General features: G+C 34.9%; 2 pseudogenes; both read right to left on the bottom strand.

The window, feature by feature from the left end:
- Positions 1 to 11,838: 11,838 nt before the first annotated feature.
- Positions 11,839 to 55,540, bottom strand: LOC116591431 (annotated as a pseudogene).
- On the bottom strand, positions 52,061 to 52,177 carry LOC116581539 (annotated as a pseudogene).
- Positions 55,541 to 72,089: the final 16,549 nt, after the last annotated feature.

The following is a 72,089-nucleotide window of genomic DNA, read 5'->3' as shown; positions in this document are numbered from 1 at the left end:
CCCAACTATTTTTCCAAAGTGAGCGTATCATTTAATATTTCCACTTACAACTTTTTTAAAGATTTTATTTATTTATCAGAGAGAGAGAGGGGGAGAGAGCGAGCACAGGCAGACAGAATGGCAGGCAGAGGCAGAGGGAGAAGCAGGCTCCCTGCTGAGCAAGGAGCCCGATGTGGGACTCGATCCCAGGACGCTGGGATCATGACCTGAGCCGAAGGCAGCTGCTTAACCAACTAAGCCACCCAGGCGTCCCTCTACTTACAACTTTTGAGAGTTCTAGATATTTCAAATCCTCATCAAGTTGATAATTTCAGCCCTCTTAATTTTTACTACTCAAGATTGTATGCAATGATATCTCATTATGGTTTTAATTTGTACTTCCCTGATGACTCAAGCATGGTTTTATGTGTTTATTACCCATACATATATCTTCTTTTGCGATGTGTCCATTCAAATATGTTATTAATTTTGTATCATGTTATTCATTTTCTTCTTACTGAGTTGTAAGAATTCTTATATTTGGAAATCAATTCCTTCATTGTGTATAAATATTATAAATATTTTCTCCTGTTTCTTCAATTGTCTTTAATTTTCTTATAGGTGTTTTTGGAAAAGCAAATTTTTTTATTTGATGAAGTCCAATTCAGTTAAAAATTTTTTTTTTTCCTGTGTGTGCTCTTACTGAAAGATCCTTGTGTATTCAACAACAACTTAGTGGGAGTCCAAGGTAGAGTTCTGGAGCTTTTTCTCTGTACTCGTCTGTGATCTGCAGGGCTCTGCCCTATAAATTCTGTCTGCTTCTGCCTTCCAGAACTCCAGTCTTTAACTCTTCAAGACTTTTTTTTTTTAAGTTCCTAAATCACTTGAGGTAAGTTACTGACATGGTGCTCTACCACTTCTGAACACTGTAGTATATTCAGTGTGAGTCCTTAATAGTCCGCTTAGAATCAGTGCAGGAACTGTCTCCACAAAGACAGTCTGGGTGAGTTTTGGGTTCACCTAATTGATTTCCTCTCTCTGAGGGATCACAACTCTATGCTGAATGTTGCCCAGTGTATCAGAACAGTGGCTCTATATATTTTGTCCAGTTTGTGATTATGGTGAGAGGGCAAGTCAGGGTTCAGATGGGAGTTGTGTAATACATCTTCAATTCAATTTTGAAATAGATATTTAAAAAGTAAAATTAAATTGCAATATCATTCTTTCTTAGTGATTGTGTCTTATAAAATTAATTCCCTGAATGCAAGAAGCTCTAAAGTATACTCTTAAAAATCCTACCAAGCACTGGACAGCTCTGGTTAGTGCTCTAAGTCAGGTTTTTCTCCAGTCAAAATATAGTCTCTGAGCATATGGTAACCAGAATACAAGCAAATGGAACAAACACTTTAATATACCTTCAGACATCATGATATTAACTACTTATATACAAAATATATGGGAGGGTCTCCATGACAAATAGAAGTACATAATGACCTTAAGGGATCTAGTAAATGACTTGAGTGCCTTAGCCTATAATGCTGAGCAACCCTTATGTTAATAAAATTCAAAGATGTGTTGAATTGTAATAATTTAAAGTGCAAAGAATAAGCTCATCTTCAAAAAATGAACTTTTGCTTCTATGGAACATTTTAAACTTATTCCATTTCCCCCCACACTTTTTAAACAGCTTTTTTTAAAAAAAAAATGTTGTAAGTCATTGTATTTTTGGACCATAAAAATTGTCCAAATTGTGGATTTCTTACCTTTTTTTATCTAGTAGAAGTACCATATGTTACTGAACTCTGACTGTGGTGATGAAGGCTTTTTTATATACCATGTAATCATTGTTATGAAAGTTATATAGATTGCTAAGAATTTTGAATGAGAAATTTAACCATCACTCAGAAATTGATGTTACTTCTAGATTCTCTCACTGGATTCTTTCACCAGATTATTGGTCAAATTTTTCCTATTCAGTATTATTACAGCTAGACACACAAAAACATGTTTGAAGGCAGTTTAAGGTTACTTAACTTTCACTTTATTTAGCAGGATAAATAAATTTAGATGGACTCCAGTTCACTGCCCTCTTTGCCCACATTCTTTCCTCTTTTCCTTGCCAGCTTAATGGTGTTTATGCAGAAAATCAGGGAAGATCGGGTATTGGCTGCCAGCAAGGTCAATGCCTAGTATATAGAAGTTATCTGCATGTATTTTATTTCACTGAACCATTGACTGTTTAGCAGGTAAAAGCTTCTTAACCATCTGATGACTTATACAATAATAAAATATAATAATCTAAAGAAGTATCTTTATTCAATCTCAGAATTTTTTGAAGGTACTTCAGAAATGGTATGAAATCCAGTATGTAGTGGTTTCATGATGACAGAAGAGAGTTAGTTTCCAGTCTCTTTAATGTACAACTAAGCTAGTGTTTCTTAAATTTCCATGTGCACGAGAAATCACCTAGAAGGTGGACTTTCTCTCAGATTTCCTGATACATTTTGTCTGGGTTAAGGCCAGGGAATTTGCATTTCTAAGATGTTCTCAAGTTATGATGGTGGTGTTTGGAGCAGTACTGCTTCAGGAAACTGTATTATCAGAACAGAACAGGTTCTTTAGGCAGTCTATCTCATAAGTGGTAAATATATTTGCTAACTTGGCTAACTGCCTGCCCTTGAAAATGAATTACAAATACTGCTTTTCTATTATGTTTAAGTGTTTTAATTTCTGTACTTGTAACAATGATATTTGTTGGGATGATGCAGTTTACATCTATTACAATTCTTTCCACAAGAGGTTCTTTATTCCAAAAAAGCCCAGGCTTTTGCATTTGAATACAAGTTTTATGTCTGTTTGTTTTCCTTGTCAGACCAGGTCTGATTTATGAATTTGCCCTGAATACATGCCTGCACTGTGATATATAAATTAGAGTGCTATAAGTCAGTAATTCAGTTCAACCGTATATTGTACCAATAACTTCTTCTTCCCCTTTTCTCTACAATACATTCTAACATTTTCATACCATGTGCCTTTCTTTCACACATAGATCATGATGTATTATTTTCCACTACTAAATGGAAGTAAATTTAAATGCAGATTAATTAAAGCCTTTTCATCAAAACAGAACTTTTTAAAAGATCACTTTTTTTAACACATTCCAATTATACGCTAATTTAGACTTCTTGCCCTTTCTTTCTTTCTTTCTTTCTTTCTTTCTTTCTTTCTTTCTTGTCTTTTCTTTCCTAACACACACACACACACACACACACGCACACACGTGTATGTGGCACACACAGACAATATAACATGTATGTGGCATACACACATTATTTAATAATAATATCACTGTATTTATGTAGTACTTACAGTTATAAATATAATAGACTGTAAAATGCCCTAAATTCACATAAGGTAGAGTGATAAGTCATGTGATTTCCTCTGTATCACATATAGGAAATAAATATGGCTTAGTTTTATGGGATATTTGATTTTTTTTAAGTTCAACTGTTAGGCATGAAGAATATCAATCATATAATGACAGTTCCTTTCACATCCCATAAATACACAATGACATGCATTTAAACCTTTGTTTTCCAAAGGCAATCTTAATAGTGATTATATGACTTTTTTACTTTTCTAAAAATGACCATTTTAATTTCCATTAATTTTAGAATTATTGAGATAGGTTAGAGTCAACTGTCACATACTAAGTATCACTTTTAAAATGGTGTTTTTTGTTTTGGTTCATAGAAACCTAGAGATTCAAGATAATTATAGAATATAAAGAAGTGAATTTTTAAAATTACAGAATGAATCACCTAATTTACACAAGAGGAATTGAATTTCAGAGACTCTAAATGACATGTTCCACACATCCAATTTGGCATAAAGCGTGAATTAGAACCAGGTATTGTGATTTCTAGAAGCATAAATTCAAGAACAACGGTGTCTGGTAAAATTTATATGCCTCTTATATTGGAAAACAACATAGAGGATTTTTTTTATCTGTAGTCTCCACTCTTTAACCTTCTGAGTGAATAGCTGAAAGCTTAAAAAGAGTTATTAGCGTTGCTGACTTTCAGTAGGATGGTAACACTATGTAGTAATGGTTTATTAAGTTATCATAATATGTCCAACATGAATAATCACCAAATCATAATAATTAATAAAGACACCCATGTATTATTGCTCTCATCAATGCGAGAAATCACATATGACATCATATACTTTGTCAGTATTTTTAGCACATTCATCACATTACATTGGGTACTGAACTCTGAAAAATATTCTTGCAGAATAATTCATGTATGGAATTTCTGTGTTGTTTTAAAAAATAGCTTTTTTAGTTGAAATAGCACCAAGATACACTTTCCTAGGAGTAGAAAGTGAAACCAGAAACCAGACAATCAAATCAGGCAACATGAGTAGCATGATTTGAAGCAGCATCACAAACATTCAATCAAGGTAAAATTATATCTTGAGTCTGACAAATATCCTCTTATTAGCAACACCAGCCTACTTGAGAGGGTGGGGATAAATTTTTAAAGGACTTCACATCTGAGGTTGAATGCTTCCAGCCTCCATGGTATTTGTTTTTTTTTTTTTTTCCACCTTATTTAATCATTGCTGAATGATTTTTTTTTTAAGATTTTATTTATTTATTTGACACAGAGAGAGATCACAAGTAGACAGAGAGGCAGGCAGAGGGAGAGGAGGAAGCAGGCTCCCTGCCAAGCAGAGAGCCTGATGCGTGGCTCGATCCCAGGACCCTGAGATCATGACCTGAGCCGAAGGCAGAGGCCCAACCCACTGAGCCACCCAAGCGCTCTCTTCATAAACATTTGGGATCTTAGAATATTAGCACTGCAAGGAATCTTTGAGTACATATAGATCAACTTTCACATCATAGCTGAGGGAAGCCAACACCCAGAGAAAAACATGACTTTGTAAAGGCTGCACAGTGATTTGTAGAACTGGCAGTAGAACCTTTGCAGATGACTTCCAAACTATTATGTACCAATTACTTGGTTAAGACCAATGGAATTGCTGGTGTTCTGGGCTCCATGGTTACCCATTCTTTGTTTATTCCTCTGTGTCACTCTGACACTATTCACAGTAAGTTAAGTCCTGAGCCCGGGGGGGGGGGGGGGGTTGTATTATTCTAGAACTTTCAACTGAATGGAAGCATTACCTTATTTATTATAGCAACCTTTCAAAAAGAAGCTTCTTTTAATTAAAAAAAAAAAAAAAGCCCATGAAAGTGATTGTTCAGTTTGGAGTGTTAAAGAAAGTTGAATAAATTGGTATCTATAAAAAGCTACTTCCTATTGGGTTAGTACAAAGAGTGAACTTTGCAGAAGTCTATAATTAAAATCTAAATTCTCACTTAGTTTTCATATAAGGGGGCCAGGATTCCCACTTTTAAAAAGATGACTTTTTAAAACAATGACTAAACGTCTTACCTTGTTCAGTCCAACTTTTTTTTATTCTTTCTTCCATAGAGCTGCTAACATTACATTTTCAGGTCACTACCTCAAAGCTTGGGGCTTTGCCATGTTGCGAAGCAAAGGATGGGGAAAGAACTATGATCTAAATGTTAACATTTGAGAAGAATGGACACAGAAAATAGCTAAGTCAATTTATTTCTTTAATTGAAAAAAAACAACAATGGGCAGAATCATGCATTTTAGAAAGGCAAAGACAAATTCACATGTGATTGTTTATTAACATCACAAGAGAAAGGAGGGTTGAAAGTAAAAGAAGAAGTTGTAAACTCAGGGTGAGAAAATGTGTATTTAGGGGTGCCTGGGTGGCTCAGTAGGTTAAGCCTCTGCCTTCAGCTCAGGTCAAGATCTCAAGGTCCTGGGATTGAGCCCCACATCGGGCTCTCTGCTCATTGGGGAGCCTGCTTCCCTTTCTCTCTCTGCCTGCCTCTCTGCCTAATTGTGATCTCTCTTTCTCCCTGTCAAATTAAAAAAAAAAAAAATCTAAATTGTCAGTCTGTCTCTGACTAATTTAGTGATTTTAGGTAACTCACTAACCTTTCCTGAATCTCAGTGTACTCATCCATAATATAGAGACAGTTATATCTATCTTCTCTGCCCACTCAAGTATGCATACATATGGAATTACTATGATTATTTAAAGATGATAATAAATTTAAAAAGGCCTAGAATATCATGTGACATGTTAGAATGTACTTGAAATTCAATAGGTAAGACATAGGAATAATGTAAACTCATACCTGGATATTGCAGACTAAGTATTCTGATTGTCTCAATACTATAATCTTAACATCCGTATTTTAACTCACTTGGAAAATACCTTTGAGATTATGGCCAAGCAGTAGACTACATTTTTGTCAGATAGATGAATATAATTCTTTCAGCAGTTGATACAGGTGCTTTATGAAGTGGGCATATCCCAAGAAGAAAGGGTATAAAGAGAGTATCTATCACTTGGATCATTTTCTCATTGGCTTCTACCAATTTTTAAAATGGTGTTCCGAAAGGAAAAAATGGCTCTAGGATCTAATAAAAATCAGACAAAGAGAAAAAGTGTTGTGAAAGAGGCATCAAATTTTCTCCGATTTACAGTGAGCTGTGTCAGTTCTAGGGCAGACGGTATACTATTCGGATGAGGGAAGAAGCACTATAGCTTGTTCTCATAGCATCCCCTGGCAGAACTGAATCACCTGAACAAAGTGCAGGTAATGATCTCATCCTGGGACTGGAAGTTCCTTCTTTGGATCTGTCTACAGGCTGTGACTTCATGGCACATGAAGGGGTGATATGAGACCAGCTCATACTGTTCGCTCTGACACTCATGGTTAAACCATGTCAGGAGACAACAGATGGGGAGTGAGTATCATGTTTCCAGAATATTCTGTCTAGTTTGTTAACAAAGGTATCTACTGATAGTGTGATTATGAATTTTTCAAAAACATTCAACTGATTTTCTTCTCAGTTTTCTCTCGTGACTTTAGTGAATTTCCACAAGTGTGTCTTGACAAATGGGGTCCAATTCTATAGTAAACATTGCATTTTATGAATCCAGTGTTAAAAGGAGCCCCAAATATTTCTAGCAGGACCAGTTTCAGGATTGTACTTAGATGAACACCTGTCTGAACAAAACTCTCTTTCCCACTGATCTTCCCAAATGATTGGAAGGGCCTTACAAGTGACACAGGTCAAAATCAAAAGAGATCTTTGGAGCATATGTAGTTACTCTACTGCCCTAGAATGTGAACAGACATTGAATATCTCCATGATCTTATGTCATTTGCAAACTGATTTTTTTCCCTTTATGATTAAAAAGGATGATCCAAACCAGGCATCTTATAACCCTCTGTATAAGTGAATAGGTCCGTAACATTCTGTGGAGTGATTGGAGATAGATTTTCAACTTAAAGCACAATGTTTGTTATTCCCAAACATTGTTCCACAGGCCAATGCCAGCTAGCACTTAGTGATCATTTGAGGAAGCTTTTAGAAAACGTAGAATACCAGGGGCGCCTGGGTGGCTCAGTCATTTGAGAGATGGACTCCTGATTTTACCTCAGGTCATGCTTTTGGGGTCATGTGATCAGCTCTGTGTGGAGCACCATGTGGGGCCTCACGTGGGGCTCCCAACTCAGCGGAGAGTCTGCTTCCTTCTTCTCCTTCTGCCCCTCCCCTGACTTGCAAGCTTACCTCTCTTTCTCTAAAATCAATCAATCAATTAATCTTAAAAACAAAAACAAAAACAAAAAACTACAGAATCCCAAACTCTACATTCACAGTTACGTTACAATAGATGAGAATAGAGCACAGAGATCCATATTTTTCTTTTTTCCCCAGTAGAGGGTAGTTTGGAAATTGCTGATCTAAATTATGCTGTATAGCTTTGTATCCTTCAATGCACATGGGACTAAGGGGTATAAATTTATTTTTTACAATAAGGAGTGTAAATTTATTTTTTACAATTTTCTTATAAGATATAAGAAAATACAGGTAAGATATAAGAAAGATTAAAGATAAAAGAATGATATGAGAAAATATAAGATATAAGAAAATATAAGCAATAGCATATAACTGAATGATCATTCAGCATTATCAGTTACATTCAAGCATTATCAGTTACAGTTATAGAGTGTCGTATGAGTGAGTGCTAAAGTTTCAAACTTGAACACTTTCAGGTATTCAATTTAAATGGACAGTGTTATTCAATGTCTGTTATATTTCTGCCCTTGCACCATTTGTGTTTCAGGCTTCACTTGTATCTCAATGAAAAATTCAGTACCTATATTTTTAGTCTGTAGCAGGATAACAAGTATTTCCATTTATTACTTTTTCCTAAGACCTTTATTATGTAATCCTGAAGTTACTGTTAAATTAAACTTCAATTTGGTATGAACAGACATCAACATTTTAAGAGGCCTTTCTATTTTATTCATTTATCAAGCATTTATTGAATACCTACAATGTGCCAGGCACTAGACAAATGAACAGTGACTAGTGAATAATGCTCTTTTTCTTATGTAAGAGGCTACAAAATCAGCTCACCTTAATGGAAAAATAAGTTACTGTTTTAAAAGGGGAAAACTTTAATAACTTAACACAGAAAAATCATTTAAAAGCCAGGGAATGACAGAATGGGAAAGAAAACAGAATTTCAATATGGAAAAAATGTACATCACTTATTTGGAAATGTGAACAGATTAAAGGTAAACAATCTACGTAAAATAGCCTTTACTTAAGTTACAAAATCTAGAATTGGAATTGTAGATTAAATAAAATTCTGTAGGGTCTTGACTTCTAGTCATCTTTTGTCTTAGATTCACGCTTCAAATACATTCTCATTACTTACTTATCAATTATGTTTTGTTTCATTGGTTTCTAACAGACTAGCTAGCAGAGGATGCTTGGATGTTGGTGAATTAAAAAAAGAACAGGCGATCAGGGAAACGTTAGTCAACAAGGTAAATTAGGCAGAGATCTGGAATCATTATAGATCCAGATCCAAAGGAAATGCTATATTCTTACTTTGAGGTTTAAGATTCATATAAAAACATTTCTTTAGGGAAAAAAAAAAAAAAGCCTGGAGCAAACTAAAGGCAGTTTATCAACTAAGAATGTAGATTGATTTGATCTAATTATTTAACTTCCCAGAGAATTTTTCCCATCATTTATTAAATGGCAATGACACATTCCATAATTCCAAAGATCTGAAGAGGACTAAACAGCAAGATTTGGCAGCAAAACTGAACCTGAACTGATCAGAAGAAATTCATGATACTATTTATCCTGCTTTTCCCAATAATATTCCTAAGTATGTTTTTGCAGCAGAAATGTTAATGTGGTTGATTATACCCAAATAATTTTGTGTGTGTGCGTGTGTGTGTGTGTGTGTGTGTGTAAAATGGGACTTCGGTAAGAATCACAAAATCATGGAAGGGTTGTTCTTAGCACTTATTAAGTTGATTATAAAATCTATATGAAAGCAAAAGTCCAAAAATAAGCAAGCATTTCTGGAGACAAAGCAGTGTAGCATGTTAATGGTAATAATGTTCTCTGGAGCCAGCCTGCCTGGTTTACAATCCCACCTATGGGATTGTAACTACACACTGTAACTTAAATATGTTACTTAACCTCACTGTGCAATGGTTTCCTCATCTGAATAATAGCTGACACAAAATAGGCTCATATATGTTAATTAAAAAAAAGAAGAAGGTTGGGGGAAATTGCTCTGTGTCACACATTAATTAAGGCAGAATGATACTGCTGTGGGAAGAGGACGAAACCAACTACAGGAACTAAACAGAGATCCAAGAAAAGACTCATTCTTAGATCAAACTTGGTTTTGTTTTTGCTACCTTGCTGTGACTTATTTCACAACTGAAGTTTATACCTCTTAGTCCTCTTCCCCTGTTTTGGCAACCACCTGATTATTTCCTATATCTATGAGTCTGTTTCTATTTTGTTCGGTTCATTTGTTTTGTTTTTAGATTGTGTATGTAAATGAAATAATGTCTTTTTTTGGTCTGACTTATTTTACTTAGCATAATACCCTCTAGGTCAATTCTTGTTGTCTTAAATAGCAAGATTTCATTCTTTTCTATGGCTGAGTAGTAGTCTAGAGTGTGTGTGTGTGTGCGTGTGTGTGTATGTGTGTTCTTCTTCATCCATTCATCTATCAGGGGACACGTGGGTTGTTTCCATACCTTGGCTATTATAAATAATGCTGCAATGAAAGTAGGGGTGCATAGATATTTTTTAATTAATATTTTCATTTTCTTTGTATAAATACCAGAAGTTAAATTGCTGGATCATATGGTAGTTTTATTTAGTTTATAAAACTTTAAAACTTTGGTTTAGCTTATAAAACTTTGATATATCACTGAAGTTTATTTCAGATTTCTGAAGAAGGGAAGAAATATTTGATAAATAGAGCTAAAAATGGGTCATTAATAAGGAAAAAAATGAGATTGTATATATCACAAAAACTATACAAAAATTGGCTTTATATAGATTAAAAACTTTATTTTTATTTTTTAAAATATATTATTTATTTATTTGTCAGAGAGAGAAAGAGCACAAACAGGGGGAGTGGCAGACAAAGGCATAGGGAGAGGCAGGCTCCCTGCTGAGCAAGGACCCTGATGCCAGACTTGATCCCAGGATCCTAGGATCATGACCTCAGATAAAGGCAGAGAGGCTTAACGGACTGAGCCACACAGGCATCCCTGGATTAAGAACTTTAAAAAAAAAAAAAAAGAAACTTTAAAACTTCTCGAAGAAAATATTGTTGCATGTCTTTCTGACCTTGGGTCAGAGAATATTTTATAAAAACCTTCAAAAGCATAGAACTTAAAAAATCTGAACAATCAGATGACGTGAGAATTAAGAGCCTTGGTTTTCCATGATGCACTTTAAAGAGCATGAGGAGAGTGTGAGAAATTATTTGAAATTCTTATAGTCACCAAACTATAATCAAGTATACATAGATCGTATAAATTGAAATAATATAGAAAATTAATAAATAGACAAAAATGTTAATAGACACATCACAAAAGATGTATATAGCCAATAAACTTCTGAAAACTCACCCAGCTTTACTTGTATTTGGGAGAATGTTGATAAAGAACATGATGAGATGTCATTCTTCATCACTCGCCAACAGAATTTAAGAAATCTTATGGAACTGTCATTTGGAGAGGACATGGTTTTTTTACACATTGCTGGTAGAGTATAAAATAATACAACCACTTTGGAAAACAATTTGGGCATTGTTTTATAAAGTTGAATATTCCTGGATACATACCATCCTTAGGTAAATATGCAGAAGATGTTCTTAAGCATGCATGCTGGGAGACTTAAGAAAACTGTTCATCGTGTCACTATTCATAATAGCAAAAAACTGGAGACAACAAAAACATCCATATGTAGTGGAATGAATAACTATATTATGGAATTTTTATAAAACGAAATAGCATGCAGCAGTAAAAATTGATCTGTAATTAAACATCATGGATGAATCTTAGCATCATAGTCTGAGATGAGTAAGGCAATACTGCAAATCTTAGAAGACAGCCTACTCTATGGTACTCTTTTATGAAGTTCAAAAACAAAGTCAAGCCATATATTGTATAGGTATGTGTGTGTGGGTCATGAAACTATAAAAACAAGTATCAACAAATAAAATTCCGTATGATTGCTAGAATTCCCTCTTCCATTTATCAGTTGCCTCAACCCCTCTTCATTGCTTTAATAATGGCTTCAACTGTTACTTTTATGCAGACTTTATCAATAATAACATCTTGGATTTGTTGAATTTTATAGATTGAAAGAAACTCCTCCCCCGCCGAAAAAGGCTTTATTACATACAGAGGGGAGGGGTTCTGTCCTTTTTCGCTGCTGCTTTCCTCATGGCTCTCAGGATATTTAGCCCCTCTCTCCTCCTTTTGGCACAGATGTATGTACCCACCTTTTTCTTGATGAACCTGAGGGCTCGATTATCCTTAGAGACCTTGAGCAGCCACATAGTATGCTGATCCTATGGGGTGAAGCTGCACACCTCTTGGATCATGTCCTGCACGAACTTGGTCTTCTTGGTGAGGTGCTGGCAGCTGTGATTCAGGTTCCTCCCATTGGTGGTCACTCTGTGGCCTTTGTTGTGGCCCATGGCCATGGGGTAGCACAGAGCTATGACAGCTGCTCCTCCTGGCACCTGCAGTGGACTGAAATACACTTTTAATCTCCATTTCTAACAGTAAATAAAATGATGCTCAGAGAGTTTGTGACATGCCCAAGGTCATACAGTTTAGAAGATCCAGAGAGTTTTATATCAAATCTTATAACTCCAGCTCCAAATCTCTCAACCTTCTCTGTTAAGGTCTGAATCAGAATTCAAAAGCCCAAATGTTCAAGCAGGTACTTTATTTTTTTATTCAAGTTCAATTAGCCAACATATAGTACATCATTACTATCAGATATAGAGTTTAGTAATTCATCTATTGTGTATAATCTCAACATTTTGATAGTAGCGTGTATCACTTTCCTGCTCCTAAAATCAGTGCATGATCCTGTCTTGCTTCTTTCTTTAAATAAAGACACCATTATGCATGTCGATTTTAAATCACAAGTTTATCTTTAATTTTCCCTTCTACTCTTTTAGCTACCAAGTCCTACAAATTCTTACTATTACTTTGTTGACTTCATCACCTACCTCACTGATGAGTTCTAGTCTTCAAAGGGCATGAAAACACCTGTACTCTGAACTTCCTCCTTCCTAACCTTTGCCTCATGCTCTTTAGAATGCCTTCCTTTCTTCCTTACTTACCTTCACATTAACCTTCTTAATTAATTAACACTTCTCATCCAGAAAGCTTCTTATAGCTACCCCAAACTTACTTTTTTCTCTGTCTCTCCTCTCTTTATGCTCTTTATCTGTATTTTTCTTAAACCCTTACCTTTTTTGTATTTTGTATATCTATCTTATTGTTCTTTCCATTACCAGATTCTAAGAGTCCTGGCAGATACCATATTCCACTTGTCTTTTTAATCTTGGCATAACAAAGTCATGGAATAGATCATAAATGTGCAATGACTTCAATATAACTGTGTGGGAAATGTACAGGCTGAATTTGCCATAAGATAGGGAATTAGAGCAAAGTTTATATTTGACATGAGACACAAGTCTTCTTCTAACTATAATAATCATTATTTATTGTAGTTTTTAATCAACTTATTTCTCCTTAAGGTTGTCCCCCCCCCCCAAGAAAGTTTTACTGTTTAAGGGCACAGGATATTGGATAATTTGGACAGATACCCAACAAAAATAGTTCTTGAAAAATGTTAAGTCTTTCAACTTGCAGGACGAAGTACAAAGTCTGGGGATTAAATGCATCATGAATCCTGAATTATCTTTTCAAAGAAGCTATTCATAGAGTTGCTCATATACTTTAGAAAAGTTCAGACTAGTCCTTCCACACTAATACAGGTAATATATGCAAATAATGGAAACACAGTCTTCTCCCAGTGAGTGGAATAAGGAACCCTGACTCATCTTTGAACACAGTGCTGTTAGCAAGCTGATAGTGAGGAAGTGTGGCTTTACTTAACATACATACTTTATGTTGAATTCTGGGCAAAGAAAAATTTTCACCATAATACTTAAGTATTTGAATAAGAAATACAGCGTGATTTCATGCATTCACCTGAAAATCACACACGTATATCAAAATAGAGTGATCCTCTATTTACCATGATTGTGAAAGTTAAAGATTTTCCCTGATCCCTTCTAAAAATTACAGAGACCAAATCCTGAACAGCCTCCATTTTGAGAGTTTAAAGAATGGAAAGTAAATTAATCAGACTAAAGAGAGATTTTGACTTTAGAATTCTCTAATTCAAATTTATTTCTCCCTTTATTTCTTATAAATGATTTTTTCATCCATTACATTGCTTTTTTATCTTTATTTAGCCTGAATGAACTAACAAAATTTTTTTTAAAAAAATTATCTTTCTTCTACCAAGTCCCAAATTGGAACATTATGAATCTAGTGAATCCAAAAACTCATGAGTTTAGATACCATGATTGTACCTATTACAAGTACACTTGCTTTCTTGGAGATGAAATGTGTCTTTAGCTTATGGTTATTATGAAGACAATCTTTGTCTTTGGAGTCAGATTGTCCTTAGTCACGTATCAATCCTGATACGTACTATGCAACTCTGTACAATTTATCCTACCTTTCCAAATTCAATCCCTCATTTGTAAAATTGCCATCGTAATGATATTCATCTCAGGGTGGTTTTCTGAGATTTAACTGAGATAATAGAAAGTTCTCAGCTTTGTTATGTTACACAGTAAGTGTTTAAGAAAGTTATCTACTAAAACTATTAATGAGCTGTTCACTTTTATATAAAGCCAGGATGGATGCAGTTTGTAAACTGGTTACATAATCAGATCATCCTACCACTTCTGGATAACACACATGCAGAATAGGTAAAGTTGTCCATAAGACTTTTTGCTATAATCATTTGTGTCTATGGATCCTGGAAGTTTGCCGTGCCACAAAGAGTAGGCATTAGTCTACACATTTCAGTGAAGAATTCTATAAAAGCTACTTGCTTCATCCCTGCTATAACCTTCTCTCCCCTTAATATTCCAGCAGTGACAGTTGAAAGTTTCAGGTAAAATAAAATATTCTTTTTTTTTTTTTTTTTTTCCCCTAAAGAGCAGACAAGGGAGAAGCTGACTTCCCTCTGAGCAAGAAGCCTGATGTAGGGCTCAATCCCAGGACTCCTGAATCAGGACCTGAGCCAAAGGTAGATACTTAACTGACTGAGCCGCCCAGGCATCCCAAAAATATTCCTTTTTTTTTTTTTTTTAATGTTCTCATAGTGTTTTCTGTAGAGCTCTGTTATACTTTTTACACTGTAATTGTTTTGTAACATCTCTTTCAATAAGACTGGAAGGAATAAGAGAGGGAAGGGAGGATGGGAGGGAAAAGGAACGAATAACAAGAGCAGATTCAGAAACTCTTTTATATTTTCCTGTAATTTTTTGCAGATGTTTAGAATTATCCTTCCACTAAAATATAGAATATTTATTCTCTTAAATTTAGATAGGTGTCTGGAAGTTTTTGGATTTATACTAAGACTTTCCCTATTTTTTAAAAGCATTATTTATATTGCAAGCATTGGTAATACCTGTACTTATTTATATGCATTATTCTTAACTTTTGATGTATGCTCAATCCTTACAAGTTATTGGCAATTCTTGACTAATGGAATGCTAACCATATCTGTATCTCTGTCCAAACAATAAGGCATTTCATGAGATATAATAGTAAATAATAATAATTTCAAATATACTAACTTAAGTGATATAAAGCAAGTTGACAATGACTAGGAAGTTGATGACCAGTATTTAGAAGAAACCTATTAATAAAATGGGCTGCTTAAAGAGGAAAAATAATACATAGTCATGCTATGGTTTGGGCGAACTTAGCTGATTTAGTTTTATGGCATGTCTCCTAAGATCTCTGGATATGTTTTCTTAAAAGATGGCTTTCTTGAAAAAGCTATGCATTTTTGTTAAAAAAAAAAAACTGCCAAGAGTGTGTTAATCCTAGGTGCAATTGATTAATAAAGTAGTATCTACATCCCAAGGGGACAATAATACTAAAATATGTTTTCTTTTTCTTAAGGTTTACTTATTATATTTTAGAGGGAGAAAGAGAACACAAGGAGAAGGGGCAGAGGGAGAGGGAGAGAGATTCTCACGTGGATTGCGCTGAGCAGGGAGCCTTATGTGGGGCTCCATCTCACAGCCCTGAGATCATGACCTGAGCTAAAACCAAGACTTGGGTGCTTAACTGAATGTACCACCCAGCACCCCTGTTTTTCTTTAAATGTCAATTTCTCTTATAGAGATTAACAATACAAAAAAAAAAAATAAAGCAAAACAGAACAAAATAATAGAAGATATTTTTAAAAACCTTTAATTTTCTTTACTTCTTTGGAGATTTTTTTTAAAAAGGTTTTATTTATTTATTTGAGAGAGAAAGAGAGAGACCAAGCACAAGTGGAGGGGGTGGGGCAAAGGGAGAGGGAGAATCAGACTCCCTGCTGAGCTGGGAGCCCCTTGCAGGGCTAGATCTCAAGACCCTGGGATTATGACTTAAGTCAAGGCAGATGTTTGGCAGACCGAGCTGTGTGAATGCCCCAAATTTATCTTATTTTAACAATGGAGTAAATGAGACTGAACATCATTTCTGTGCTGTGCTCCCACCAAATATCATAACCTGATTTTAATTATGACAAAACATCAGAAAAACCTAAATTGAGGAACATTGTACAAAATCAGTAATGAGTACTCTTTCAAAATGTCAAGTTCATGAAAGGAAAGGGGAGAAAAAGTCACACATTGGAGAGGAGCTAAGAGAAATAACAGATACAACATACGACCTAAGATGATTCTTGACCAAGAAGATGTGGAAAAACACAGTAGGAGAAAAAAGGCGTAGCAAAAAGAAATGGGTGGAATTTGAATAAAATCTGCAATGTAGTTAATAGTGTAGTACCAATGTTAATTTCCTGGTTTTATAGTTGTATAATGATTACATATTGTGCTAACATCAAGGAAAGCTGAATGAGGATATATAAGAATTCTCTGTACTATTTTGCAACTTTTCTCTAAGTCTAAATTAAGTTAAAATATAAAGTTTAAAAAACTTGTTAACTTTTCCCAGCTCCATAATTTGAATAGTAGAAAAGTTTTGATTGGAACCAAAGTTCCTAGTTTTCTTTTCCCTACATCACACTACATCCCCATCAAAGTGGATATTCTCCCCCTTAGTTAACAAAGCAAGTAAGGGTTTATATTTTGTTTTAAATTATCCTGAAATTATGCAACTTGCTTCAATAAATGTACTAATCTTAATATTTTAATATTAATGGACTATAAGCAGAAAAGAATCCCTAAACAAGTAATGAATTAAATGAAATCAACTGATCAAATTGTTCTTTAGAAATACTACCAGTCAATTCATTGAATCAGGAAGAGAATTCATATATAAATTTGGATTAGGTATATCCAATACAATTGAGTTATTGACCATGTTCTATCAAGGCAACAAGGCATATTTGGTGTTAAAAATACCATTTTAAAAAAATCCCTAATATGCAACAACCAAAGGAGACAAATTGTGGGAAAGTGTCAAATTCGACTAAACCTATATATAAATCCATGGATTAAGATGAAAGTAGACATGGAATGAGGTTTTCTCAAAGAAAAGACTAAATGAGACATAGCCTGAGGCTTAGAAACTTCTATATTGAGTATCTAATGACATCTAAAAAATAAAAACCTTCCTAAGTAAGAAGGAGGTAAATTAACACCACTACCAACAAAAACTTTTAAAGCATAAATTTGGGCTCAAGTCAGTTCACAAATAATCTAGGCCATAAATATTTTTGAAATTTGTTACAAGCCAAGCATTCTGTCTTGCTTCAACATTGATACCAATTTGCCTCTACAACCTTGGGCAATTAATTATTTTAGTCCCCGAATGCCTAAAAGTGGGCTATTCACCTTTAAGTATTGTTATTATTATTTTACATTATGAGACTTTTTGGTAAATGGTTAATGTGTGGAAACATTTTAAGTTCTTGGAAGCAAGGCATAAATACTTTCTTAGTCACCATTCTGCATAGAAAGAAGCTATTTGGTTAGCTGGGAAAAGCAAAAAATAAATAAATAAATAAAAAGTATATATATATATATATATATATATATATATATATATATATAGGCACTGTGGTTGAGCTTTGAGTCTGCCAGGTAAAAAAAGAATCCTGACAACTCTTCAGGATACCAAATTGGAGGAATAGAATTCCCTCACATATTTCCTCTTTCAATAATAAGAGGATAATAATAATAAATGATAATAAAATGATAAAATAAATAATAATAAAACAATAAAATAAATGGAAAGTGAGGGTATGAATTCCTTGCCCAGAATTCCTGTCTTTGGTCTCAGAGATCCTTTGTAAGTAGAATGGCCAAGCTGAAAATACTCATACGCATTCTGAATACCTTTAAACTATGATAGTCCTTGTGAACTCATAAGCAACATCTGTGTGTGCTTTTGTCCTGCAATAACATTATTAAAACAGTAAGTGGAAGAATTGCAAGACCACAAGAATGGTCCTAGAGGACATAGAAATCACGGCCTTTAATAGAAGAAGATTTTTTACAAAGAGGCTGATTACACTCAGGATCTCTTGGGTTGTTATGTTTTTCTCTCTAGGGAGAAGTCTGGTCTTAGAGTGAGGCAGAAACAAAATGGGAATCTCTTGTCAAATCGTGTTTTAAACCATGTAAACTTTCCAGTGTGAGGACAGTGCTTGAGCCACAACGTAAGTTTACTGATGGCTTCTGAAATGGAATACAGAGGTACCTGGGTGGCTCAGTGGGTTAAGCCTCTGGGTTAAGCCTCTGCCTTCAGCCCAGGTCATGATCTCAGGGTCCTAGAATTGATCCCTGCATCAGGCTCTTTGCTCAGCAGGGAGCTTGCTTCCCCCTCTCTCTCTGCCTGCCTCTCTGCCTACTTGTGATCTCTCTTTGTCTGTCAAATAAATAAATAAAATCTTTAATAAAATATTTAAAAAATACAAAATAGAATACATCCCCAAATCCAAGGAATATACATCTTCATATATTTCAATTGAACAGTTATTAGTTCTGGAAGAGATTTCACTCCCTGTAACTTCATGAAAACATAATACTCTGGGTTTTTTTGTATTAAAATGTGAGCCAAGTTCACTAGTAGTCTTTTTTTCTACTTCAGTAAGTTAACTCTTCTGGTGATGTCATAGGAGATTTGTCATTAAACAAGGATCTCTGAACAAAATCCCTTTGTAGGGGAAGAATGTCAACAAACACAAACTTAGGTAGGTAAGTGACTACCAGTGACAAGTTACTGCTCTGTAGAAACAAGCAGCCATTCAGTGAGAACTGGATACAGCTCAGGTCATTTGATACATTTGTGGGCCTTCTCTGTCTCTCATGCTGACCCAATTTTCCGTATCAGAACTGAATTCCAAGTAGGGGATCTACAGGGAAATCACTCAAATAAGTCACAAAGTAAATTTTTAGAAGCATCCGTTTTCTGGATGCAAACTTACTTATGACCACTTTTCTTGTATTGGAAAGGAGCTCTCTCCTATAAGAGCAGATCCACCTGTTGTTTCTTTTTGTCTTCTTTCTTAACATGTTTTCAGTAAGATCTAGCAATTTCTTTATCTAAATTAGCAAAAAATATAATAATAACCCCACCTTTGAACTTCTTAGTTTTCACATCAGTAGCCAGTAACCCTAATATCAAATCACTGTATGGTTGTGGACCAGCAGCACCGACGAAATCTTTGAGTTTGTAAGATATTCTGTCCCAGGACCCACTCCAGTGCTACCGAGTCAGCATTTTAGTAAGATCCTGAAGTAATCTCTTGTACATTAAAGTTTAGAAGCATTGCCTTATTTTATTAGATTGGCAGATTTCTTGCTTTTCACTTCACAGTTGGTAATTATAATCATGCTCCAATTCTGACCAATTGGAAGCTGAGTAATTATGTATATTATATATGTATATGTATATCTGTGTTCCTAAGGTTTATAATTTAGAAACATACCAGGGCTACCTATGTAAAAGTTAAGGTTCCAACTGGATGTGTACAAATCATACTTTAATTTTTTTAGAGATTTTATTTATTTGAGAGACAAAGAGAGCCATGAGAGGGGTAGAAGGAGAGAATCCCACACAGACTCTGTGCTGAACCAGGAGCCCGTCGTGGGGCTTGATCTCATGACTCTGAGATCATGACCTGAGCTGAAATCAAGAGTGGGACACTTAAGCAACGAAGCCACTCAGGCACCCCAATCATATTTTAAATTTTTTACAAATATTATTGTGTAAAAATTATCAGGGATTTCCTGTTATCAGAACTAAACATTTTTAAATTAATATTTTTATTTTAATTCCAGTGTAGTTAACATATGGTATTATTTTCATTTCAGGTGTACAATACAGTGATTCAACAATTCTGTACATCATTACTCAGTGCTCATCTTGATTAGTGTACTCTTAATCCCCTTCACCTATTTTACCCATCCCCTCTGATATGTTTGATTTTAAACAAGTGCCCTCAGTTAAAGTTAAGACCCAAGACTTTTTTTTTTTTTCAAGAAATAAGCCTTTTGGTTGAAGGATTATATAGTGTATTCTCTACTGATTGTAACATAAGTAAAGTCAACATCCTTTACTTTATGCCAGACACTGTAATTAGCTAAAACTCGAGCAAGAGAAAATGCAGACCACAAGCAAATCTGTGCGTTCCTTCAGGGAAGCATATGCCTCATGATATATCAGCTAAATGTTAGGAATATGACAACTAGCAATACATCGTGGATTCTAAATAAATATATGTTGAATAAATGACTATGCTCAAGGGTAAACTTTACCTGCTTAGATCACAAGGTGAGGAAATGTCTTTCCCTCTAAGTCGCCTTCTGGTGAAATCATCTTGAACTTCTGGGCCTGTCCTTCCTCTTAAGGATTCTTGACTGCCATTGTCTTTCACCTCTTCCATCATGCATAACACTCTAAATTCACGAGGTGGTATTTCAGTATGCAACTGTGACTGACTTTGCTCCTACCATTCCAAAGTATACAAGACATTGCTACTGGGATTTGATGTCATATCATCTTTCTTTACATTGACTCAGGTAGTGTTCCCACTGAGGAGTCAGAGGGCTTTCTCCTTAATAGATTTGTTCGTTTTTTGTTTTTTTTTTTTTTAATCTCCCAAATGAACAGCAATACTTCAACCTTATAGCCTCTTAAATAATTTGATAACTTGAGACATCTAGAAAAAACATCCAGTCAAAAAGTATGTATACAATACCCATAATTCTGAAAGTTGTTTTTAGGTCACTTTTAGGGAATATTGAACATGAAGGAGAACAAACATGATACTGACAGATGGTGATAAAAATTAGAAGGAAATATATAAACAAAGAGATGGGATGGAAATAAATTGGATGTGGGAGGCTATTTTAGGTCAGGATGGTGATTGCAGATCCCTTCAGGAGGTAGTGATATTTGAGGCATGTAGATGTAGAAACCAGAAAATTAAATGTAGGGAAAGAGTGAGAGAAAGAAAGGAATCAGGAATGGTAAGTAGTTTTTTAGCTTGAGCAAATACATGGTCTGTTTTGTGATTTACTGAGACAGTGGGTTCACAATAAAAATGAATGAGTGAATGAATAAGTGATTGAATTTATTAATGAAAAAGTTAATGAACCTATGAAAGTTTTCCTGTATCTGGGTATGAGGATATTTGCATGATACTCTCACATCACAGTGTCCCATTCAATGCTATTCCTCATAAATTCTGCCAGGATGGAGTTGAAGCACCTTGATTCTTTCCTTCTTCAGGATGAGTTCCCTCCACCACCACCCCATTCTGGGGCATTCTCTGAGAGGTTGGTAGTGACCTTATCCTCTCTATTTATTAATTCCTATAACATTGCATTCATTCTAATGGGCACAACTAGTTCTGACAATCCTAAGGTAAGAATGTGGAAACATTTTTTAGGATACTTATTTCACAGGATAGTACTTGAAAAGTTGCTTTATAATGTGTGAGAAATGTCTAGCAAATTTAATAAGACAGTAACACATTTTTGGTTCTATGAACACATATGGAGCCATGATGCTATCCATCCCCACCATCTTTCCTGCTGAGTTCTCCATATGGACCAATAGGTATTGATTTCAGATGTAAGAAGTGGTTGTGTGCTCATGTCCTGGGGTTCGTGAATAGAATACAAAAGCTTAGTCCTTACTTGCAGAGAACAGTAGGATGTGTCCTGGAAAAGTGGTATGAAATTATGTGAATTATGGTTTTTCAAGACACCAGATCAATGAACCAAATTCAGGGTCACAGTGCTTTTCTTTAAGTACAGTTGTGTTAGAATGCGTTTGATTCTTGTGATCTTTTGGCATCATTATATTTATATTCATGCAGCCTGTTTCTAGATATACTAGAGATTTGTCATAGCTAAGAACTGTATTTCCCCTCTTTATGATTTAAAACAGTAATTATCATAGATTATTACTTAAATAAATTACCATTAGTAATTTTTCTTCTAAATGATATATATGAGATTGTCTTAACAGAAGCACATTTATTTGAGGGACTGAGGTGTCTTCTAGAAGGAAATATACCATTTTTTAAAAGTTTAAATAAATAATATAAAAAACATTGGTGTTCAAATAAAGATTTAAAGAAATTTTACACCAGGGTGGGTGGTGCCTAAGAGAAGGGAGAGTCAAGTGAACAAATATGACCCCTATAAATTCTTAGTTTCTAGTGCAGTGATGGTCATTTAAGTCTGTTGCCAGACCCAGATCTCTTTGGGCTTATGTTTTAGTCTTATGTGCTAAAAGAAGTTTTACTAAAACAAAAATTATGTGTAAATATTAGGGCACAAACAATACTCTTTGTAATCCATATGGGAAAGTAAAATAATAAAATGGAGAAAAGCATTACTTTAGCACAAGATAGACTAAACATGGTTACAATCATGTGGAGGGTTTCAAAGAGCACATCACTTTCTGACATCTAGAGCCTCCAAGTATCAACTGCCTAGTAGTAGCCATGTCTAAAAGAGGAAGTCCTAGTGCACTCCAGTAGGCAGAGGGACCCTGCTGGGAACAGAAATACCCAAACAACTGGACTGTGTCTAAATTCTTCCTAGTGATAGTGGTAGGACAATGGCAAAGTAAGGTGAACAAATTTTGACAAGTGACCTGGGTTTGAATTCTGTTCTATCCACTTAATAAATGGATAACTTGGATAAATTATAATTTTGAGTGAGTTTTTTACTCCTTGTGTATATGTATATATACACACACACATATATAACATATATAGAGTTGTATAATGCATGCTCTATATGTTTGCCATGTAAATCAAATTGTACAGCAGACAGGAAGCACCTAGCATGGTACCTTCCTGGTTGAATAGTTCAAAATGTTAGTTCTTTTTCTTGCCTTTCCCTCTTCTCTGTATTGACTAAGAACCAAAGAGAAGAGCCATAAGGTGAAGAGTAGATAGAAAGGGAGTCTAAATGAAAAAAATGAACAAGAGAACATGATCTACATGAAAAAATGAGATGATTGAGAGAGGGATGAGGCATTGAACCCATATATTGCCTAATGTAATGATACTGGAAACAGAGTTGAGAAGGGAATAATTGACTGATGGTAGAAAAAAGTAATTAAAACAGGAAAAATTTGCTAAATATACAAGGATTATAAAAGAACCGTTATGAGAAATCACGGTGTATTGAAAAACAAGTGCCCATTAGTTTGCTAAGAATATGGCAGTACTGCATAGGATACTACTAAGAGAGTTCTATTAAGTCATTTGAAAATAACATTTTTCTTCTCTCTTTTGATTAATCTTTCTAGAAGCTTGGAGTATAACAGGCATAGCACATCTCCCAAAGTTAGACACTATACCAGAAAGTCTGAAAGAAAAACCAAAAACAAACAAAAAGGAGTCTCGGGGGAAAAGAAAAAAAAAAGAGTAAATGGATGTGTATCACACCAGTTAACTCACTGGTGATTGAGGTAAATCCAGTATTTTTAAAAACAAGTATATAAAAAGAGATTGAAATTGTAGGTTACGTGTTACAAACAGGATTTTACTGAAAGGTTCTAATCCCCGTTCTAGAACCCATTTGGGAAAAACAACACACACCCAATAAATAATTTCTGGTGGTTCCTAGGATATTATATAGATAATGATGAATTTATTGAGATGGCATATTACCGTCTAGTTGGAATTATTAAAATTCTTCAAATTATAGTTAGGTTCATGCAGACCATTTATTGCTATTTGATCATGGCTTAGGCAAAAGAAGTCTTGGAGTAGATATTTAAGACAATTTTTGAAAGGTCACTGATGATTCATAGGTGTTTTATGTAAATGTAAAAGTGTTTTTCTCCTTTTGACTCAACTCACTGTGGTGTAAAATTTCTTATAATCTTTATTTGAACTTCAGTGTTTTTTTATATTACTTATTTGAACTTTAAAAAAATATCAGTAGAGTAAAGTTAAAGATAAGTAATGGGCCAGTATAAGTCAAGCCGTACTTTCTTTGTTATTAATAACTGTAGATTGAATGCTTAATTCTATGTCATATTCAGTCGTCCACATCTACATGCAATGATTAAGCTAAAAAACTGACGAAAAATGATTAGTGATAGAATTAGAGTATTTCCCATGTTCCTGTTATTAGGCCAATCATTTAAGAATATGCAAATGTATAGAGGTAATGGAGGGGAATTTAACACATACATTTCACTTCTTTATAGCTGTCAGTGGTGAGCATGCATATTATTTCTCTCCTTAGACCAAATTGTTAGCAGAATCTGAACATAAGAACGGTTTGCAGTAAGAACCTTGTGTCAGAGACAATATCCTTCACCCAAAAAAAGCTTAAAGAAAAATTTTTAAAAATGTATAGGAGATCAACTTTTCATTTTGCCCTTAGCAAACCAGCAAATTGGTTTTGTAAACCCAGAAAAGGTATTTATTTTTCTTAAATTAAGGACAAGGAGTCCACCATTATTTCAAACTCTTCAGTAACATGGAAGATTTACATTAACAAAGGAAGAGTCATTTAAGTTATTTCATAGGAAATAGTGGCTACATTTGCTTCTGAAATGTATTTTGAATATAAATAAATTCAATAAATTCTGCCTATATCCTCACTTCCTGAACAAGGCTAAAACTGGATAACTTTCAATGTTGGCTACAGTTACCTCTTGGGTCAGAGGAATTAAATTCTGCACTGTTAATAGTGGGAATAAATAAAATAGCACAGCGTCCATCTCAGGTTATAATGGATTTTTTTGGGTACTTCTCCCAACTTGACTAACACTGAAAAGAAGAGGGCTTTTTTGAAGGACACCTCCTGTTGTGCAACAGTGCCTCCCCTAAGGTTATTTTTCTGTCTTCTTTGTTATGTTCACCTTAAGCAGCTATTGCCAGGAACCCCAGTGTTCACCCCCTGTGGGAAGTTGCTACTGCTAAAAAGAATGCAAAGTCAGAGATTTAAGAGGGTTTCCTGGTGCCTCTGGCTGAATTCCAGTTTGGCTGCAGCTTCTCTGGTGCTGCGATTCTCAATGAGGGTATTTACTACCAAAAGACCTAATGCATTCAAGTCATTTAGAATGATGTTAAAGGCATTTAAAACTGAAGTGGATGAGAGGAACAAACAAACAAACAAACAAACAAACCACATACAACCTGTATAGCCATAAAAGCAGTGCCACAATGGGGTGAGGACAAAAGGAAAACCAAAAATGTTGCCTAATGCATGAGGTCCTATAGTCCTTTTTCTTTCAAGGATGTCTTTGTTTTCTGCTTTGCTGGGAAAAATCAAGCCACTGAATGCCCACCAGCACATTTCTCCTACCAGCATTCCTACCTATCCATTCTGGCTTCTCTTGTGTTATCAACTCTATTGTTCTTAAGGGTAAATTCTTCACTAGGCACTGCCCCTCTATCTTACTCAGAGATGTTGTTCAAGCAATTTTCCTGTCTCTTCTCTATCAGCAAATTTTTTTCTTTCCTGGGTCAAGCCCATCAAACATTCCAATATGCTAACATTTGTATCTTAAAAATATTCTTTTGATTTCAAGCCCATTGTAGTTATCATGTTTTTGGTGCAAAGAGGTAGTTTTGATGAGAGGACAGAAGGCTGGCTGAGGACAAAGCAAAAGCTGACACAGTCCAACTTTCCCCCACCCCCATTCCTGGGTGGGACATCTGTGACATTCTTTAGGAATCTCCCACCCATCTTAATGTTAATACCTTGCTAGAGGGCAAAACGACCTTGGCGATGGCAAGGCCTCTGGTGTCGGTGTCTTATAGGTCCTGTTTAGCATATGAAAGTTCTATTGAAGCCTCCCTTTTCCTTACCTCCCCCCAACTCCAGGGTACCTGCTACTCCTCACAACCCCAGGGCAGCCGCTCTTCCTGCCCACAGGTCCTGTCCCCGTGGTTTAATAAACAACCGTTTTGCACCAAAGATGTCTCAAGAATTCTTTCTTGGTCATCAGCTCCGGACCTCAACCCACCGAACCTCACTTAGATTCTAGAACTTCATCAGTTTTAATAAAGCACGTGGAGGCAGAAAGAGCTGCACTGGGATTAGTAAGAATGGCCAATGATATACTTTCAAGTTGGGAGGGAGTTAGGGATAGTGTAAATCTAAGGAATTTTGGAAGCAAGATTTCCAGGACCTTGAGGGGTTCTAGCTACTGTTAGGAAAACATCATTTATTACTATCTAATAAAACCTTAGTCATAAGGCCCTTCAGATGTATATTGGTGGGTTATATGCTTGGGGGATGATTGCAACATGTATCTTAGGAGTAGAGATAAAGGAAGTTTCCAGAGGAATTTTTTTTATTTCTTAAAGTATATGTACTTTATGGGAGTCAGGCTAAGATTGGCTTTTGCCTTTAGCAAAGTATTAACATTGAGAAGGCTGAGTTCCTAAAAGAATATCACTTTACAAAGGTGGGGAGTATTCCACTACTATCTGAAGTACTTCAAGCAGTACATGGGACACTGTGTAATAGGTTCTAAAACTATGTTTGTTGAATACATGAATATATTTTTATTGGACTGAGTGAAAAATACACAGCATTTTTTTTTTTTTTTAGGAGGAAACTTACCAGATTTCTTTGAGGTCTCCTTTTAAGTACACCACATAATTGAGAGGGCCAAGAACATTTTAGGCCTTGATAAATCATTTAACCATTCCATCTATTTTCAGGCAGTTTAAAAAAATTGATCGTGATATTTTCAAATTCAAGCATAGTGGTATAATCTGAATTTTGGAGTGATAATAGCAACATTTGATTTTAGCTCATCAACTTGTGGGATCTTGGCAAGTCATTCAATACTTCTATATTCAGTATCCTCTTTTGATAAGTGGGGATAGTAAATAATAAACCATTTACATTCTTTATAACATTTAATTTACCAAACAATACTATGATATAAAGTTTGTATCCAATATCTAGTAAATAAGATTAATTAAGTTATAAATGTTGGTATTGTATTACTGCTTTTGACATTGGTTGGTGTGTGTGTGTGTGTGTGTTTCTTTCTCTTTGGCTCATTGTTGCCTTAATTCCTACTTGCTGTAAGTGATAGAAGAGAGGGAGTAGGGGGGTAGAAGGAATAGTAGACATGAAGAAGGGCTGGTCTTGTGATAGGCCATCAGACTACAAAGTGCTAGTCATTCTTTGATTGTTTAATAAGCACGAGTTTAGATGTGCTAATGGTCAACTGCAAGTTAGACAGCTAGAATTTGTTTCTACAAGGACACAAATGACAAAATTGTTTTTGTCCTGTGATTCTTTACCTAAAGGATGCATGACTTTAGACCCTTCAAAATTCTATCAAGATGCAGTGGATTTTTAAAGATAATTATACCTGATTTTTAATATTGATTCCTGATCAGTATGACAAACAGTATAAATTAGAGAAGCCTACTTAGAAATGATCAGAAAACCTCTATTATGACATGCATCATACTTCTACCACTTACATAGTTATAACATTATTAATTGAATCTTATTTATAGAAAATAATGTTATTCTTAGGTCCATTCATTCCCTAATGGTGAAGACAGTGGAATTTTTTTTTTAAGATTTTATTTATTTGAGAGAGACAGGGAGAGCAAGCAGTGGAGTAGGGCAGAGGGAGAGGGAGAAACAGATTCCCCACTGAGCAGAGAGTCTGATTTGTAGGGCAGGATCCCAGGACCTTGAGATCATGACCTGAGCCAAAGGGAGATGCTTAATCGACTGAGCCACCCAGGCACCCCAACAGTGGAAAGTTCTGCATTCTTGTTCCCAAACAGAAATTCACAATTGCACTGTAAGGAATATAATTAATCATGATCATATGGGTAATCATATTGAAATACAACATGCACTTGATTTTAAAAATGAAGCTACTAAGAATCTATATTAAATAGTTTCCTTTGACATCAAATTTTACTAATTAGGACCTAGCCCTGAATTAACATCAAAGAGTGTGATTATCCTGAAATACCCCTGATAGTCATACTTAATCCTATCTTCAATTCCAAAGGCACAATGGAGACCTCTTAGAACTCCATTACTTAAAATCTGATGAACTTGTATAATCTGCTTCAATGCTTTGTCATGAATCTTTTCCACTATGTTGGAATCTCTGCTTCTGACACAAAAATTGTCAACCCATATAAACAGGCTTAGTTTAGTATATATATAAATATAAGTCTCTCATTCCTGATATATATGCACTGTCTGCTAACCTAATTCTTGCAGTAGAACACTTCTTGCTTTGTAATTTTATTATCTGCTTCTATATTCCCTACTATGTCATTTCTAAAACATACAAAAGATCTTGAACATCCCTGTATCTAAGTCAATAGAGCACATTTAAATTATGCTTATAATTAGGAATTCCTGTTCCTCTGTAAATGAGAAAGAAATTCTGAATGTTTCTACCCTTTCAAAGTCAAATGTGTGTATGTTGTTTCTGAAGATCACTATCATTCCCCAAGCCTGTGCTCTTCTCATTCAAAGAGATTACTTTCCAGTTGCACAGATGCGTCCAAATGCTTTTCACTTGACAGTGAATTGCCCATTCATCTGAGTGCTTTATTATATTGACGTCCTATAATTATTCTTTAATTAAATAATGACACAGGTAATCTACTAGTGAAGATATTAAGGAGACTTAACATACAAATGAATTATGGGATGATGATACCTGAAGCACCATCTGGAATAGAGAGTACGTAAGGAAATAAGATGTTACAAAAGAGTAAAGTTTTTTTTTTTCCTTCTATTTCTGTTCTAAGATAAATGAATACAAGCTAAGACCTGGGAAAGTTAATTGAATGTCTTTCAGTCCAGTGTTGCCAGTTCAACTGAGAAACCTCTTCAGAATATCAAAACAGCACTACTTTTAGATTCTGTTGTTTCTGATGCCTAGGTAGGCTAGTAATATTTGAACTTTTTATTGTGTTTTCATGATGTGATTCACTGAAGTTAAAAGAGGGCTCTCTTTCACTGGATATCCAACTTCTCTTTACTTTGGTCTTCTGTTTGTTGGGTTTTCAATATTAATTAATTAGTTAAAAACAAACATTTGTGGCACTAAGTGTCCAAGGTACTTACCTGTTAGTTTACCTATTAGCAATAGACTTCAGAAACATGTTGTAGCCAGGGAGAAAGACAACAGTTCTCCTTTGAAATATTTTGAATATTATTTCTACTATAGACATTTTGTTAAAAAGAAAGAAACTCGGAGTACATTCTCTTTTTCCAGCAATACTAAATCTCCTGGCAGAGGTTCTTCTCTTGTTGGCCCCAAGGTGGTATAATGGCTTCTCTGAAACTCACAGGTTTGTGAGACTGTTTCTCCATTAAGCTTATATATACAACATTGCTTTTGCTGGCCTTAGGTCTAAGAAGCCCTCTGTGAAGTCTCTTAATTTGGTCTACTCTGGGTACCTCCATGAGCATCTTTGGAACCAAGCAAGTGTAGGATGTCTTAGACTCTGAGGTGTCTAAGACCCAGTGTGGCTCTTTACTCTGTTTTACTTTTTATCATTTAAAAAAAATGAGAACTTACCCCTGCCCATGGAGCTAGAGACTTTTCAGCTGAAGGTTTTCAGAAAAGTTGTGCTTTTTCTTTAAAAGTGTGAAAGCCAGGAGCTTTTCCTCTAGGCTTATTTGACTAAATTCCAGCACTGGGACAGAGTGGGGTTCCACGATGTGAAGCCTGATGGGCATGGTTTTTGAATGTGAAGAAAATACAAACTACTTTTTGTTCACAGGAAGAGTAATAACAGTAATATGAATAATGAATATGAATATAAAAATGTATTGGTTGTATAATTGGCACCATGCCCCTACTATTTGCTTTAAATATATTCTTATATTAATTAATTATTACAAATTAATAAATTATATCAATAAAATTAATATAAATTAATATAAAATAATTTATATTAATTAATTAATTTATATTAATGCTATTTCTGTGAGGTAATTATTATTATCTGTATATGATAACCAATAAAGTTCAAGCTTATTGGGTTTAATCACATGACCAAGGTCACACAGTAACTTTCAAAGGATGGCGCTGAATCCACATTTCTCTGACCCTTTCCACAAAACCACATTTCCACTGCCTAATTGTCACTAATTCCATGGTTAAAGCTTCACTCAGAGCCTGAAAAATGTGCCCTGGTTACTTAATCTTTCTGTCTCTGGTTTGTTCCCTGTAAAAGGGAAACAATAATTTTATTCATCTCAATCAACAAAAGTGAAGATGAAATGAAGTCATGTATATAAATAGCTCTGTAAATTATAAATCACTATTAATAAATATCTTAGTAGTAGTGCACTATTTTGAAAAATAATTACAATTAGTTCTCAAATAATTGTACTGGAAGTACTGAAGGTTATGAATAAACCCAAATCTTATCTAGTTCAGATTGGGTCAAAATGGGTACCAAAGTTATTTAACATAGATTTATTTAGTTAAAATTAAATCCTGCATTTAAGAACATATTTATAGAAAACATTTTTTTTTTTTTTAAAGATTTTATTTATTTATTTGACAGAGAGAAATCACAAGTAGATGGAGAGGCAGGCAGAGAGAGAGGGAAGCAGGCTCTCCGCTGAGCAGAGAGCCCGATGCGGGACTCGATCCCAGGACTCTGAGATCATGACCTGAGCTGAAGGCAGCGGCTTAACCCACTGAGCCACCCAGGCGCCCTATAGAAAACATTTTTATAGAAATCACCTCAAAATGTAAAATCTAAAAGAAATACAACAGTTATGGAGCACTCAAGACAACATAAATTCCCTTATGTACAATGGAAAAAATTACCCTTTCTTTGCTAAGATAGACTGTTTTCCCCCCACACAGGACTTTTTCCATAATAGAATTCTAATTTTTATGCATTACATTGGAATCTGGGTTAACCAGGTTTAGTCCAAGTCTAACTCTCATCCCTTCTTCACCCAAATGTTCAACATCCATGACAGATGCAGTTTAGAAACACAAGTTCTGCTCCTCTCGCCCCTCAGTCAGCACCCCAGTGCTAACAAGAGAAGGAAGTAAGGTTGTTCCAGACATTGCACTGATGAAACTATAAAATAACCAATTGTCCTCAGTTCAACACATGACAATGTTTTTTCTTCCTTTTACCCCATAATTTAATCTGTAAATCATAGGTGAATCCACATTTCAAGCACCTTTTGGGATAGTTGCCTATAGTTTAATAGCTCACTTGCTCGCTCTCCCCTTCTCTTTCTCTCTCCCTCTCCCTCTATCCCTCTTGTTGATAAATAGAGAGATAAGGAAGAGATTAGATACACACACACACAGTCCTCTTCCACCCTGGCTATATTAATATGTGCCTTGACTTCCAATCCTAACTCTTCTGTTGCTTAAGCCTAATTAGTTTCAGAATAATTTCCTTTTCAACCTTATTTGGCATAGAACATTCAAATACTGACAATGGGACAGCAGTGGGTAAAGGTAGCATGAAGAATGGAAATTCATAGAGAAGGAGATGAGGCTTTATGGGGCATTAGAGAGAGAGATTATGAAGCAAAACTTCTACTTAGATTCCTACCCCTCACCTCATTGACACTACCCCTCTGAAAGAGGATCAGAATATAGTAAAGAGGAGCTAATAAGACTATATAGCTACATAGCTAAAAACTGAAACTATACCTTAAGGAGCTCACAGGATTGCCTTCTCTAGTAGCTGATATTTCTGTTTACAATGCTTCTGCTCCTACAGGTGACTGTAGTCTCTTATGTTTGGTATCTAAGGCAAATTTGTTTTTGATAAATTCTACATATTTCACAAAGAACAAGTTATGCATTGTTAGAAACAATATTCGGATCCTCTAGTGTTTGTAACAGCTTATTGATAGAAACTTCACTGAAATGTTTGTTAAGCATAACAAAGTGAGAACTTGCCTGGAACTGAAATTTGTGAGTCAAGGACTGGGTCACAAATTCTACTGAGACATACTTTAACAGCTTATAATAAAGAAAAAGAGAGAGAAATTCAAGAGATGCATAGGTTGTGTCAAGTCTTATGAGGGGGATGGCATTTCTGCCTATACATTACAGGAAAATCCTCTGTATAAAAATATGATAAAGTCAACAACCTGTATGTCATCTTATATAAGTCATTATAATCATCATGCAGAAAAACCCCTCGTTTTCAAAATATCTCAATCTAAAGTTATCCTTATTATTATTTTTTCAAAGAAAGTAGAATGTATGTATTTTTCAATGTAGAAAGAGAAGTAGATAAATTTCATAATGTAGTGTCTCATTTGCTTTTTTAGCTTCTTTGGAACAACATCAAAAATCCAAAGGAAGCTTAATTATTTTACTTAAAATATTGTTTTTAAGCAAATAAGAATATTGAGAATATTAGCAAAATACTTGGAATAGTACAACCCATTTTCTTAAATGTCACTTGATTATATTGCATTAAATGATGAGTTATTCATGATGCCAAATTTTAATGTTTTGATGTTTTAACATTTTAATGTTTAAATTTTAACAATACAGATTTTTTAACTCAAATAATTTAGTTTTAATAATCAAATTCTGAAAATCAAGTCATTAAGTTTGTTTACACTCTAATGAGGACATTAGAAGATCCACTGACAGCGAGTGAATTACAGAAACTATCCCTTATACTGTGTGGGCTAGCACTTAGTTTCAAATCCGAACTTTTTTAAAGATTTTTTTTTTTTTTCATGAACCTAAGGTAAAAATAAACGAAGACTCATGCTTGGGGTCCAGTAATTAAATCAAGTTTTAAAGTTATGACTCATACAATTTAAGGTAGCCCTTCACAAGAGCCAGGTGGGCATGGATTGGCATATATCTACATATAAAGTTTGTATTTTGAATCCCTGAGTGGTATGTAATGGAGAAATGTATAAAATTTTCAAGCAAAAGAGTGATATAAATATGTTAGGAAAATTACTCTGGCAGTGAAAGTTTTCTACAAGGAGTTAGGGGAAAATCTTACAAGACCATTGAAATAATCCAGTTAGGTATTGTGGGAGGAGAATGATGAGAGAATCGATGAAGAGGCCTTTTGATAATTGGAGCTATAGAACTTCCTGATAAATTCATCCAATGCAAACTTAAAAAGGGAGAAAGAAGACTATGGTGAAGTCAGCTAAGTAGTGGTGAAATCCTCCCCCAAGATAGGATTAAAGGAAGAGGAACAAGTTTTCTGGAAGGTGACAAATCTTCTTGGGGACACCATATGATTGAAGGGACTGTGGGATATCTTGTAGAGATGCCTGTTGAGGAGACAGAAGTTTAGATATGGTTGTAGAATTCTGGTTTGTGTTGGCCATCATTTGCTTATAGGGAAAAGTTAAAGTGATACCTGTGATATATTAATAAATGAGTTAATACACATAAATCTTGGAATAATGACTGGAACATGGAAAGAACTCTATAAATGTTACCTACTATTATCCTTCAGTAAAAGTTTGTTAAATAAGAAAAAAAATGGGGAAGACCTTAGAATAAGGCTTGTCATGTTTTGTTATAAAATCAACACATAACAAATGAAGATGGAGATATGAAAATTCACTGCAGTGAAAAACAGCTCCCATAAGACTTGGCTAGAGTTACTAATGCAGCTATCACTATTACCTGGAACAGTTGCCATTGCCAAGTATTTATTTTTTCCAATTTTATTATTTATTTTCTGCATCATGGCAGATAAAAATAAACATCTGAAGCAAAGAAACTCCCAAATGTTAGAATAACGTGTTTCCACAGTATTTCCTTTTGGCTGCCTAACAGATAGTATGTATTGATTACATGGGCTACATCATCTTTATATTTTTATTCCTCACAGAACCTATAACAGTGTTTTGGACATAGTATACTTTAAATAAATTGGATGAAGTGCTGACTAAATGAATATTTACTGTGCCCATTGTTAAGCCGTAAAATGATATTTTTTTCCTTACCATTGCCTGAATATAAACCTGCTTGGTTAAATAACAGTGAAAAATTAATGTAGAAAGAGTATAAATAAAGGAGAGGGAAGACATTTAGATATTTAACTTGAGGGGAGTCGAGTTTGGAGATCTAGATAAACTCGGATCTGAGCAACAATGGACATCACCAGTGTAGAATTGAGTGACAACCAGAGTTTTACTGAATTGGAATATGCATTTTAACAGATCCCCAGGTGATTCCAATGTACATTAAAGTTTGAGAAACAGTGTCTTATGGTCTCTGGAAGATACAGTTTATGTTCATGTAAGTCATTTCCTGGGCCTGGGAATTTGGAACCAAACTGAATGTATTAGGTATGTCTCTATTTTACAATGTTAGAATGAGAGAAGCTTTTTAGTGATCATGTGATCTAACTTCTGGATTTAAACTGGAATCCATGGAAGCTTCCATAGGAACTGTTATAACAAACCGAGACACAAATTTTATTTTTTTAATGAAATATTTTAAATAGAGGTGCTCTTGTACCAATTTGAATAGAGTGTAACTTGATTTGCTTTATTAATTTAAGCCCTCACAATTATAAGTTTGCTCATGGAGAGATATCAAACATCCCAGAGGTTCTAAAGAGGTAAAAGATCTATACTCTGAAAACTGTTGGAAACTTATGAAAGAAATTGAGGAAAACACAAAGAAATGGAACATTTCCATGCTTATGGATTAGAAGAACAAGCATTGCTAAAATGTCTAAACTACCCTAAGCAATCTACACATTCAGTGCAATCCCTATCAAAATAACACCAGCATTTTTCACAGAGCTGGAACAAAGAATTCTAAAATTTGTATGGAACCAGAAAAGATCCTAAATAGCTAAAGTAATGTTGAAAAAGAAACCCAAAGCTGAAGGTATCATAATTCTGGATTTCAAGCTCTATAACAAAGCTGTAATCATCGAAACAATATGGTACTGGCACAGCAACCTCTTTGACCTCAGCCACAGCAATTTCTTGCTAGACATGTATCTAGACGCAAGGGAAACAAAAGCAAACATGAACTATTGGGACTTCATCAAGACAAAAACCTTTTGCACTGCAAAGGAAACAATGAATAAAACCAAAAGGCAACCCATGGATTGGGAGAAGATATTTGCAAATGACCTATCTGATCAAGGATTAATATCCAAAATCTGTAAACAACTTATCAAACTCAATACCCCCAAAATAAGAATCCAGCCAAAAATGGGCAGACACATGAAATGATGCTCAACATCACTCATCATCAGGCAAATACAAATCAAAACCGCAATGAGAAACCATCTCTCACCAATCAGAATGGTTAAAATGAACAATCGAGGAAACAATAGATGTTGGTAAGGATGCGGAGAAAGGAGAACCCTCTTACATTGTTGGTTGGGAATGAAAACTGGTGCAGCCACTGTGGAAAACAGTATAGAGTTTTATCAGAAAGTTAGAAATAGAACTACCCTACAACCCAGCAATAGCACTACTAGGTATTTATCCAAAAGATACAAAAGTAGTGGTTCAAAGGGCCACCTATACCCCAATATTTATAGATGCACTATCCACAATAGTTAAAACATGGAAAGAACACAAATGTCCATCACTTCATGAATGAAAAAAGAGGAGGTAGTGCATATACATACAATGGAATATTAGCCATCAAAAAGGAATGAAATGTTGCCATTTGCAACTACGTGGATGGAACTAGAGTGTATTATGCCAAGTGAAATACATCAGAGAAAGACAAATACCATATGATTTCACTCATATATGGAATTTAAGAAACAAAACATGTAAACATAGGGGAAGGGATTCTTAAGTATAGGAAACAAACTGAAGATTCCTGAAGAGGTGGTAGATGGGGGGAATGGGCTAAGTGGGTGATGGCCATTAAGGAGGGCACTTGATGTAATGAGCACTGGGTGTTATATGCAGCTGATGAATCACTAAATTCTATCCTTGAAACTAATAATGCAGTATATGTTAACTAACTTGAATTTAAATAAAATCTTTAGAAAAATATTCAAGAGGCTCTGAGGCAGAATATGGGGAGGGGGGTTCCAAAAAAATATGTTGGTGCTCTGAGATGTGGACTAATTGCACTGTTGCACTGTATATGTGTTTTTTCAGCCTCATCACTTTGCACAAGCTACTGCACATTCTGCATTTCAGCTAGGTTTCTACAAATAGTACAAAAAGGATAAGACAAAGTTCTCTTTGCCTCTGTGCTTTGAAGCTACATAACTTAAAGTATCAGAATAGGTGCTGTTTCTTCCCCCTGAAACACTTACCTGGTGATATCATACACTTCTTGCAAAGCTCAAATGATACGATGCACATGAAAGAACTGCGTGGATTCTGAAGAGCTGTGCCATGTTAGGATGCTAGATTTGGGGGCGTTGTTTATTGTAATTACTGTTGTGCTTCTTAATAATTTTAATGAGTAGTAGTATCATTACTATTGCTATTATTACTACTGAAGCTACCACTACATCTACTGTTGTATTAGCAATAAGCAGCAGAGTGATATGCTCATAGAGTAAAGGGCCTTGGAATAGGCTTTACAGCTTCCAGCTACGAAAATTTAAAGAAGCTATTTAATCTCTCTATGTTTTATTTCCCCATGATCACAAAGAAATTTGCAGTGGCCTACCACATAGATTTTATTTTAGTTTGGGTTTTTCTGGAAGTAAGAATTGATTCCGGTAGAAGTAGTTTGTTTTGGGGGAAGTATGAAGAATACTAGAGGGAAGTGGGAATGTGATACGGGGAGCAAAGACTACCTGCTGATAAGGACTGCACTGTGGAACAAGCTACCATGCTGAGAAGTGGCAGTTTAAACCTGCGGCATTGTTTGGCACTGTGATGATGGAAACAGAGGTATAGCAGTGATGTGGCCACAAGGCAGGAAGTGCAGGCTGCCCTTCTAGTAGATGCTGGAAAGAGCAAGGCAAGAATTCTCCCCTTGAGCTTCCAGAAGGAATGCAACCTAACTGACACCTCATATTGACCCCAATGAAATCTATTTTGGACTTCTGAATTCCAGAACTCTGCGTCGCTTTAAGCTACTAATTTTGGTGTATTTGGTGTATATGATTATAGGAGTAACAAGCACTAGTAGAGATTTTGTCTGTGTGTGTGTGTGTGGAAATTATATATATACGTATGTATATATGTATACATATATGCACACACATATATACATATGTACTTATATATGTAACAAGCACTAGAGAGATTCTGTGTGTGTGAAATCATATATATGTACTTATGATTTCCACATATATATGATTTCCACACACACACACGAAGTCTCTACTAGTGCTTGTTACTGCTATAACAGTGATATTACATATATATATATGTATACATATATGCATATATATATGTGTGTATATATATGTATATATATGATAAAATTAGTTAGACCACCTGAAGGACAAGGAGCTGAGATATTTATATGCCATCTCATAAGTATTTTCAATTAAAAGCTACTCCTTTTAGCCTTTATTCCTTTCAGATAAGGAGAAAGAACTGCCTTTCACAGTTGTGCAATAAAAGCCTCAGGTATAGAGGTGCAGAAACTGGTGGTTTTATTCCTTATGTGGCACATAAGGAATAGCATGGAGGACTTTAGTGGAAGGAAGGGAAAAATGAAGAGGGAGATCAGAGTGGGAGATGAACCATGAGAGTCTATGGACTACAGGAAATAAACTGAGGGTTTTGTGTGGGTGTTGAGGGATGGTTTAACCTGATGATGGGTAATTAAGGAAGGCACATATTGCATGAAGTACTGGGTATTATACCCAAACAACGAATCATGTTCTGTATGGTGACTAACATGACATTTAAAAAAAAAAAAAAAGGAAAGAAAGAAACTGGTGGTTGGAAGTTATTGAGAAAGGACTAAGAACAGCACCGACCATCTGATGCAAGGATTAAATGGGATCATGTAAGCAAAAACATCTTGCATGGTGTCCCGTAAAATGAATACATGAGAAATGTTACCTTCTGTCCTCCCTTTCCTATCTGTCAAAACCATACTCTCCCCTCAAATCCAGTTCAGATACCACCTTTTTTCCTGAAATCTGTCTACGGCAAGAACAGTTAACTTTGGTGTAGTATGTGCATACTTCATTGAAATACTACTACAATTTATTTTTATTATTTATTTACATATTTATTATTGCTACTAAATTATGAATCCCTGAGAACAAAGACCATGTTTAATTCATTCAGAGCTCCCATGTATAATATAGTGTGTCTAAAAATTCAGGCCCACAGGAAACATTGGTTGAATGAACAAATTTTTATTTTCAAAACTCAGTTCCCATCCCCCAAAGAGGTTAGATTTTATAATTATTTCACACCTTGTGTAGTGTCATCTAGGTGCTTTTATAATTTTTCAGAGGATTCTTGGTCCTTGCCTTGTTTTTACATCAGCAGCTTCACCAAGGAATCTCTCCTAAGACAGAGAATCTGATGCCCTACATCATCACCCCCATAACTGAGTCATTTTCATTAGTCTCACTACCTGTCCTGTCAATGAAAAGTTACACTGGATAATAGAAACTAAAAGCAGTGCCTGGGAAACTTGCTTTTTTTTTTTTTTCTTTCTTTCTTTTTTTAATCCTAAACATCTGTAAAAATAAGGAGTCTCGCCATGGGATGTATTTTTATTTATTAAGTAGAAAAAAATAGAGCTACTCCTAGCAATCAAGCTAGCAGAGTGCAAGAAGGTATCTACTTTATTCTTCTTTGTTTCCACAACATTTATAACCTCTACAAAGCAGAGAACAGCTGTTACACTGGCAATCTGCAGTGTATTTTGGGCAAGTAGGGCAGCAGGGTGACTAATGTGCACTGTAATGGCATTATAAGTGACTCACTAGAGTGCAATTATCAGTATAGTTGCCACATGCTTGGTTTATGATTAGGTTAATCGGTTCCTTAGCTTATTTCATTCTGTGTCTTCCTCTAGTATACTCTGTTCTCTTGCTTGGGAACCTAGGCATAGACTTTACTTGAGGTTGTTCCCTGGTTAAACTTCACATGTCACCTTGCTACAAGTTGCTATTTTCCCTGGGTCTTGTTTGACCCCATAGACCAATTTACAAACTGTACCACTGTGCAAAATTCAATCAATGCTGAATTCCCAAGGCTGCATGTGTCTTAGCAACCAGGAGTCTCTCAAGGGAGCATGCTAGTTTCCTTTATTACTTTTCTTAAACTTGTTATTCATGGTCAACAGGACACACAGGGAGGAGATGGTGTTAATGCTTCACATGGAATGGGCATCTCATAGGCAACTCATGGGCTCCTCAATTTGCAAATGACCAGAGGACAGTGCTTTCTGGAGCAGTCCATGAGCTATGGCCTGACATTAGAGAGGCAATAAAGGCAGTACTTTCAAGTTCCATTTCTTTAATCACTGTATTTATTTGGAAGCAAAGCTAAATTTTCTCATTCTTTTTTTTTTTTTTCAGCACAACTCTGATCATTTCTCACTCCTACTCAGAAGTCCTGAATGAATTCCTAATTGTCTCAGACAGAATTTTAATTTTCCTAACATAGACAGACTCTAGGTTGTCTCTACTTATCCTCACCTTAGTGTACACCTTGAATGTGAGTGGAGTCTGTAACTTGCTGTTAACCAATAGTATATGGTAAAGGTGATGGTGTATAATTTCCATGATTATGTTACACTCTGCTAGTGTTAAGACTCTTCTTGGTGCCTTGAAGTAAGTGGCCATAACAGGGTAACCCACCAGGCAAGAAACTGTGGTGGATCTCCAGGAACTGGGGGCAGCAACTGGGAGCTGAGGTTGGCTTCTGCCCAAGAGTCAGCAAAAGCAACTGATCCTCAGTCCGAAAGTTTCAAGAAAAATTGTACCATCACCACTTTGGGCAGGAAAGTGGGATATTCCCCAGTTAAGCCTCCAGAGGAGAATGCAGCTGACTCACACGATTGTAGCCTGTGAGACCCTAACAAAGAACTTAGTTAAGCTGTGCCTAGACTCCTGGTTCACAGAAATTTTGGGATAATAAATGTGTGTTGATTAAAGCACTAAAATTGTGGTAATTTATTACACAGCCATACAAAACTAATACAGAAATCAAAGACTTCTTTAATTTAGCTATCTTTTTAGCTTCTTATATTCATGTGTGTGTTGTAAATTCCTGTCACACAAGATATTCTCTGAATAATCAGGATTCTTATCTGTAAAATGCAGATATTAAGTAACTCACTGGTGTACAATTATCTTCACACTAATGGGGGATAATGATACTTGAAAAGTTTTTGTGAGTATTAAATTGTATGACACACGGAAGCACTTACTGCAGTTTTTGGAGTATTGTAGACATTCAATAAATATTAATTTCCCTTCTTTTCTAGTTTCCTTCCTTTTCCAAATAATCATTTTGGCCCACAGTCTCCATGCCTTTAATTTTCATAGTCCTTCTTTCCAGAATGCCCTCCACACTCGTCTCTGTAAGTACGCACCGCTTAAACTTCAGCTCAGATTTATCTTCTGTATAAAACATTTTTCCACAAGAATCATAATCTCACTCCATCTGTGTCCTTTCATGACTAAAAAACATAATAACAGTTGTGATTGAGATATAAAGTGATTTACTGTTATGTTTCTAAAGGAGAGAGACATGTCGAAGTAAACCGGTGAGGGTCTCCCGTATTTACACAGTCAGTCTTTTTGGAGCTCTCCCTGGTCTCATCTGTATCAGGCTCCATCAGTGTCCAGTGCAGGCCAGATATTGGGAACTGATACGAGAGGTCTGAAACTTCTATTACATGTTTACTGTGTTTCTGGCACATGCACCACCTCTATTGTGCGGGGGTTGCTTTTCTTTATAACCATCTCACTTTTTTTTTTTTTTTTTTACTTTCTCGCAACATTTCAATAGAAACAGATGAAGAGATTTGTAGTATTTAGTATTTAATTTTTTAAAGAAAGATGAGGATAGAGACAATACTAGGCAGAATTGTTAATTGGTGAGTTAAGGGGTGGAGGATGCTTTATTATTGTTATTCAGTCACAGTATTCCCTCTGGGCGCAGTCACATATTCCATAGCCTTTGTCCCAATTACGCTTTATTCCTGTTTCTTTCTTTCATATAATTTACATGACTTTCTTCACCTATAGAATGGGCAAAGTTGAGCCTGAAAGAAAAATAAGGCAAAAATAGTATTTGTGGAATAAAAATGCCCCATTGAATGACAGTAGAAATACCATTTCCGTAATCCTCACAAAATGTCTTTTTTGCTCCCTGTAGTTTCCATCTTTTGAATTTGATATGACATTGGCATCTAAAATGATCATTATCATATGTTTTTCTCTTCATCCCTCAAATGTATACAGCTGTTAGTTTTTCATGAGAGTCCTATAATGTAGCTGGCAAAGTAGTAGTTCCATTAAGACGGATTCGCTTTGGAGAGAAAAGAAATCCCCCTACTATTTTTTTTAATTCACTAACATTTTTAGGATCATATTTTATTTCCTTTAGGTATTTTCCCTTTTGGTACAATCTGTTGTGTGTTGGCTGAGTGGAGTTTTTCCATAAATTTTGCACGTGCATATGCACTAAATTGAGTGGCTGTCTAGCAGTGACAGGCGGGAAGATGTTCTACTACATGTTCAGTTGTTCCCAGGGGCTTTCCGGGCTGTTGCCATGATTCTGTAGCCTGTAATCTAGTTATTTATCTTCTCTTCCTTTGTAAATGTACAAATAACTCAATCACATTTTTAAAAAATATGTATTATACTAGCATTTGGTTGCTGAATCTTTGACTTGTCTGGTTATATTTGTATCACAGAATATGAACACACTTGAAATATTAAATATAAAAGGAAATAAAAGAAAGCTTAGTCCTACTCAAACAAAGTAATGTAAGATATAGTCTAGTTAAACTTCTAATTATACTCTTCTGATATACAGTTAGCTTGAAGATACAGGTTGAAATCTACCAAGAGGAGAAACACACAATATTCCCTTAGTTATTTCAGAAGAGAACAGTGCTCATTCAATGGGAAGCATGGTTTCATTCTGAGTTAATCTTTAGAATACTTGAAACATTTATTTACAATTTAATCCCATCAGAGGTGTTATCTTCCATGTAAAAAGCTCATGTAATATACTATTACTTAAAAACTCATTTTAACTGAGAGAAAATTTGTTCTGGAGAATTAAGTGCTGTCAAAGATGCCTTTTTGGGATTCAACTGAAGTACCTTGTTTCTCTATACAATCTTTCTCCCACACTTCATCCTGTACCTGCATCTGCCACTATTGTCTGTCAGGCAAAATAACTCTAATACCAAAAGTTTTATATACACCATACTGTTCAATACTAGAAATTTTGTTCAGATCCCTAAGATTTACTATGAAAAAGTCATTCATAGGGCTTCTGTCTTATAAAGCTTAAATAAGCTTAAGTCCATAGGATCACACTGAGAAGGACATTTTTGAGAATGGAAAACTGGAAATATTTGGGTGCCTATCTCTTCTGAAACTTCTTCAGACTGTCTTCAAATACTTGAACATCTGAAGATAAGAATTATGTTTGTTTCATGTATCTTAAATGAGTAGAAGTAAGGTTAGTGGAGAAAAGGAGTTGATTTTTACTATATTAGCAGATTTCCCATAGGGTGACCTTCATTAAGCATGACAAGCAGAAGCAGGGGAAAGATGTCATAGATAGGACTCAAGTACCAGATGATATATTAAACCAGAGAACTGCTAAAACTCCTTAAAAAAATCTAAGATTCTATTAGGAATCTTTAAGGACAAAGCCTCCAGTTTCTAAAACTCTGATCTCGTTACTGAATAGTTTCAGGTTGCCTTTCTTCCTCTATCTGTGATGCCTTTTACTGACTATTCATCATTTTTTATCAATGATCAGTACTATGATAGATTGAAATGTCTATACAGGGAATCAGTGATGTCCAAAGGGACGAGAGAGCACTATGCCTTACGATCCACCACTGATTGGATCCTATTCTTCAATAAAATCCACTCATTATCAAAAACCTAAGAAAATAAGCATATAACTCAACATGAAGGATGAGTTATATTTCATTTTAGATTTAAGAATTTTTCCTTTCCTTTGATAATGTCTGTGTTTTCCCTGCCTGTAAATTAATTAATTTTTGCCATTTGCTTTCTGAATAGGTACAGGAAAGTGATTTTAATGACTTTTGAATCTGTTTATTATAAATAGAGAAGAAAATTTTAATTATAGATATATTAGTCAGGGTTTTTCTGAGAAATAGAAACAATAGGATATATATAGGAAGAGATAAAAAGAGAGGAGAGACAGAGATTTAAGGAACTGGCTCATGTGATTAATCTGAAATCTGCAGTGTGGGCTGACAGGCTGGAAAAGCTGATGTGACAGTTCAGGTCCAAAGACCATCTGCCATGGAATTCCTTCTTGCTAGACGAAGGTCAGTATTTGGTTATATTTAGGCCTTCAACTGATTGGAGGAGTCCCACCCATATTACAGAGAGCAGTCTGCTTTACTCAACTCACTGATTTAAATGTTAGTCTTATTTCAAAATACCTTATGGAAACATACAGGATATTGTTTGGCCAAACATCTGGTCACTGTAGTCTAGCCAAATTGACACATAAAGTTAGCTGTCACTATGGGAATGTATCCATTGAGGTCTTCCACAGTTTTTGTTTGTTTGTTTGTTTGTTCTTTTTTTCAAAGATTTTTATTTATTTATTTGACAGACAGAGATCATAAGTAGACGGAGAGGCAGGTGGGTGGAGGGGGGAGGCAGGCTCCCTACTGAGCAGAGAGCCCATTGTGAGGCTTGATCCCAGGACTCTGAGATCATGACCTAAGCTGAAGGCAGAAGCTTAACCCACTGAGCCACCCAGGCACCCCAAGGTCTTCCACAGTTTGAATTTTTGTCAGGAAAGTGATTCTTCATTTTTCTTCTTTCCTTTCTCCAGACTGTTGTTTTGTTGTTAAAGATTTTATTTATTTATTTATTTGACAGACAGAGATCACAAGTAGGCAGAGAGGCAGGCAGAGAGAGAGAGAGGGGGAAGCAGGTTCCCCACCGATCAGAGAGCCCCGATGTGGGGCTTGATCCCAGGATGCTGGGATCATGACCTGAGCGGAGGGCAGAGGCTTTAACCCACTGAGCCACCCAGGTGCCCCCTCCAGACTGTTTTAATTGTAATTTTATGCTTCATATTATTAGCACATAGGAAGCTATAATTCGGGTTTTTGTTTTATGAAATTTCCACTACCTTGTCACTGTCACTGGTTTTTTTGGGGGGGGGCGGTGGGAGTTGGGATTTGTTTTATTTTGTTTTGTTTTGTTTTGTCTTGTTTCTTCACTTTACACATTGTAGTAATTGGATAAGAACTTGACCAGGTCTAAGAGAAACAGATTTAACTTTTAACCTTATCTAGGTACTTTCAACTACTTTATTTAAGTAGTTGGGTTTTTCAGAAATGTGCTATTCAAAGTGCAGTCTGTGAGTCATTGAATAACACTGGTTTAGACCTCTGATGCTGACACTTAGAGTGAAGATTTTAAGACTTGGCATCTAATTATCCCTATTTGTTTCATTACATGATATTTCTGAAACCCTATTTCATAGAAGTATTTGTTAATAGTAATGATTATTTATATGTTAGATTAAAACAGCATTTAATTAAACTGATTTAGAACCTTGTAAGGATGCTAAGAAATATTTTATGTTTAAAGTATAATCACTAGAAAATATCTGGCAATTATTCTAATTGCTTAGGTAAGTGGTCACTTTGGTAAATACTAACAAGCCCCTTACTTAGCAATGTGTCTTTATTATTTAGGATCAAATGATTTTCAGGTGTATATTTTAATATTATGTGAGAGTCAGTGATTTTATTTGTTGAAATTCTTAAATACTTTAGTACTTACCTCTGTGAGACATTATTCAGCAGTTAGAAATTAGATACAATATGCAAACCAAAAGTTAATTAAAATGGGTTATTCCTCGTCTCATTCAAAATATTCATGCTAGCACCTTCCTTGGGGTAGCATATAAATTTATAAATTCTAGACCTCCCCTTCCATATCATTACAGATATATACAAAGTTTGTTTAACTAATGATTAGTTTTACTTCTTAACATTACTCAGTTCAACAGCCTGCCTAGCCATGAACAGTGGCTCATCCACACCCTTCCTCAGATATAGTGGGATAAATTATATAATATATCTAAAATGTTTATTTTATCTTAGAGATAATATTATGCTCCTGTGGTGTTTTTAACATAATCCTCACAACAATATAACAAAGTCTGATTATTGCTTTTTTAATAAAGTTTAAAACTAAGGCTTAGACAATTAGGTTGAACACTACTGAGTAAGTATTAAAATTCACATTTTTATAAAAACTAAAACTTGGTGACAACTGGAATTGGCATTCAGAGATGCATCTGGGAGATTCCACAGCTTGTGATTCTGCCAATACTCCTGATGCCTTTATCCATAGAATACTGAATGTGGCCATCTAAAGGCTTAATACAATCAAAGAAGAAGCCTCACTTTGGGTAATAGTCTTTGGCTTCTAAATCTTGGCTAAAATGGAAAACCTTGCAAAACTTCATGTATAAGAGCCACATCCAAGGAAACATATTGGGTTTTCCCAAAAGAAAAAGATTGCATTATGGAAGTTAGTTACATCCTGAAGCAGATGGTCTCATGATAGTTTTGTTTTAAGTTTCTGTTTAATCATAGTTTTGAACCTAATTATGTTGCCTAATTATGTATTCCATCCACATTTATACAACTTGAATTACCTATGTAACTCCTTAATTATTTTCTAATACAGAAAACTAATGGTATTTTACTATTTGATTGGCTTGGAATTCGAATGCTATTATATTGCTCCATTAAATGAAGGAAAAGTTCAGGAAGAAGAGAAAAGTAAGAAATTTTGGTAATAATAGTTTGCTTCCTTGAGGCTATACAGTCCAGAAATCCTATTTGGAAAATACTTATATAATGACATTGTTGAGGATTGCCTCATGAATGTTAACTCCTCTGAACCTCTAGATTAAACCTTTATCCACCTGAGTAGCCAGAGAAAGATACAAGCCTAGGAAAGAAAAAGAGAGCGAGAGAAACAGAGAGACAGAAAGAGATAGACAGAAACAGAGACAGAGGGAGGGAGGGAGAGAGAGAGGTAGATTGAGATCATGGTACCCATCTGATGTGTAGTGCTGGCTATGTACTATGCTGAACTCAGGTGGGTAATGAGGATGTGGGGTGATGCATAACAATCATTTGGAACAGGCTATTCTGCACATTAATCAGTTGTCTTCATGGTTCATAATGATTACTAAGAAAAAAGACCTACATTAAGAGGGTTAATGGGACGAGCTATAGTCTTGTGACTATAATTGATATTCATCATCTGCCTTATCCATCACTCAGATTTCACTCATCCAAATCCACATCAATTGATCGAAGTTATTTGCCTGGTGAAGAAATCCAAACTTTTATTGCTGATCCTTGATTGCCTTGACCTTGTCGGATTGCATTGATATGATTGCCCATTTACTTTTATCACTGGAAAAAAAGGGAAAAAAAAGATCAATGAATCTACTTCCAGAAGTACTCTTCCTTGCCTCTGTTATGTAAGAAGAATACTAACTTATTTGTAAATAAATATGTATTTCTCATATGTATGTATATATTTGTATCACATATGTATTTCACATCTACACGAAGATACATAAATATGTATGTATTAGTCAGTGTATATATTATATGTGTCATCATATATTTGATATGTATAAGATATCTCTACTGAACACACACATGCGCACACACAAGACAGAAAGTTTAACTTTGGTCTATTTCTCCCCCTATGTAAAACTAATGAATAAGTGTACTTCTCTACTTCCTGAGAGGAATTTCCCTGCTGCTGTCCTAAGAGCATCTGTCTACCTACAAGTGAAATTAAATGAAATAGCAGTCTGTTTTATTCACACCAGCATATAGAGATGAACCAGGGCAGAGTTGTATTATTCTCCATCCATTGCTTGGGGACACTCACTACCACCCCTATTATCCCCACCCCTTGAAGCCTTATGTGTAAGCTGAAGGTGGTATTGTAATATAATAATGGTGGATGGCATGGATGCTTTGGGCCAACTATCCATGTAATTTTACTTTTGGCTTCTTTTTTTTTTTTTTTTTTTTTTTTTTTCAACCTGTCTTACTTTTGGCTTCTGAACTTGCACAGGTTCTATGCCAAATGTGTCATTTCTAGTGTATGACAGATTGGTGATACTCCTGCTCAACAATGTGAGTTGGAAGATATGACATACCAGATCACTGTGAACAACTCCATTTGGAGTCTCTTGACATCTCAGTCAGTTGCTGAGGCTCTGCTGTGCCCCAAGAAGATAACAGGACCAGATATTCAAGTACTATTAAAAAAAATTAAACCCAAACTTCTAAGAGTCTATGCTGCAAATTTCAGGATTTGCTGGATATTCTGCAAGTCATCCTTTTCTATGATTAGGTGCCTCTAGCTCAATTAAATCTACTGGGTTATTTGGTAGGACTGCTTGTACTACAGGCTGATGCTGAGCCCTCTCTTGCTCTGGGCTCCACCTAAATCTGGAGGCCCGGTAAGTCACAGAGTAAGAATCAGAGCTCTGGCCCTAAGTGTGGTATATGTTATCTCTAAAATCCAGAGATATACCAGGAACTGCTGTTTTCATCATAGGGATACAGGATGTGTCTATGGAAAGAACATCCTCCATATCTTTAAACCCTTAAAAATTCACTGATATTGTAGGCTCTGAATATTTTGGAGGTGTATTATCTACCAGCTGGACACACAACATATCTTTCTACGGTGTTGAGATTTGTTGTCACTCACTGCTCTCCAGGTCTAATTAACATACCATCATCATTATAGTGAACAAATATGATTTTCTGAAGACTGTCAGGACAGTTGAGGTCCTTGCAGATCGTATGTCACAAACAGGAGAAAACTCAATATGGCCCTGGGACATGACAGTGAACTATAAAGTCACTTGTAAAAACAAACTCCTTTACTCCTCTTTACTTATCAAGGTAGAAGGGAATGCACTTGTCATATCAACAGTTACATATCAAGTTCCTGTGTTATATTGATCTGCTTCAGTAAAGATATCACGTCTTATATACAGCAAATGTTATTGGGCTACCATTTATTAAGTCTACAGTCTACTCTTATCTTCTGTGATCTCTCTGGTTTCTGCCACCCAGAAAAACATGGTAGATACTGGAAATCTTAACCCATGCACACTTTAATGTCTTAAGAGAGAACTGATCTGTGAAATTTAGCCAAGATAGAACATTGATTGCAATTTATGATTTTAGGTGGGCCCAACATTTTACTCAGCCCTTCCTACAATAATGATTCTTACTCTAAAAGTCAGAGTGAATCCATGAACCTACTGGGCTTTCCATAAAAGGACCTGGGCTAGGACTCCACTTATAATGGCTTTCATAAACTCCACTCTTACTGGGGGCTTTGATAGTCTCTCTGGTCTGGATATTTTTCTTTTTACAGTGTATACCTACTTTGACAAATGACTGCAGGTTTTATTGAGGGGAAATATTTGGGGAGTATTCATCATATAAATTTGTGGTGGCATTACAAGGTCCTACTGAAGGAGACCTGGCCTCCCCTCAAATTGATGGGCTGTGTATATGACAACCAGGTCAGATCAGGAAACAGGGATCAGACTCTGAGGGATCAGACTTTTCCATTGCAGTGTATGAAAGAAAATCCTTACCTTCTACCCCTAAATAATCTGAAACAGACATAAAAACTGAATTTATAAAACATATATATATAAACATTAAACTGATATATATATTTATTAAACATATATATAAACAGAATTAATTTATTAAACATATATATGAACATAAAAACTGAATTTAGAAGGCACTGTGTCTCCAAACAATAATTTTATATAGGATTTGAGAAGCATTCAGGGATCAGCTATCATCCAGCCAAGGAAGCGTTTAGGGATTTGTTGGTTTTTAACTGTGAAGTCACAACCACCAGAGCAGTCTGTATTGTCTGGCTTTAAGAAGCATGGGCTGCTACTGACTGGCTGAATTCAGAGGCATAAGTACTGAGGCAAAGCTGTCACTGATCAGTTGGGATGGGTTTTAACTGGCTATAACAGTAACCATTTGTGGCGGGGCTATAACTGGAAGAATCAATATTTTTCTTCATTGAAATTTCAGAATGGAACTGTGTTCTCAAGTAGCTAAGAATAACCTTTTGCTCATCACATCTTGATTTTTTTTTTTTCTGGATACATAAGCTAATGTATACACTAGTTGTCCATTTCTTTTGCCTCTATGAACAACATTAGCCATTGTTACAGAACCTATGACCAGGATAGCCTGGTAATCTTTGTGTCCAATATGGTAATTACATCCACTTTGCTTCTGCTATTCTGTAATCTTAGCATCCAGTTGACTCTAGTGTATTCAGTTCCATGGTAGCACTTGTTACTGTCAAACTTGGTCTCTAGAGAATAGTCACTGCCAGATTCTTAGGGATGCTAGTGACTTCCCTCACCAAGGAATTCCTCAAAGCCTTAATGAAAGGCGTTTTCTTTCACCCTTTTAAGGAATGTAGTCAAGTGGTACTTCATATTTGCACAAAACTCTTTGTACATGCTTACATTTCTGAATCTTTTGACCTTTTTCTGAATGCTTTGTCAGGGCAGTCCAAAATCTCTGCATTATTAAGACAATTGTCATTTCCAAGCTTCAAGAAATGCTTATCAGGACTATATCAGGCCAAACTCCTGGAATGCTAAGTCCTGAATCATAAGCAAGTGATCTCATGTCTGTAAATTCTCTGCTACCAGCTTTATGGTCCACCCCCACCCTGGTCCAGTATAGTCAATTCTGCTTCCCCATGTGTTCTGCTAGTTTCTGCAGGTGCATTTTAGTCAGGTTCTGCAGTGCTTTTGGTAAATAAGCAGAGACTAAATTTTTCTTTTAAAAACTGTTGAGCAATGGCACCCATTCATTGGACTGGAGGTAAAGAGGAAAGGCAGGGGAGGGTCTTGGGGAAAATGAACAGCATGTTATAAGACAGTTGGAGAGGTAAAATCCTTGCACAGTATTTAGGAGAGTTAGACAACTCTAGCAAGGAGGGGAAATTTCTTCTTCGTATGCATAGGGTTTAGCTACTGTGAGGTTCAAGAATATGAGGCCCATACACTCAAATGCATCTATGCAAAGTCTGAATGGTTTCTTCTTTCTTGTGAAGTTTTTGGCTTTAGGGAAGAAAACGTTTGACATTTGTGAAAGTAGGAAACTAGAGATGTTTAAAATGAATACAACAGCACAGGTTAGAGGTATGTAAGATTGGGTGCGTGAAGAGAAGAGAATATTATTGATAATAGAAATTTTTGGAAAGTGTAAGAAATAAGTGATTAAATCATAAAATAAAAGATGTATTTTAACAAAATGAACAAACACTCTTTCTTTCAAGGAAGTAGGGAAATAAAAACAAAGAAGCCTTTGTCAGCATTAAGGGCTGAAGAACAAGGAAGATCAAAAAGTTGGACCTAGAAGATCTGGATTGTGTCAACCAGGATGGCACTTAGCCTATAAAGAGAGAATATAGGATGAGGGACTTGAGTAGTATGCAAAACCTTTGGAATATATGGTCTAAGTAATATGATAGGGAGACATTAAGTCATGGAGTCATAAATCCATTATTCAGCCTACTGAATAGATAAATACACCAAATGTTAATGAGGTTGCAAAAATAATTTGTTATGAGTTTTATACAATGGTCTGTGACCTAGATCAGTGTGTTTATGAAGTGAAATTAAAGAAAATAATGGAAGAATATAATTCAATGAAAAGAGACAAGCAATATGAGCATATCAGCTATTCAATTAATGATTGATACCTTTTATTATTTCCATAGATTTTGAAAAGATGTTTATTAAAATTTGATATTCATTCTTGATTAAAACTCACAATAAAGTGGGAATTCAAAGCCCACCCCCCACACACACACACTCTCACACATACCCCAGAAGCCCAACATCATGCTTAATGGCAAGGCATTAAGGAGGTGGGGGAATAAATAGCATTCTCATCAAAAGTTAAATATAAGACAAGAATGTCCTTTGTCACAATCATTATTTATGATTGCTCAAGTGAAGCCAACAACACAAATCAGGTAGAATAAAGAAGAGGCATTCAGTTGAAAATCAGACAAAATATTTGTAGATGACATATTTGTTTTCCTGGAAAAATCCAGAGAGTTAATTAGAGCATTATTATAAGTGTTGAGAAATTTTAGTAAGGTGTGTGAGTATAAGCATATTATTAAAATACTCTTTCATATTTATAAACAAAAGAAGCAGTTTGAAAATCTAATGAAGGAATGACTTTGTTAGCATTGTATACTTTAAATACCTAGGAATATACTTAATATAAATGTGATAGATCTATATGAAGAAAATATTTAAAACACAAAGTGTTGCATATTTCAAACATATAGAAATAAACAAAATAATGGATGGATCTCTATACACTCATCATCCAATCACAGCAATATTGTTTCACGTATATTCCTATCCATATCCATTCCAGAAATGAATGATTTTATTGACAAATTTTCTGTTGATTTTTCTTGAAGTATGCAATTATCCTTTAATTACTCATAATATCTTGATATCACAAAATATCCAATTGTCCATCATGATATTCGATTTTTATATGAATAAAGTCGTGTGTGTGTGTATACTTAAGGTATTGTATACAGATGGTTCAAGTATATATATATATATATATATATTTTTTTTTTTTTTTTTCAATATGGAACACTTCATGAATTTGTGTGTCATCCTTGTGCAGCCTAGCACAGGAGCCAAGCTAATCTTCTCTTTATCATTCCAATTTTACTATATGTGCTGTCAAAGTGAGCACAGTACAAGTATATTTGTTGAGGTAACTAAAAATTGTATTATTTGTCCTGTGTAGTTTCGCATAGTGTAGTTTGACTTACTCCTCTGAATTCTCTGTTTCCTGTAAATCAGCTCTTTAGCCTTGATCTTATTTGAGCTCATTTTTTTTTTTAGCAAGAATATAGGTAATGTAATGTCTGGTTGTCTCTATTTTTGTAGTTAACATGTCATGCTCAATTACTAGGTTCATTCATTTAATAGGAATTCCAAAATGGTGATGTTCTAAGTCTGACTTTAATTTGTAACTTACTAGCTGAGATATTTCTATAAAGAACAATTTTCCTCTTCTCTGTGGCAGAATGTGTATAGGAAAACAGGATAAGTTTACATTTTTTTCTAGTTAGCAGTTTGTATTTTTTTCCCTAGCATCTTACAGTGAGAATGAATTAAATCTTTCAAAAATGATATTTTTTTAACTTGTGGATTAATAATATAGAATGCGTTCCACTTATTGTGATTATTACTGTTAACATCAATAGCAGTCTCTTTATCAGGAAAGATAGAATTAGAATATCATATAATTATTTGTTTCATCCTACACTGCAGGTAGAAGTATCAAATAACACTAGAGCATCAATGATGCCACCATCAACAATGTAATTACAAAAACATCTTTTTTTTAAAGTTCTTCCTTGTGCTATAATACCTTGGGGTATGCAATCAAATTTTAGTGTTCTCTTAAATTACTTAAAATAGATTCTCTGTATTGATATGCCATTAACTAGATACAAAATTATTATCTCTATTATATAGAATAAAATATGTTATTTTCAATTTTTAGAGATTTCTTTAATGGAAAAGGTAATTTTGTTTTGTGATTATATACATATTTATAACTTCCAGAAATCAAATCTCTGAAATATGCTTATTCTAGGAAATTTAAGTTCTCTAGCTGCCTCCTTTTTTTTTAGGTTTATTTATTTAAGTAATCGCTACACCCAACATGAGGCTCTAACTCACCAACCCTGAGATCAAGAGTCACATATTCTTCCAACTGAGCTGGCCAGGTGCCCAGTTCTCTATCTGCCTGCCATATTAAGTCAGCTCTTTTATAAAGAGCAGTTTGAAAATTTTTATGGTTTATTCCTCCATTGTTTTGTTAATAGAAGCATATATTTTATATATGTGCTAATATATATTTATATATATAATATATTTTTATATATGCTATATATATTTTATATATATGCTAAATATATATTTATATATTTATAAATTTATATATATAAATTTATAAATATATAAATACATATGCTAAATATATATATTCCCCTATTTATCAAATAAATGGCAGCATACCATATATACTTTGCTTAATCTTTTTTTTAAATTTAGTAATGTTTGGTGGATATTATAACATATGATTATATAAATATTTCTTATTCTTTATTATAACTGCATAGTGTACCACTGTGTGTACATACCATTGTTTATTCATCCAATATCTTAGAAATAGTTTTTTCAGATAGACCTCTTAATATACATAGAGTTGCATGTAGTAGAATATTGCTTTTCTTTCCTGTGCTGGATGCTGAATTTGTATTATGTAGTCTAATTGTTTGGGCTTATAGTTAATGAGAATAAAATTATCTTTCAAAGTAGATATCAACAGATGTTGTATATAATATTTATCTGATTTTGATTGCTTGAGGCACATCTACAAACTTGCATGTATCTCTGTTAATTTTTTCAAGCTAATCTCATTCTTATAGAATATAAAGAGATTTTTAAACTTTGATTTTTGTTCCTATTAGATTTGTGAAAATTACAAAATGACAAATATACTTTCTTTACCTCATTAAAGTAAAATTTGCAGTAAAATTTGCAGTACATTTTTGAGCTAAATATATAATCTGAGATACTACAATTGTGTTTCTTCCAGGAGACAAGGACCCCATTAGTCAGTAATATTTAGGGTAGTTTTCAGTTAGAAATTACTCCATATTATTTTAATTTACTGAAATTCTTTAAATCTTCCTCAGAGTAGGTAGACTTTTTTTAAAAATATTTGGATTTTAAAATATGTTTAAAATTTAAAATAGATAGTAATTAAGATCCCAAGGATGTCATAATTAAACAGATTAGGTTCTAAAAATAGCAAATGTTTGGGATATTAAAGTATAAACTGAATAGAGCAGTTATTGCCAAATATCTGGAAAACAAAATGCATCAGTGATAATACCTTAGATTTTTATAGTACTTTTCAATTTGCATAGCACCCCCATCCTTTATTTACTTAACCCCCACAACAACTCTGAGATAAAGAGAGGACAAATCCAGTCATCTCTATGGAAAAACTCTGACTCAGAAAGGAACAGCTCTTTCTAGTGGCCATATAATTAGTTAACTGGCAATTTTTGCTACTTGTCCATTCTAATTCCATTACAAATATCATGCAGAAACCAATTTCATTGAGAGAAAGGCTTAGTATCATTTGGTGGTGAGTGAATGTCTGCTTTAAGCGACCATTTAACTGGCTTCTTTGAGAATGATCTGAGCGAATTCTGAAAATTGAAATACTAAAGAGTTGCTATTGAATTGACTCGAATATAGGCTAAACTTCTTTTGCAGTAGAAAGTGTAGTGGTAGATAAACTGAAGGAAACCACACACATGGGTGCACATTCACACACATACACACACACCTATCAAAAGAGAAAATGCTAAACTGTAACATAATTTCAACCTGAGACTCTTAAAACCACTGTCATTAGAGATAATTCTGGAATGCAAGAAAACTGTATAAGCACTTTGTGAAAATGATTTTTCGCTTGTGATCATGGAACAAACTAAGCTCCTGGAGCTTTTTTGATCCTAGGCTAAGATAAGTTAAGAGTGTAGAAGTGGAATGTGCCCAAAAAACTATCTCAAATTTGGTTGAAAGCATAGAATTCCCCAGGAAAGCTGGCACTGGCAGCTTTCAGTGTTCGGTGGCTTCTCCTGTGTTAGCAGGTAATACAGTGATAGCAGATTAGTCTAGCTTGAAGAAATCTGGGGACTTTATCAACCTCAGGATTCATGCTGACAGCTGATGTGTTTTAGTCCAGATCAAATAAATAAGGTTTCATAAAGTTTTATCTAGGTTGACTTCTTTATACCATTCCTTCCTACTTTGGTGCCTGTCACTTCTCACCAGAACAACCTGTGTACCCTAATTAGCAGGGTGGCTGTTAGCAAAGGTGATACTGTGAGTACTTTACGTCATTCACTTATTTCATAAGCCCCTGACATACGCAGGTGTAAAGCATATATTAGTAGTTTCTGAAACTCACCTTCTGATTCAGGCTCTCCTGCATTCTTGGCTTCATGGACATTCTTAGACCCATGCACACCCTCCCCAGTATACAATCTCAGTAGACAAGCCGGTTCAGAGTAATAGATCCAACATAGCAGGAATAAAGAATTCCAATTTTACCCATAATTTTTTAAATAATTTTTTATATTTTTAATTAACATATAATGTATTATTAGCCCAGGGTACCCATAACTTTTGATGACAAAAAATTATATATAAAATGTGCTAAGGAAATGGAGATGTGAAGTGGCAAAAGCAATTAATAGTGATCACAGAAGTCACTTATTTAGAGAAATAAAAGGGATGTATAATACAGTCTAGACTGGCAATATGGTTTTACAGTACTGTATAATTTCATCCTTTCCGCTAGAAGGGATGTATTTTAAGCCCCTACAGGGGAAAGAAAAAATTTCCTCCTAATTAACAGTTGACCAACATGCAAATAGGTAAGAAGTTGCTAATATATGACAGCGGTGTAAATATACGATTAAAAGAAGATGGGAGATTCAGTCAGAATATCTAGAGCCAATCAATCACCATATTGATTGTATGCAGAGTTAATATTCTGTGTTCAAGTAAGCTCTATTTTTAAAGTAACAATTAGGGTGCCAGGGTGGCCCTGTTGGTTAAGGGTTCAACTCTTGGTTTTGGCAGAGGTCATGATCTCGTAGGTTGTGAGATCTAGTCCCGCCTCAGACTTTGCTACCTCCCTCCCACTTGTGCTCAATATCTCTAAAAAACAAAAAACAATCACATATGCATTTCACTGTCATTGTAGTATGATTTGTTGATTATTTACAAGTTTCATGTCATGTACATGACTGTATTACATTGTGTTGCAATTATTGGACTATGAGGGAGAATTCTCTTTCTTGAACGTGTGTGTGTGCGCACACGTGCGTGTGTGTGTGTGCACATTTTGTTGCTAATTATGTTGCAGAGTATTTGAACATTTCTAATCCCTGTTGTAGCTGCCTTGACACCGTGACATCATTTTAAAGTATTATTTAAACATTGCTTGGCATTTTACATTAATTTATAATATTGAAGTACATCATATTTTAATATATTTAGAAAAGAACATACCATTTTAGCACAAAATCTTCTACCATTTATTATTATTACTCTGAGTACTGTGTTAGCAACCTACTATATAACTATTCTTAAAGAACTTTACTTAAACTTTAAGATCATGAAAGAACAGGTTCTTCTTCAAAATTAGAAAGAATTTGCTTTTGAGGTTATTATCCCAATTTGCCAACAGGGCACAAGATGCTAAGTGAAAAATTTCTTTAGAATCAATGTTGCTATATATGCCTTTTCATTTATCCCATTACTAAAAAGCAAAAAAAAAAAAAAAATGTTACTGGAGACTCCTTTTGTGAAAGCCTCAATATTGCAGATGCCAATAGTGACTCTTATTTAATATCCACTGATCTTGGCATGTTATTCATACAATAACACAATCCCAGCACCCCTTCATAGTATTGTATTTCCATTTTATAGATGAAGAAATTGAGGTTCAGAACCATGAAAGTAAAAACACAAATGAGAATTATAAATTGATTAAAAAGAGTTTATATTTAAGTTAGATTTTCTTTTTCTTGTTGTAACTGGAGTTTTTTTCTTCTCTTTCAGCAGAATAGGTGCTATATTAGGAGAAGAAGGTCAATAAAATCAGAAAGATTTAACATATGGAAAAATAGACAAACATTTGAGTCTTGACATTAGAAATAATTCTCTCACAAGAAACAATGTGCAGCTTTCCGTTTACCCACATGGCTTTCACAGAGCCATTGCAGGATCTTCCAAAGGAATTTCATAATGTCATGCATTTCACCCCCCAAAGAAGAGTCAAATCCTGGAAAACTAAGTGTGGCTTTGGAAGTAAATGAGATAAGGATGAGGTAGTCCTAGAATTGTAGTGATGGAAGAATGTCAGGAGCACTGTCAGGATTTCAACTTTCCAAGCTGTGTTGCCTCCTCTGCAAGCATCCACAATGTCCAGAAGCCTCAGATGTGGTTGGTTGTGTGCACTCAAGGACACTTTGTTGCTTTGCTTGTATGGGACAGAGATCTCACCTCTTCACCTTGGATGTAGAGCCTGTAGCATGGTGTCTCCTACTGATTTAAGTGTTTATTCAGCAAACACATACCCCCAAATGAATAGCAGCAGCAGCAAATAATTATGAAATCTTTTACTCTGTATTTTCTTAATGATAATTTTTACAAAAAGCAAGTAGAACAATGGGCTCCTCTAAATTCTCAAAAGCTTTAAACAGTGAAAACTTTTTTTGTGTTATAAAGTGCCCTTTGGTATATATCACAAGAGTTGACATCTATATGCTTTGGTATGTTATGGCAACCTAAGTATATTCTTTGAATAATCTGAGGACAGCTTTTTCTAAACAAAAATATTTATCAAAATAAATTTTTTCAGAAGCAGCATGTTGGGACAGAGACCTATTTCTGAAATAGGGGTTCTGAGATGTAATATATAAACACTTAATGCCTAGTTAGAGACAGTTACTATATGTAAGTATCAACTGCTATTAGTGGAATTTATATATCCTTTTTTATTACTTATAAAGGGGCTTAGGAACTGCAATATATAGAGAGAAGTTATGCTTTGTATGGCAAATCTCACTAGATTTGAATTAATTTTTTAAATTTTTACTTTTTAATATGATACCACATTTTGTCAGAGAGATTTTCTTCTGGGAAGTTTATAAGTATGATCCTCAGATGGGGCTAGCAGGGCTAAAATTCAGTGTTGATTTGTCTGCCCTTAATCTGGGTGCTATTGATGTATCCTTGGAATGTGTAGCCTGATGAAGTGATTCTTGGAGATTCTGAGTGGAGAGGAGCTGGGATTAAATCCAGATGGAGCCTGGCACCTAAAAATAAATGAAGTTAGAAATACTTGAAGGTCAAATGTTTTTGATTGTCTCAGAAGCCACTGGAGTTTTCAGAGCAAATGGACGGGATGAATTCTGGATGAAAGAGTACGTGATTTTCCAGATTGATTTATTGACATTATCTCTGCTTTTACATTGTTTATTTTACATTTGTAGTAGAGTGGCATTTTTGAAGTTTAAATGAAATATTTTTTCTATTATTATTATTATTATTTTGGCTCATTGGACTCTGATTAAGTTAAGTGGGTGTCCGTTTTCAGTGTTGGCATGATACAGCAAAAGTCAGAATTAAAAATTCTAAGAAGGGGCGCCTGGGTGGCTCGGTGGGTTAAGCCGCTGCCTTCGACTCAGGTCATGATCTCAGGGTCCTGGGATCGAGTCCTGCATTGGGCTCTCTGCTCAGCAGGGAGCCTGCTTCCCTCTCTCTCTGCCTGCCTCTCCATCTACTTGTGATTTCTCTCTGTCAAATAAATAAATAAAATCTTTAAAAAAATAAATAAATAAAAATTCTAAGAAGTCAGTGAAATGGGAATGACTTGTGTACATAGACAATTGCTGGGAAAGAATACATGGAAAGAGAGAAAAGAGTCTCACACTGGAGTAGAGAATAATCCTGGACTTGGAGGCATTGGGAGAAAATAATGGAAATGTGAAGCTAGTGACAAGAGAGTCCCATAATGAGGGACCAGATGTGGAGGTACCAAGTGTTCTAGAAAGAGTCAGTATTCAGAGTACTCCTAGCCCTTAGCAGCCCCTTAAGGAAATCCCATCTATTACCCACACCTGGAGTTCAATTCTCCAGTTCTCCTTGCAGAATTCCTGGACAATACTCATAAGACCCCAAATAATACGCAGGCCAATAATTAAATATACTTTTACTCTCCACTGGCAGAGAAGACTTCCCTAGGTAGTGGCCAGGATGTTTTCTTTAGACTATCCAAAACCATTTGCTATTTGCTCTCCTTATACCCACACTGACTGACTCTGTGTACAAAGCTTCCTTCCAATTTGCCTGACCATCGGAAGGTTCTGTGATGGAAATCAGATACTCTGCATCTTGTCAAAGAAAAATTATACAGGACAGAATTAAAGAAGCAAGGAATACTTTATTCAAAACTATTGCAATAGGAATCAGTACTATTGAATGAGGAGAGAGATTAAATTCAGTTCAAAATAAAAGAGGGACCAGGCATAAAAAGAATGAAAACTTGCCATATCCAACAACATCGATAGATCTACAGAGTATGACGTTAAGTGAAATAACTGAATCAGAGAAAGACCAATAACATATGATTCTACTAAAAGTGGAATTTAAGAAACAAAACATTAACAAATTAAAAAAGAGACAAACTAAAAAAAACAGACTTTTAACTATAGAGAACAAACAGATGGTTACCAGAGGGGGCATGGGTGGGGGGGATGGGTGAAATAGGTGAAGGGTAATGAGAGTACACTTATCATGATGAGCTCTGAGTAATGTGTAGAACTGTTGAATCACTATTGTATATACCTGTAACTAATATAAGACAATATGTTAATTATACTGGAATTTAAAGAAAATTTAAAAAAGCAGAATATAAGAGGGACAAGTAGGGATATATAAATGCCAATGAGAGAACAAAAAAGTGGATGGAAAATTACTAAGAATGTGCTTAGGTATTAAGTAGCAGGGAAGAGGAAGTTGATTCAATAAGGGATGAGGGATTGCCTCTAAACTGGCTTAGCAGGATTCCTTTTGAAGATTAGGCTCACAGGCCAAAGATGGGCCAAAAAAGTTCTCAGAGGACTCTGAGCAAGTTTGGTTCAAGTGGGAGTCCTTGTCAAATCCAGAGGAAGAGGGTGCCATGGAAGAAGGCAGCACCATTCTTTCCCACCAACCTTGCTTAACAATCTTTGTGACCCCATACCCTCACAGCCTTCTGGACCCATTAATAACAATAAATAATCAGATTCTTTGGACCAGAAAAACCTGAGGAACAAACTGTCTCAATAATCTATCTATTTTTCATAAATTATTTGTGCTACCTCATGCCACCATGGCTAGGACAAAACTCCTTGCCACTGGCCTCTACAGTGTAGAAGAATCATGATGCTAAATGCTCTGGAAATTAAAACCTTCCAGCCCACATTTCTTTAGCTTGAGAATCAAACATTCTAGATGGTACTTAAAATAGGTTTGTCTTTAAAAGTAACACCCTCTACCCAGTGTTGGATAGCTAGCTCTATAGCAGTGGTTCTAATCTCATGGAATTACCTGGGGAACTTTGTAAATATAAAACAGAATACCGGAATCAGAATTTAGATCTAAGATAGGTTGAAGACAGAGGCAGCCTACTGTATTTTTATTGTATTTTTAAAAAGTTCCCAGACAATTGTGATGACCATATGTGTTTTGAAAGTGGTGAGTTCTTGACAGCTGTTCTCCAAGGTAGTATCCACACCATGGAGCTTACAAGGAATATGCTGGGTCATCAAAATGCTGAAAAAAGAAGGAAATGGATTTGCCTTCAAGTTTGCTTTGGAGACCACAAGATAATTGTAATAAGTGTACAATTTTCGTTATAGCTAACAATTATTGAGTACATTCTGTTTACCAAGATCAGTACTTTGAGCTTGTGTAGTCCTTACAGTAATATTACTGTCTTTGCTTAGAAATGAGTAAACAAGGTTTTAGAGATTATGGCCAAAGTCATGCAGAGTGTAAGTGACTGTGCCAGGAATCACAGTCGAAGCTGCAAAAGTGACTTTCTCATTCTCAACTGTTATGTAATACAGCCTCAGTATTCTATCCCCCAGAATTTTGTACTTAGCTAATGAAGTTGGAAGCAAAAGAAAAGTAAAATAAATAAATAAAAACATACTTATGCTTATTATTATTATGCAGTTAACTACTGTTAATCATTGAAGTATTCTTATATCTCTGCATATTTTAATGCTATATGTGTTTTATTAGTCATGTGACATGCATACATGAATATGTTCTACTTAAAAATACTATTTCTAGCAAGCATTTCCTCATATCACTATAACATCTATAAAAATTTTACCCTCAAAAAACTTTTTACCCTCAACTGTTGCCTAATATTCTATTAGCTGGATGTAACCATTATCTTGTTTTTGGACTCTCTTTCTCTGTCTCTTTTTTTTTTTTTCAATTAGTTGCTATTATAAAAGACATTGAATATCTTGATAAAGCTCTTAAACACCAAAAATGTTGTAATAAACTTATATACATATGCACATACAGTTGACCCTTGAACAACATTGGTTTGAACTGCATGGGTGCACTTACATACAAATTTTTTTTTCATAAATATAATACAATATTGTAAATGTATTTTCTCTTCATTAAGATATTGTCAGTTAGATTTTCTTTTCTCTAGCTTTATTTTAAGGATAGAGTATATAATATATAAGCATACATCTATTAGTTGTTTATGTTATCAGTAAGGCTTCTGTTCAAGAGTAGGCTATTAATAGTTAAGTCTTGTGGGGTCAAAGTTTTATGGGTTTGTGGCTGTGTCAGGGGTGGAAATGGTGCTCCCAATCCTTGTGTTGTTCAGAGGTTAACTGTGTATATATATGTGTGGACACACAATTTATGTATCCATGTTTATCCAAATACCTATTTCTTTAGAATACATTTCTAGAAGTCTCTTATTTAAAAAGCAAATGATTTTAAAAAGTCTAAATATATTAAGCAAAATTCCTTTCTGGAAAGACATAAACTTAAAACTAGCAGTATGTGAAGTGACTTCAATTATATTTCTTTCTTCCTTGATCAGTGTCATTATTCATCTTTGCTAATGTGATAAAGAGGTTCTTGAACTCATATCTCTCTTTTAACTGTTTTTGTATTTTCTTGGATAATTTGTGTCCTTAATTTTTCCTCAGTATTTTTATCTAATCATTCAACAGTTTTCATCTTGGAGCACTTACTATGGGCCAGGCTTCATTTAAAAGCTTTCCATGGGTTACATAAACTGTTCTCGGCAACAGGCCTGTGAATAAACACTTTTGACATCACCATTTATGTATCAGGAAACAGACCTAGAGGTGAGGAAATTTGTCCAAAGCTATACAGCTAGTATGCTCTTTTTTTTTTTTTTAATATCATGATGATCAATAATTTTCCTACAGTAGGATTTTTTTGTGTGTGGATAATTTGCCAAATTTGTTATTTACTTTTCTGGTTTATTTATGTTTTTATTCTACTGAAAGTAGAAGTTTGTAGGTATCCAAATTATCAGTTTATTTACTGATTTCTTCCGTTGCTTCAAAGATTAAAGAATGACTTCTCTATTTAAAAAACAAACGTTCTTCCATAATTCTACTTCTTAATACTTTATTTCTTTAATATACTTGACATATGCTATATAAATAATATGCGATGTGACACTAAACTTAAATTGATTTTTTCACAAATAATCCGTACCTTAAAATTAGTTTATGGAACAATCCTTTAGTTTCCTATTGGTTTGTAATAGATCTTTTATTATACTCTAAATTCATATATATGCATTTTGTTAAATTACTTTATTTCCTTTTGAAGCCATAATATATGATTTTAATTATCATACTATTATAAAACTTTTAAATACTTTTTAGAGTGATCTCAAGGACTCTATTAAGTATTCATTCTGGCAGAATAGTTTCTCAAAAGGGGAAAAAAGAAGAAAATAACTTTATAAGACACAGCAAACAAGAAACAAATAAAATGAAGTCTATGAGATTGAGATTAGCATTGCTTAAAACCTATTCTGTCTCACTCTGAACACGCTCACGTGCACACATGCACTACAGACAGGCACATAAACTGTAAAGAAAACTGTTTATAGCTATCTAGGAAATAAACTTGTAATGGTACACAAAATTGGTATTTCTTTGCTCAGGAGCTATGTGTGCGAAAGCCAGTTTGAAAAAAAAAAATGTTTAATGGGAGTCATTCTCATCTTTCATGTGCATAAACCATAATATATTCTAAATATGCTTTTATTATTAAACTGGAGGATAGTACTATGTACACTTATTTACGAGATAATTCATAGTTTTGAATCACATTATCAAAATTTTTGCTTCTGTTAGGGAAAAAAGTCACTTTATCTTTGCAAAGACATATTAAGAACAATATCCTAAGTATTAAGAATGAAAAGGTAAATAAATTATGACTCTTACTTTCAAAAAGTTCCTGGTTTGAAAAAACTGAAAAATATATAAAACATATTTAAAACACCCTATGATAACTAATAATAACGGATTAAAATAACCGGTACAAAAAAGGAAATGTCCAGTTAAGGGAAAGGTGAAATCTCAGAGGTAGTGATATTGAAGTGAAACTCAGTATAAATTTACAGATAACACCATCATGTACTATGGTGTATTACACATCTGAAAATAGGTTTTAATACTGTAATACTTTTCAGATTTTAATAATTTAATAATTTAATTTAATAATTCAATAATTAAATTATTTAATTTAATAATTTCATTGGCTTATAGATAATGCCTTTGAATAAAATACAGATCAGAAGTCATCATAATAGCCTTTCCTGATTTTCTATCACTATAAACTTCCTCGAGTTTTTCTAGCATTTGAAATTTTTGCCATTTCGTAATACTTTAATCTTGGGGTTGACATGTTCCTGCTACAAAAATGATATACTACCTTATGCCACCCTATTTGTTACAAAAGCCTTTGAGTCAAACACCAGAAACTTTGTCAAATCTTGGAATGTTATTATTCTAGTCAATGCTTTTTTCTTTATACACAGGAATAAAGAGACTGAAAAGGCACTAGGATACATGTGTTTTTGTGACTAAACAATTCAATTGAAATGCACAAGGATTTATTGAGTTTTTATTATATGTCTGACACTATGCTCCAAGCTAAGGATAAAAAAATCCATAACACATAGACTTGAATAAGAATATCTTTCTCTGCCCGATGCCTAAATAGACCACATGATATAGGCTGTGAAGTAATTAAACCCACTGTTTTCTCTGTCCTGCTATAGGCAAAACAGATCTTGCTTCAGGAAATGTTTCTTGCCAATGCAATTCATATGCAATTGAGATCCTAATCAGGAAATGATCTTGTTGAAAAAGGTTTTAACTCCAGTGTTGCTAACCCCTCATTATTGCAATATAACCCAGACATAGAATGGGACCTCTAGAGATTGACAAAAAAAGGTCATTAAAAAATATCAAGTGAATAACAGTGGCTGTTGTATAGTTTTACTATAAACTGGATAAATCAGTTAATAAGGTTAGTATTAAAAGTGAAATTTTTTAAACTTTAAAAGTGAAATGGAGTGTTACAAAAATAGAACAAGAGTCCTGAAACAGATACCTCCTTTCTAAGGCAAAGAGCCTGAAATACAGTGTATAGGACTTGGGGGGGCAGGGGGATGATAACAAATAGAACCAAAGCAGATCTTTAATGAAGAACTGGAGTTCCATATCTAAACCCCATCACTATAGAGACTTTGGTGTTTGCTGCATATTTTCAGTAGAAGTAAACACAGTGTGAGTCAGAATAAAGGCAAGAAAATGGTCTGTTCAAAAGCCCTAAGGGTCAACTGAAATTGCAAATGAACTGAACTTCATGAATATATTATTTAAATGTAAGATTTTGATACTTTATTGGAGGCAAATAAGCCAAGTAACTCATCTGACCTCCAGATAGCAACCTAATAAGCCTTTATTTTTTTAAAATAATTTTTTATTATGTTGTGTTAGTCACCATATGTCTTGTCAAATTTTGCCATTCTAACCAATGTAAGATGGTATCTCAATGGTGGTTTTGATTTGAATTTCCCTGATGGCTAATGCTGTTGAACATTTTTTCATGTGTCTGTTAGTCATTTGTATGTCTTCTTTAGAGAAGTGTCTGTTCAAGTCTTTGCCCATTGTTTGACTTATCATTTGTTTTTTTGGGTGTTGAGTTTGAGAAGTTCTTTTATAGATTTTGAATACCAGCCCTTTATTTATAGTGTCCTTGGCAAATATTTTCTCCCATTCTGTGGGTTTTCTCTGTTTTTTGACTGTTTCCTTTGCTGTGCAGGAGCTTTTTATCTTGGCCAGACTTTATCCAAAAGAAAAGAGAAAGGACCCAAATTAATGAAATTATGAATGAAAGGAAAGAGATTCCTACTAACACCAAGGAAATAGAAACAATTATTAGAAAGTATTTTTAACAATGATATGTCAATAAATAAAGCAACCTGAAAGAAATGGATGCCTTCCTGGAAACATATAAACTACCAATACTAAAATAGGAAGAAACTGACAACCTGAATAGAACAATAATCAGTAACGAGCTTGAAGCAGTGACCAAAAACCTCCTAAAAAAACAAGAGTCCAGGGCCTGGATTGAATTTCCTGGGGAATTCTACCAAACATTCAAAGAAGAAATAATAGCTATTCTTCTGAAGCTGTTTCAAAAAATAGAAATAGAAGGAAAACTTCCAAACTCATTCTATGAGACCAGCATTACCTTGATCCCCAAACCAGGCAAAAACCCCATCAAAAAGGGGAATTACAGACCAATATCCCTGATGAATATGGATGCCAAATCTCAAGAAGATCCTAGCTAGTAGGATCCAACAGTACATTAAAAGGATTATCCATCATGACTAGGCAGGATTCATCCCTGGGATACAAGGGTGCTCAACATTTGCAAATCAAGCAATATGATAGAATTCATAAATAAGAGAAGAGACAAAAACCACATTGTCCTCTCAATTGAGGCAGAAAAAACATTTGACAAATACAACATCTTTTCCTGATTAAAACTCTTAAGAGTGTAGGTAAAGAGGGAATATTCCTCAATTTCATAAAAACCATCTATGAAAAGCCCACCACAAATATCATTCTCAATGGGGAAAAACTGAGAACCTCTCCCTTAAGATCAAGATCACAATAAGGATGCCCACTCTCGTCACTATTATTCAACATAATACTGGAAGTTCTAGCAACAGCAATCAGACAGCCTAATAAGTCTTCTACTTAAGTAGGTTATATGTTATACCCCATATAAGAAATTCACTTTTTTTTGAGACTTTACTAAAATTATCTTGATCTGATATATTGATATATTGATGGTGTCAAGTCAAGATGCTTATCATTAAAGAAGGCATATTCTGTCATATTCAGTAATGACTCCTATATTGCATGTGACATTGTTGAAAAATGCTTTTGGAAAATTTCAACAACAATGGGTTTTTAGCTTCCTGAGGAACCATAATGTTGATCTTATATCAGTCATCTCAGTGTTTCCTTGGGATATGAAAGGATTGGGGAAGAAAGGTTCCAATGAGCCACAAAGTAGCTCACCCAGCTCACTTCAAGCATCACATAATTCTTAATTGATATCAACTTACATAAATTAGCCCTTGAGGCCATAGCTCAAAACTGGGCACCAGGAATGCATAAGAGCCTCATGAGGACTGGAATTACTACTAGAATGGTAGTTTTTCCCTATTCAATACCATTTGTCAAATAGATAAATAGCAAGATGGTACTTGATGATGAACAGGTAATTTATTCAATGGCCAGGAAATGAACAAGGGGAACTCATGCTCTATAGGCACCTTCTTCTGGAGAAGCTGAGTGGTGCAGATGATATGGCTTGGAGCAGACTGGGGGATGTTTCATGTCAGCCAGGTTTTGAGGTGGGGGTAGAATTTTCCAAGAATTTAGGCCACATCCCTTTTTCTTCCTTATTTGTTCAGGGGTTTCCTATCATAGTGCCTGTAGGGAGGAGATTTTAGTAGTTTAATGTAGTATAAGGAAGGAATAATGTGAACTTTGACCCACTTTATCAGCCATCTTGAGCCTGTCTAGTGTGATTCTGTTTCTTATGGTCTGGCAGCAAGCTTATCCAGGCAGGAATACCTATAGTGGAGATACTAGAAAAACACTGCTTTAGAAAAATTCTTTGTGGTGCTCTTTGGGGCTCATCTGGTGGTAGAAACAGTGACTAAAGAGATAGAAATCAACTGAAGGAGAGTAGAATATGCTACCACCAAATATGCCATGCTTGCATATTGGTTATTTTGAACTAAAGTTATTTAAGAAACAGCAGGAAAAAAACACTGATCCTCCCTTGTCCCTCTGAAAGCAGGAAATAAATACCTATGTGAAAGCTACTCTCCCTGTGCCAAGGGAGTAGAAAACATACTTATCATAAGATACAGGGAATTTAAAGCAGAGGAGACTATATAAACAAAACTTGTTACTTCTTCACATATTTGCTGTTCCAAGTAAAACCCTTTGTCTTGCCAGTTCTTCACAAATTTATTGTTTCTTTGCCTAAAAGGTATAAAAGCTGCCTGCTTTGATCATTTCTTTGAGTTTCATGTTTTTTTTATGGAGATTATGTATGTGCAAAATTAAATTTGTTTTTCTTCTATTAGTTTCTTATGCCAATTTAATTATTATGCTGAGCAAAGAACCTGGAAAGAAAAGAAGTTTTCTACCTCTACACAACCCAGTTTTGTCTTACAGTCCCTCATCAGCTCAGCTTCTCTCTCTTCCTCTCTCCTTCTTTCTATCCATCCTTCCCTTTTCTCTCCTTCTCATTTTCTAGACTAGTTCTATTTTGGTGTGTGTATACCACCCCACCCCCAGATCTATAGAGCTTCTTAGGTAAAGCAATCAAATGAGTCTTGTTCAGTGGCTTCAAGTAATACAGATTCCAAATACCAGATAGAATACAACTGGGCCGGCTTGGGTAAAATGTCCCAATGGCTGGGACCATTGAATGGTTGATTCAGTTAAGCCAAGTTGGTATTAGAGGAATGGATAAGAATATTTTTTACTTAAAGTAGAAACAAAAGGAGTGATAGATGAAATAATTGACCATTTGTGGGGTGTCAGTATTAATAGTGTCAAGTCTGAGTTAGTCTCCAAGTAGAAAAGCAATCACCTTTTGGAAGGTAAGAAGTATAGGGAGTTGAGTTGGGGGAGATATAACTATGGATGTGGTAGCTGAGAGGGAGGCCCGCTTAAGTAGGCTGCTGCAAAGTATTATAAGTAGCAGAGTGCAAAATCTGAACTTTTAGAAGTCCACTACCATGGGGGATGTGCCTGACTTAAAGGGGCTATGATGCAAAGTGGGGCAGAGTGCCAGGAGTGATGGTGTGATCTGAAGATGCCTTGGGTTGCAAGAAGAATAGGTGACACCAGTGTGCTGCACTCTTCCCAGACACAGGAGCAGGGAAGCTGGGTGAAAACAGTGAATATTGGTGCTGGCTTTCTCTTCTGTTTTGCCATAAACTCCAATCAGCATGTGACCACTTTCCTGGGACTGGCTGGTGAATGGCAAAAGTGTTGTGAGACCCTCAACCAGAGGAATAGTGAAGGTTTGCATTGCAGCAGTCCATAAAATTTGGAGTTTTAAAACTCATTTCTGTGCAGGAGATTAAAAAGCTTGGACACAGGTAGGGTGAATGCAGGGTTCTGATGGAAACTGGGGATGCAACAGGGGTGACTGATTCTGTGAGGGCTCCCTGAAGATTGGGTGGGTATGAACTTTCAGCTCTGGGACTAGAGAGTGGGGTGCCACCCTATTCATCCTGCCCATCAGTGCTAAAAGACTTCAGGGAGCAAAACAGCACCACTCAGTGGAGGCTGTAGCCAGCCTTACTTACACCAGGGCATGTGCCCTGGAGGTGCACTTCCACTAGGGCAAGTCTATCTGAAAATCAAAACAGCAAGTCCCTCCTGCAGAAGACCAGCACAAACAATTCATTTGTCCCAACTCTAGGGGAAATAGGATCTACCTTCTTTTTTTGCTTTCTTTATTTTTTAAATTATTTTTTCATTTTTTCAATTCTTTAAAAAATTATTATTATTTTAAAATTTGTATCTATATATGTTTTACATACATATACATATATGTTTTATTTTATTTTATTTTTCAGATTTAGATTCTTCTAAAAAGCAGACCAAAACACACCCAGTGTCTAGTTTCTGTTGGTTTTTGTTTTTCCTTTGATTTTTTGTTTCTCTTTCTTCTTTTCTTTTCTGGACAAAATGACAAGATGGGGAAATTCACCCCAAAAGAAAGACCAGAAAGCAGAACTCATGGCCAGGGATTGAATCAATGCAGACAGAAGTAAGATGTCTGAACTAGAATTCAAAACAGTGATCATAAGGATACTATCTGGCCTTGAAGAAAAGTGTAAAAGACACTAAAGAATCCTTTACTGCAGAGATAAAAGAAATTAAAATCTAGTCAGGCTGAAATTAAAAATGCTATAACTGAGATGCAAACCCAAATGAATGCCATAAAAATGAGGATGGATGAATCAGAGGAGTGAATCAGAGATATAAAAGATAAAATTATGAAAAATAATGAAATTGAAAAGAAGAGGGAAAGAAAGGTAATGGATGATGATGATAGATTTAGGGAACTCTGTGACTTATTAAAATGTAATACATTCATATCATAGGAGTCCCAGAAGATAAAGAGAGAGAGAAAGGGGAAGAAGGTTTATTTGAACAAATTATAGCTGAAAACTCCCCTAACCTAAGGATACAAGCATCAAAATCCAAGAAGTACAGAAAACTTACTAAACAATTCAATAAAAGCTGACCATTGCCAAGACAGATCAGCCAAATTCACAAAATACACAACACAAAGAAAGAATCTTGAAAGCAGCAAGGGAAAAAAAAATCCTATAAGGGAAGACAGATCAGACTCACAGCAGATCTGTCTACAGAAACTTGATAGACTAAAAGAGATTGGTGGTACATATTCAATGTGCTGAATGGGAAAACTATACAGCCAAGAATCCTTTGTCCAACACGGTTGTCAATCAGAATAGAGGGAGAGATAAAGAGTTTCCCAGACAAAGAAAAACTAAAGGAGTTTGTGACCACTTTGTAACCAGCCCTGTAAGAAATTTAAGAGGACCTCTTTGAATAAAGAAAAACAAACAACAACAACAACAAAATGAACACCAAAAGCAACAAAGACTAGAAAGGACCAGAGAAAATCACCAGAAACACCAAATCTACAGATAACACAATGGCACTAAATTCATATCTTTCAATAATTGTTCTAAATGAAAATGGGCTAAATGCTCCAATCAAAACAACAGCAACAAAGAAACAAACAAAAAACAAGATCCATCTATATGCTGCCTGCAAGAGACTCATTTTAGACCTAAAGACAGCTGCAGATTGAAAATGCGAGGGTGGGGAACCATGTACTATGGTGAGTGCTGTGAAATGTGTAAACCTGGCAATTCACAGACCTGTACCCCTGGGGCTAGTAATACATTATATGTTAATTTAAAAAAAAAAAAAAAAAGAGAGAGAGATGGAAGGAAAACTTCCAGACTCATTCTATGTAGCTATTACCTTGATTCCAAAACCAGACAAAGACAGCACTAAAAGAGAATTACAGGTCAATATCCCTGATAAACATGGATGCAGAAATTCTCAATAAAATACTAGGAAATTGAATTCAACAGTACATTAAAAGAATTATTCAGTACTCTCAAGTGGGATTTATTCCTGGGCTGCAGGAATATTCACAAATCAATTAATGTGATACACCATATTAGTAAAAAAAAGAGAAGAACCATATGATCCTCTCAAAAGATGCAGAAAAAGTATTGGACAAAGTGTACCACCCTCTCTGGATAAAAACCCTCAAGAAAGTAGGGATAGAGGGCACATACCTCAATATCATAGAGGCTATATATGAAATACTCACAGTTAATATCCTCAATGGGGAAATACTGAGAGCTTCTCCCCTATGTCAGATAAAAGACAAAGATGTCCACTCTCACCATTACTTTTTAACATAGTACTGGAGGTCTTAGCCTCAGCCATCAGACAACAAAAAGAAATAAAAGACATCCAAATCAGCAAGGAAAATTCAAACTTGCACTATTTGCAGATGACATGATAACTCTATGTAGAAAACACAAAAGACTCCTCCAAAAAATTGCTAGAAGTAACACACGAATTCAACAAAGTTGCAGGATATAAAATCAACATGCAGATATCTGCTGCATTTCTACATATCAATATGAAGCAGCAGAGAAAGAAATCAGGGTATCAATCCCATTTACAATTGCACCAAAAACAATAAGGTACCTAGGAATAAACCTAACTAGAAAGATAAAAAGACCTATATTCTGAAAACTATAGAACACTTATGAAAGATATTGAAAAGGAAACAAAAAAATGGAAAAGAATTCCATGCTCATGGATTAAAAGAACAAATTTTTTAAAAATGTCTATATTACCCAAAGCAATCTATATATTTGATGCAATCTCTATCAAAATACCACTAGCATTTTCACAGAGCTAGAACAAAAATTCCTAAAATTTGTATGGAACCACAAAAGACCCCAAATAGCCAAAGTAATTATGAAAAATAAAAACAAAACTGGAAACATCGCAATTTCAGATTTCGAGCTATATTACAAAGCTACAGTCATCGAGACAATATGGTACTGGCACAGAAACAGACACAAAGATCAGTGGAACAGAATAGAGAACCCAGAAATGGACCCACATCTGTGGACAACTAATCTTTGACAAAGCAGAAAAGAATATCCAAAGTAAAAAGAGTCTTCAACAAATGATGTTGGGAAAACTGTATGGCAATATTCAGAGGAATGAAACCAGACCACTTCCTTA

Source organism: Mustela erminea, chromosome 1, assembly GCF_009829155.1.
Source record: "Mustela erminea isolate mMusErm1 chromosome 1, mMusErm1.Pri, whole genome shotgun sequence".
Classification (NCBI taxonomy): Eukaryota; Metazoa; Chordata; class Mammalia; order Carnivora; family Mustelidae; genus Mustela; species Mustela erminea.
Note: the sequence above shows the minus strand (reverse complement) of the source record. Positions and strands in the feature narration are given on the sequence as shown.